Raw genomic sequence first — 72,089 nt, 5'->3', positions numbered from 1 at the left:
AATGATATCAGTACATCTTGTGGGTCATTCAGAGTTTACATGTTTACCTGGCTCAGCTAGGGATCAGGATGTGTCCAATAATTAAATTCTCTCCAGCAGCAGGAGCAAAGGCCACCCTCATCCAAAAGGAGCAATTATCACTGCTTCTCCTAGCTCCTGAGGAGGAAAGGGGTAGGGGGGAATGCTCTGTATCAATCACCCAGCTATCAAACTGCCCCAAGGAAAGGCACCCCCATCCCCACTGTACAAAGGGGAGAGCCCAGACAACTGGAGGTAAACAGCTGGGGGGCAGCTTGAAATTCTAGTGTGAAAGTCCCTAGCAGTAATGTCAGCCAGGGGTGGAGCTGAGACCCTAGGAGATGATATGACTAGTGACTCCTTGATGACACTATTTTAGATTGTCCCAATGTGCTGTGCAGAGAGTTGGGACAGGGGTGGAAAAGGGATGTGGCACCCCAGGAATTGCCTGTCTTCTAGAACCTTCATCTCCCCTCTATAAACTCTTACACCATGGGAAGACTCTCTCTTGCCTGCAGATTGTCCAATTACTACGCTACTGGATTGCTGGATCCTGAGACTGTCATGGAGAACCGGAAGGAGGAACCTCTTTGCCCCACTCAGGACCCAGCGCTCTGTCCAGTTGAATCCAGGATCACTGAGTCTCAAAAAGACTCACTGAGGCTGGCCCCCACTCCCGTTGAGGACCCGTTGTGGGAAGCCCTGAAATCTTCTGCATCTACAAACAAAGTCCCAAAGGAAAATTGGCGCAAGGAGACAGGCGGACCAGCATTTGTAAGACTGCACTGTGTTAGAGGTGAGGAGGCTTGTTGCAACTGCCCATGTATGGTGCTCACCGCCAGGAGTAAAATGAGCCCAGGATCATCCAATTTACCCAACTGGGCCCAATTATGGCCTTTTAAAGATTGCCAACCCCTTGAAGTGTTTGGGGCTCCGCAGCTGTGTTGATCCGATTCCCCCCTGCGTGGACCAGGCCCTGGGGACGGCACAAGGAAGCTGGCTCAACAAGTTGAGGGAGAGGGCATACGTGGGGCCCCCTCCCCAATTTCTGTTTCACCCGGAGACCCGATCCTCCAGGTGGATTCACGCTGCAGGGGCCAGGGCCCCATCCCTGACCCCAGAGTACTCACAATTATCGGGCAGTGATCCCCAGGATGGGGGAGAAGAAAGAGGCTGAGGACCCCACCCCTGGGTCCCATTGCATTAATTAAAGATGGGGAAGTGCCGCTGCACCGTCCGCGTGCCTATGTCTCTGGGGCGGTGTGAGGCAGCCACCACTATGCATGTCTGCCACCTACAGAAGGAATATCACCTCCTGTGGCAGCAAGCGGACATTCTGCCAGCAGGGGGAGCTGACAAGGGCAGTCTGGGATGAGCTCCCCCAGGTTGCCCTCCAACCATGGCAATCTCTGGGGTGCCCAGGTGGGAACTAGCACCCCCGCCATGAAAAGTTGAAAACGCAGTGCAAAGCCACCTTCTAAGTTTGAGAACAATGAGGAGAAGCTCATCGTTACTCTCCCCAGATCAACAGGACAGCCGCTGCTCCATTAGTCACTGCACCACAGAGACTCAGCCCATAATTTTCTTTTTGCGGGGCTCTTTATTTAAAAAGAATTCTTGCCCATATCTTTGCCTGTTGTGGTCCTAGGACGATGGGAACACCACCAAATTGGTGCGCTCTTGCTCCTTGGACCATGTTCGTGGTCCTCAACCTAAGCTGGAGGATCCAAAAATCATCACCTACCCTGCTCTTACACTCATTTCCAAACTCTCCCATGGCTGGATCTTTTGCTCTACAGCCGGGGTTGTTCGCTTTTTAGGGGCATGATGTCTGGTAACATTTCAGAAGACCTGGAAGACCTAAAAATGTGTAATGCATTGTTTCATGCGATGTGGTTGCATCCTCTAGGGGCAACTGTATGGTTACATCGTAATGTTTTTTATCATGCTCTCATGTGGTTACTTCTTATTATATGGTTACACTATAATATTCTTTCACCATGCCATTTTTATTGTGATGTCCTCTAGGGGCTTTTCTGACCATTATAATCTAATGCCCAGTTAATGAAGGAATACACAAACATGAAGTTTATTACTGATAATTTTACTGGGTTTTCATGGTAGTTGCATATGTTTGTTGATCCATCAGTATCAGAATTATGACAATGATTCATACCAAAGTAATATCATTATTGCACCGTGACTGTTGGATCTCACTTGACATGTTAGGGTATCCCCGCTACGGGGGGGGGGTGACCAGTGATTACACAATGTCCTTTATGGTCTGTTCCATTACTTTATATTAAGTAATGTATATTTGTAAATTACTGCGTAGTATCTAGTAGTCTGTACGTAATAAATGTATTTCCCCTTTTTTACAGAACAAGTACTGACTGGACAATTATTTATTGAGTGTTATTATTGTGTGTTAGTGATTGGGGATTAGTAGCCACCAGCAACTCCCTTGAATAGGCCTTAAAGTGATCCACCTCACTATCCTGTGAGAGTCAAGCACTACAATGGGGTGTTTGGTTCCCACTGGGGAAAAAAATTAACTATTTCTTATGATGGCCACAAAACTGATAGCCCAATTTCCAACAGTGTGTTTTCTGATATATGCTAACTAGGCCTTAGTTAGGCCTCAATGCCATCTTATTGAAAATGTATGTTATATTGTTTATTTCTGAATGACATTGTTCTCGATGAGCCTGCTATAGGAAACAATTTTGCAACAATATACAAGGTCTTTCCTGCCAGCACACTGCGTTCCCTTCATTGACAATGGTTTACTGTTGTTTATGTAACTACTTTGTTTTAACACCTAAGTCAGAAGGAGGAAATCATTGTTTATGTAGTGGTTTAGTGCTAAGGTGAAATGTGACATTAAAAATTTAAAACGTTGTTGGAGCAATGATCAAACTATGGTGACTTTCTAGTTCTTGTAATTTTGATGCAGAACTCTTTTTGAGTCTGTATATTCTTAATGGCTTTATTTTTGAGAGGTGTTTTGAGTCTTGTCTCCAGGGACACATTGCCTCATAGAATTTGAAGTTAACACATCCTCAATCCATCCAATGTTTGGGTGTGCCACTGTAATGCAGACTTTCTAGGGCACTGTACATTCACAGTTTTTGGTCTTAAAATGAAAATGAGGTCACAAATAAATCATTAAGAAAAAGTCTGTATAAGATGATGAACTTCCTAACTCAAGAGGGATGCTCTGGGGAGCATGCAGCTAATCAAATGGATTTATCTCTGTTAGACCTGATAGCCTTTGAGTAATTGTCCTCCCCAGCTTTTTACTAGCCTCTCTCTATTTTCTGACCTCAATGTTGTGGGCTTTAGGACACTGTGCACTTTACCACTGCTAACCAGTGCTAAAGCACTTATGCTCTGTTCTCTACATAATGGTAACATTGGCTTAATCCCAATTGGCATATTTCATTTAATTAAATGTCCCTAATAAATTGCATTACATGTCCTCAGGGCATGTAAATTAAATGCTACTTGTGGGCCTGCAACTCTGATTGTGCCACTCAATTAAGTAGCCCTCTAACCACATCTCAGGCCTGCCACTGCAGAGCCTCTGTGTGCAGTGTTACCCTTTCGTGTCGTCCTGGCAAAATAATCCGTTTGTCAGGCACAAACCTTTCCTTTTTATACAAATAAGTCATTGCTAGCATCAGCCCTGGACAATCCAAAGGGCAAGGTGCAATGTATTTAAAAGGCAGGACATGTACTTTTAAGTTTTACATGTCCTGGTAGTGAAAAACTCCCATAGTAATTTTTCAATGCAGCAAGACCGATCTCTCCCATAGGGTAACATTGGGTTTACCTTATTACATCTTGTAAGTGTAATTCGCAATCTGGAACAGATGATTTTATCAAGTGTGGTGCCTCTAGGCTCACAATTTAAAATCACAGCTTATGGTGAAGTTCAGTTCTGAACGTTGGCATTTTCTTACTTTGCCATTTGGTTACTACTGCCTGTCTCTAATATATATCTAGGGGGATGACAGCTCAGCTTGTGTATTCCATCTAGACAGCCTTAAATAAAGAGAGTGTAGGTGTGACTGATGGGCCACCCCCAGCCTGTTGGGCCATCCTTTGCAGGATGAGAGGGAGGCAACTGACACTTATACCTGACTGACCAGTGTCCTGCCCCATGCAAAGGGCTGCATACCCCCCTGTAGTGAGTCTAGAGCCAGGGCGGGAAATGACCTTCGGAGGATGTCTGTTCATTTGAGTGGACCTCTGACACCATCAACTCAGCACACTTCTGTACCTGTGGATACTCTGCCCAGAAGAAGGTCTTCTGTGCTGCTACAAAGACTGTAGCACAGTGCTGAGCAGCTCAAACAGGCATGCTCGCACCGGAACCATGCCGCTTGCAGAAGTATCTTCGCTCGTGACCACAGGGCAACAGCTTACCCATCCAGGATGCCCGGCTATTCGTGCCCGCAGACTACCGCCAGCGACGCTCTCTTTGCTCCTGGCAAGCTTCTTCCTCATGAACATGACTCTTGGCTCAATTCTTAAGAAGGTGAAACTTCAGCAGGACGTATCTGGAACTTTATTCAACCTGTGCTCCATCATGCTGAGCCTGAACTTTAGGATTTATCCTGCTCTAGCATGACCAGATATCCTGGGTTGGTGCATTATGCTTTTAAGCACTATCTTGACTTCTACTTATTGGATTTCAGTTTTTTGTTTTGTTTTTTTGTTCATTAAATTAAGCTCTATCTTTCTAACATGGTGTGAATTATTTGTGTGTGATGTTTAAAGTGTTGCACAAATACTTAACATATTGCCTTTTAAGTTAAGCCTGGTTGACCTGTGCCACCCAACTAGAGTGTGAGCACAAATTAACCTAGGGTATGTTTGTGACTTATCCTGACTTACCCTGACTAGGATTGCGGTTTCTGCTTCAACATTGGCATACCTCTGTGTACCAGGAAACCAATTTCTAACAATCCCCTATTACCACACCACCTGCTGTACTTTTTCAGCTCAAACTCAACCCCTTCCAATGAAAACAAATATTGATGAACCTGTCAATACTTGCTGGAACACAATGCAAAACATTGTTCACACACAGCTAAATCCCAAGCTGATAAAGCAATCCAAGACTTTAAGAACCCCTACCTAATACCTAAAGACCTAAAACTATTCAACAGAACTCAGATAGTGACTCAACATACTTCTCAAGGTTAATACTATTAGACCACTCATCTATCAGGACACAATTCCCTGGCAAGTTAATTTGATAACTCTGAATTATCAATGGAATTAACTTAATTAAGGGGTCTATCTCTCACTGAGCTACAATCAAGTCCACAGCTCCAAAATCAGGTGAAGGTCACCTCTATTTTTAATGACTTGAATAAAGCGAACACTCCACCAGTCTATCCAGTTCTCCAAGCCATGGGAGTAATTATCACTACTTTGTCTAATATAGTGGACACCATACGGAATCTACCCTCTTTACTATGCAAGCAAACATTCTTCATAACAATACTTTAAAAAAGATCTTTCTGGTCTTTGCAACAACTCCAAACATTACCTGAATTTCCAAAAGGTAATACAAAACTGAAATCTAAAATCACTAAGTTGTCTCAGCTGGATGATATAGTTGATTTGCTACAACTTCTTCCAGGAAAGATTAACTCAACACAAACTGGTACTCAAACAACTATAACACACCTGTTAGAAATTGGGTTACTGGTTGGCTAAGGTGTGAGCCATTGTCAAGCAGCAACCATAATGCTAGTCAGAGTAAGGCACACAAAATCCCAGGTTTACCTATGCTCAACCCACTGGTGGCTTAGGACCGAGCAGTTAAGCTTAACTAAGAGGCAATGTGTAAACTATTGGTGCAGCACTTCAAACATTAAAATGGTGAAAACACCACACAAAAAAATCCCACACTAAGTTTGAAAAACAGAGCAGAATGAAGGCAGTAAAACAGCACAAATCCAATCAGTAGAAACAGATTTGTGATTCTTTTTGAAGAACACATTGCATTGTAGCATCTAGAAACAGAAAGCGCTCACTGTGGCTATCTGGTCGTGCTGGACCAGGTCAAAGTCAGCAGCTCAGGCCAACTGCGATGGAACACAAGTCGAATACAGACCCTGATTAGTCCTGCTGAAGCTTTACCTTCTCACGTTTTATGGCAAGAGGCCTGTTAGCATTGGAGAGGGTCATGGGCAGCAAAAAGATCATTGCTGGCAGTGGTCAGCACTGTGCGAAGAGCAGGCTGGGCATCGCGCATGGGTGAGCTGGAGCTTCGAATTTGCAGGCTTCTGCAACAATCAATCTTTGCTGTGATAGGAGACAGGCTGCCTGTGGCTAGCACTGAATTTAAATGCAAACAGTGTGGTTCAGTTGCGAATGGGTCTATTTGCGGTCACAAAGAGCCCACAAGCTTGATTTCAAGAGATCAAGAGCCACACCAAGGGTCCAGGAACTGAGCGTCACCACTTGGGGTTCGGGAACATGCTAACTGAGTCCAGGTGTTTTTGGGGAGCCTTTTATGCCCCTGAGGCTCAGATCAGGAGGCCAGAAGACTAACCTTTTGAGTCACTCTGGGATCCTGGATTAAAGATGGAGTTGCAGGTCCAGTTATTTTGCCCCAGGTAAGAGGGCAGCAGGTCAGCACAGCAGGGCAGTTCCTTTAGCACAGCAGTCCAGCAGAGTGGCAGCCCTTGCAGCAGCACAGCAGCCCTTACTCTTAGCAGAGTATCCAGAGGTCCAGAAGTGTACTGAGGAGGTGGTGTTTGAGGTCCCACTTTTATATCTGTGTGCCCTGGTTCTGGAAACTGGGAGCAGCTTCTAGACAGTGCCTTTGAAGTGCAAAGAATTCCCTATCTCCTCTGCCTCGGCTCATGCTGTCTGAAGTAACACTGTGGGGTTGTTAGCCCCTTTTGGTGAAGGCAGGGCACAGGCTATTCTGTTGTAAGTGAGGCTTCCAGAGAGGTGGAACATAGGCTGCAAAACAGCATTTGTGCAAATATTGAAATGACTTAAAAGGGAGCAGAAGGAGCAACATATCAATTATTGGTTTACTGGACACACAACGCTAGATGGAGCATTTATGATAAATTCTGCTAGGCAAATAACACAGCAGGTCTCAGACATCACACAGAAATATACTTTTAGAAATTACCTAGGCATTTTTAGCTCTAATGCACTGGCAGAGTGGACTTTCCATAACAAGACATGACCCATGAACTGGTGAAGTAGAAAACAAAAGTTCAATGTCTGGGTGCATGCATTGTGTGCTGTTCTATTAAACAGCTCTTCTATGCACTGAAAGATTGTCTAAGTCACTTGAGGTCAGAGCTGTGGAGAAACTTTCCCTTGAGCCTCAAAGGCTACTGAAACACAGCAAAGATGCAATACATCAGCCAATAAAAATAGATGTTTAGCGCATTAGGGTTTTAGTTTGTGTTTTTATATCCACAGCACACTACACAGAAATACCAAAAGAAGAAAGTTTAGGTTTTTATCATTATTCCCTTATTTATGAAGAACTATGATGTAAGTTCTGGAAATATTTGACTGCCCCTGATTCCCACTAGTATACCAGGAAACACTACAAATATGCACAAACAATTGTAAAGGCTGTCCTAGTGCCATCAGGGAGCCTAAATCACAGCTACTAGCAGTAAGTCATGGAAGGCACATTGTTAGGTGGAAAATAAAAGGCTGCATATTTAATTTAAACATATGCAGGCACGAGTGGGTCCGTTATGCCTGCAACTATAATTTAACTGTGTGCAGACAATAGGTTGCCAATATTCCTGCAACCTAGTGACAAAACTAAGCTGCAAGTTTAGGTTTCAGTGTGGCCTATTGCCTAGAGGCTGTAGTGCATCCCAAGTACCCCCGCGTGTTTAGATCCTTGTTGCTGACCACCATGAAAGACTCCTACCTTATCAGAGATGTACATTTACAGTGTGATGGCCTCCTCAGTTCTCAGTCGTGCTTCAGGCTGTGCAGAGTTCTGGTGGGATTTTGAAATAGGCCCAATGCAAGCCAGGGAAATTGTAAATGCACAATAAAGGCATGAGATAACTGTGTTGAGACAGAGGACACAAGTTTACAACCAAAGGTGTCAGTGTCCCCGCAGGCACCTAGAGAAGAAATGGAGGAATAGTCAAAGCAGCGAAGACCTTGCCGCCTTCAGAGCGGCAACTGCCATCCACCACCGAGGCATCTAGAATGCACTCTGGGAACACATCTTTTCCTCCACACACAACACAAAGTCATCAACAAGTTCACACATCCTCCCTCCGAAGCCACCAGCTTCCCTCTGTTGCAAGACCTCTGCGACAAACTCACCACCTTCTTACACTGCAAGATCAAAGACATCTACTACAGCTTTCTCCCGGAACACCAATCCAGCATCAGAACCTATGACTGACCCACACCCCTACAACCCAACCAGACCATCCACAGCTGGTCCACGCTCACCACGGAGGAAACAGAAAGCACAGTGAACAGCCCCCACTCTGGAGCCCCCACGGACCCTTTCACGCACCACATCTACGCCAGAGCCAGCTCATCCATCGCCCCGAGCTCTGATACATGTTAAACCACTCCATCAACACTGGCACCTTCCTCGAGGACTGGAAACACACCGAAGTACGCCCGCCTTGGCTGACTCATCAGAACCAATGAACATCCGGCCCATCTCGCTGCTACCCTACCTGGCTAAAGTAGTAGAGAAAGCCATCAACACACAACTACGAAATTTCATCTAGGTCAACAACTCTCTGGACAGCTCCCAGTCCGTTTTCTGCAGCAACCACAGCAACCACTGCATGGAGACAGCTCTTCTCGCAGCCACAGGTGACATCTGATCACTTCTAGACCAAGGCCATACCACAGCAATCATACTCCTCGACCTGTTGGCGGCCTTCAACATGGTCTCCCACATCACACGGTGCACCAGACTCCACAACATATGAATCAGTGAAACAGCCCTAAAAAAGGGATCCACTCCTTCCTCTCCAGAAGGACTCAGAGGTTCAGGCTCCCTACCTACACATCTAAACCCACAAGAGCCAGCAGCAGAGTTCCCTAAGGATCCTCTCTGAGTCCAACTCTTTTCAACATATCCATGACCTCACTCGCAGCCATCATCAGAAGCCACGGAATGAACATTGTGTCATACGCAGATGACACACAACTCATCATTTCTTTCACCGCGACCCGGACACGGCCAAAAGGAACTTACAGTCGGGAATGGAAGCCGTCGCCACCTGGATGTGAGAAAGCTGCCTCAAGCTCAACTCTGATTAGACAGAGCTCATCATCTTCAGAAACGCCACCTCAGCATGGGACGACTCCTGGTGGCCCACATCTCTCAGCACCCCACCTTCAGTGACAGAGCACACCCTCAACCTAGGCATCATCCTCGATTCCTCCCTATCTACGATCCAACAGGTAAACTCAGTCATCTCCTCCTACTTTCCCAATTTTCAAATGGATCCCAGCAGACTGCTGCAGGACAGTCACCCACACCTTAGTCACAAGCAAGCTTGACTATGGCAGGGCTCTCAATGCCGGCACAATGACGAGTGACATCAAAAAGCTGCAACTTATCCAGAATGCCATAGCCAGACTTGTCCTTAGCCTCCCATGCCATGAATATATCTCCCAGCACATGAGGACCCTCCACTGGCTCCCGATAGAAAAACAAATCATCTTCAAGCTACTCACCCACATGTCCAATTCAATACACAATGTCGAACCAGCATACCTAAACCACTGCGACTCCTTCCACACCCCCGCCAGCCAGATCCCTCCACTCTGCTCAACTGGCTCTTACCACTATCCCTCGCATTTGAAAAACCACTGCTAGAGGATGATCCTTTACTTACATTGCAGCAAAGAGCTGGAACAACCTGCCCCTAGACCTCAGACAAAGCCCATCGCTCACCATCTTCAGGAAGAACCTCAAGACGTGGCCTTTTGGATGAGGCTCCACCGATCCCCCCACCCCATGCCAACCTCCCCCAGCACCTTGAGACCGTCATGGGTGAGTAGCTGCACTTTACAAAACTGATTGATTGAATGATTGAGTGTCAGATGCCGAGTTCTGATTTTAACCCTCACTAGCACAACTGCTACCAAACTGGTGTCACAGGTAGTTTAAAAACTTTTTCATTCAAAGTTATGCAAATGAATAAGTAGTTTTGGAAACCTGTGGATTCCATTAAAGAACACTTGCTGCAGAGACTGCAGCCTAATGAAGAAAAGGCCATGGCCCTCGAGATATCAAAATAAAAAGACCATCTTTAAAAGCTGTGTGCATGCAATAAAAAGAGACAACACCTCCTTCAGGCATCATAGTGCAAGTGCAAAAAGATTTTAAAATGTCAGTGCTGCATGGTCCTTTAACACATGGATTTCCTGTTGGGACAACTTTTATTCCCTGCTCTCACATTCAGTGGTCGCATTTGGTGAAAGTAGTCATATAAAAGTGAAAGTACAGTATCTGCTGTATATGTGCAGTATGGCAGCCTTAAACCTGGCATCTTTTGTAAAATTGTAAGGGTAGTTTGTCTTCTTTCTGGCTTCATATGCCTCTGTGGTTGGTCCTACAATTTGATCCCAGCTCTTGTGTGTATTTAAAATGTTGAAAAAACTGACTTTCTTCAAGACAGGATGTCAGCAGAAATGCAAATGCTCAGGCCAAGGATCAGAAATTGAGGCACCCAAAATATGAAAGCTGTATGTGTACGCAATATGCATTTAACTATTCACATGGTGACTCCTTCACAAGCTATTGAGGCCAGACATACTTTGGCAGTACAGAGGCTGAAGCCGCTTCCTAGTCATTCCAATTCAATTCAATTAAGCTTTATTTCAGCAACAAGTGCCATAAAAGCACAACATATACCCCCAATAAGACCAATAATTCATTTTAAGCAAATAAGAAACTATAATAAAGACCTTGCAATAATAAATACCACCATGACCAGGTCCCAAGACATAAAGTTTGCGCACAGAGTACAAGATCACTATATACTTATATCTAAAATAGTAATTAAAAATTATGAATTTGTGCAATAGAGTGATTTGTTTGAAAGTTGTCCCACCTATAGTTCTAAAAGAGAGCAGCGGGAACAGTACCAGAGAAGTTTGAGGATCAATAACAAAATGTCATTCTCCTGCTCTACGTAAAATTTGACGCTTAATAATTGTGAATATGTTCACCAATAATTAAAATAAGCAATACTAGATATTAATCAGAAAACACAATTTAAGTCATTTAATCAAGTAGTGTCCATTAGTGTTTAAGGATCTTGTTCTAGTGTGCAAAATTGCTGCTAACAACTTTGCCACAGTACATACCACGGGCCATGGGTATTTGTTCTGCAGATTCTAAGGGCCAAGTGGCAATCCCTGACACCCAATGAGTTGCAGAGTGGTCTTATCCAGTAAGCCCTCTGCTTCTTGCACGCAGGACATTGGAATAGAACGTGACCGATGTTTTCTTTGGTCTTGCATCCCATCAGACAAGAGTCTGTTAGGCTGACAGTTTGCTTCCATTTAGAGGTCAGATCACATAACAGTAAGGAGCCAAATCTAAATCTGATGTAAAGTGAACATGCTAAAGGATGTAAAATGATGTCTAAGTAATGTTCAAATTCATAGTGACACTTAACTGATAGAAAGCTGTCCATCATGCTGCCAGATGGAACTGATGCTAACTCTGCCATTTGCACACTCGCCCAGTATGCATCCTTCAGGCTATGTGGGGCATTCTTTAGGAGGTGTAAGGGATCTAACCAGTAGGAGCCCAACCCAAGTTTAAAAAAGCCACTTTTTACATATCTGCACCATGCAACTCTTTCAACTTGAGGGGCACCCAGAAGCTATGTCCTATAAGGATCTAGAGTATCTATGGACCGGATCCGGATCCAGTTCGGCAGTGGCCTCAAGGCAGCTATGTCTGCAACAGAATGCAGATTCAGGTCCATTCGAATAGGCAGCGTAGGTGAGCTCCAGGGAATCTTTAGCAGGGCCTTTAGAAATGATTTCTTTACTCTTTCAATATCATGTAGTTTGCCATGGCCCCATAGCTCAGCCTCATACAGGACCTCCCCTCTAGCTTGGCTTTTGTAAATTTCTAATGCTGGTGTAATGGGGAACTGGGTGATCTGGTGGCAAATATAAAGATGCCCCCTGTCTTTTGCTTTAGGGACATTGTGCACTTTAGCAGCTGGGCTGTCCATTTGTGGGAATTCTCTAGTCTAACACCCAAACAGTCAAAGTCTGTTACCCGTTCGAGAATCTGACCATCGAACAATATACTTTTCTACACTCTATGCTTTGGGTCACTAGAAACCATATATTTGGTTTTGGTGCTATTTATTTGAAGACCATGATCCCCACAAAAACCAAAAAAATCTCCAGGAGCCTGGATAGTCCAGAGGCAGTTTGAGATAATAATAGAGTGTCATCAGCAAACAGTAGACACAGGGGGTGATTCTGACCTCGGCGGTAAAATGCCCTTACCGCCGGTCAGAAGACCGCCATAACACCGCCGCGGCCGCGGTCAACCGCCACGGTCATTCTGACCCACAACGGCCAAACCTCCAAAAATCCGTCCTCCACTGCAGCCCGCCACATCGGCTGGCAGCGATAAACTGGAGATGACCAAACCTCCACCGTCACGCCAACAGAAATACGCCCATGCCATTACGACCCACGAATCCACACGCCGGTCATTCAAACGGGGTATTTCATTGGCGGTACACACCGCCGCGGTCAGAATACACACACATCACCAAAACACAGCCACATTGGACAATTTGAAATACACACACCTGATACACATACACACACCACTCCCACACAATCAACCAACTATAAAACACACACCAACATCACCCACAAACCCCTGCGACCCTAATTACTGAGAGAAGGAGAGAGAGACACAGCAGACAATCCATAGCAAGACACACTGAGGCACACTACACCATCACACACACCACATAGTAGCACAAAGCACCACTCACCAACACACTCCTCATCACATACACCACCCCACACCTCACCCACACCACCCCATGGCACCCCAAAGGCACCCACGCTTTTCGGACCAAGAACTCCGGGTCATGGTGGAGGAAATCCTAAGAGTGGAACCCCAGCTCTTCGGCTCGCAGGTGCAGCACACCAGTATAGCCAGGAAGGCGGAGCTATGGCAGCGGATCGTGGACAGGGTCAACGCGGTGGGACAGCATCCCAGGAATAGGGAGGACATCCGCAAAAGATGGAATGACCTACGGGGGAAGGTCCGATCGATGGTCTCCAGGCACAACATCGCGGTCCAGAAGACTGGCGGCGGACCCCCACCCACCCCTCCCGAATTTACATTGTGGGAGCAAGAGGTCTTGACCATCCTGCATCCTCAGGGCCTCGCAGGAGTAGCCGGAGGAATGGACTCTGGTAAGTCCAATCTCAACTACTATATCCCCCCCACCCCACCAGCATGCCAACCCACACCCCCACCCTCACCCCCAACCCCCCAGCACACATCCTCCCTGACAATGTCTCACCAGCACAACCCACCCATCCCAACACCAACTCCTGCATGCCAACACAAATCATGGGCACCCATCACCTAAGCATGACCACTGCACTAACCCCTCCCCCCCACTAAATACCCTCACAACACCTCCCTCCAGGGAATGCCTGCACTGGGGGACAAGGGCACCCACAACACGCATGCTATTGCACACACAGAAATAATAACCAAACTCTCTTACCCCATGCAGGACCCGAACGACAACACACCAGCCAGGAGGGTCCAGAAGTGTCCATCCCACCACCGGAACAGGCCCACACTGAGGATAGCAGCTCTGTCGACAGTGAACCTGATGACCAGCCCGGACCATCGGGGACCTCTGGGCAGTCGGTTCCCCTCAGGCAGCCACAGGCCACACCAGACCCGACCCCCTCTGCCGACACCAGCAAAGCTCCCACCCAGCGGGCCCATGCCTCTGTCTCTAGGACAGCTCAATCAGCGGTGTGTCTGCCACTACAGGGCACCCAGGCTAACCCAACACCCCAGCAACAACAGGGACCTGGGGGCAGTGGTGGCGGGCACACCGTCCAGGGGACAGAGGCCGGGGGAAACCGGGCAGCTCGGAGGGCTGCTGTGCGACAGGGGGGGGAGGAGAGGCCCAGGGAACCCACTCTCCAAGAGGCCCTCACCACCATCATGGGGGCATACCACCACTCCCAAGAAACGATGGCGACGGTACTGGCCAGGTTCACTGAGATCCAGGCACAGCAGGAGGAACGCTACATGGGTTTCAGGGAGGAGCTGAGAATCATCGGGACCGCAATGGGGACCATCGTCCTGGCCCTCCACAGGATAGAGGACGCGTTGCGGGACCATGGTGCACCACACAGGGCCCCTGTCACTAGCCCGGACCAGGAACAGCCTACCACCTCCGCCGGCGCTAGTGGACAGGAGGTCCCAACACCTCGACAGCCCCCCAGAACCCCACCTCCTGCTGAAGAACAACCACCCCGTAAGAGGAGCCTGAGACCAAAGAAAAAGACAGAGTAGGATGTCAAGACCCCCGCCTGCAGGACATACCCCCTCAAGTCTTCCCACTGTCCCACATTGCCACCCTGTCCAACCATGAACTGCCTATGCTCCATCCTTCCACAGGCAAAAGAACAATGCACCTGTGAGACTGAGAACTGGACTTTGCCATGGATATTCCTCCACCCCCACCCATCACCCTTAGAATCACATGTACCGGTATCTAGCACTGTAAATAAATCACATTTTGCACACAAACCTGTTTTGAGTCATGCTGTATTATTAACAAAGGGATAACATATTACTGTTCAATTTCTGTTCTGTCAATTAGTCATGACAACATACCAATGTCAATACGCTGTATTTCCTGGGTGAACCAAGCAGAAGTCAGGTACTGAGTCAGACAGCACTGAGAAGGGAAGGGAAAGGCATAAATTAATAAAAAACATCTGTGGGGAACTACAGAAAGTATAGATGCAGGAGGCTAGAAGCAATTGTGAAATGGCGTGGGTGATTCTTACCTGGGTGTTACTGGAAATACTGTTGTATCACTCTGTCCCTATTGTCTGTGTCGTCCTCAGAGTCTTCCTCCTCTTCAGTCTCCACAGGCTCCACGGCTTCTACAACACCACCATCTGGACCATCCTCCTGCAGGAAAGGCACCTGGCGTCGCAAAGCCAGGTTGTGAAGCATACAGCACGCCACGATGATATGGCACACCTTCTTTGGTGAGTACATTAGGGATCCACCAGTCATATGCAGGCACCTAAACCTGGCCTTCAGGAGGCCAAAGGTTCGCTCAATCACCCTCCTTGTACGCCCATGGGCCTCATTGTAGCGTTCCTCTGCCCTTGTCCGGGGATTCCTTACTGGGGTCAGTAGCCACGGCAGGTTGGGGTAACCAGAGTCACCTATTAGCCACACACGTTGTCTCTGTAGCTGCTCCATCACATAGGGGATGCTGCTATTTCGCATCACATACGCGTCATGCACTGACCCTGGGAACTTGGCATTTACATGGGAGATGTACTGGTCAGCCAAACAGACCACCTGGACATTCATTGAATGATAATTCTTTCTGTTTCGGTACACCTGCTCATCGTCTTTTGGGGGTACCAAAGCCACATGGGTCCCATCAATGGCACCAATGATGTTGGGGATATGTCCAAGGGCATAGAAATCACCCTTCACTGTGGGCAAGTCACCCTCCTCGGGGAAAATGATGTAGCTCCGCATGAGTTTCATCAGGGCAGACAACACTCTGCTCAAAATCTTAGAAAACATAGGCTGAGACATTCCAGATGACATGGCCACTGTGGTCTGGAATGACCCACTGGCCAAAAAATGGAGGACTGACAAAACCTGCACCAGAGGGGGAATCCCTGTGGGTTGGCGGATGGGGGACATCAGGGCTGGCTCCAGCTGGGCACACAGTTCATGGATAGTGGCACGGTCAAGTCGGTATCGAAGGATTATATGGCGTTCTTCCATTGTCGACAGGTCCACCAGCGGTCGGTACACGCGAGGATTCCTCCTTCTCATCCCAAGTCCCAGTGGACGGTGCCTAGGAAGGACAACATGGAGCACAGAGTCAGCCAAACCACAGGTACGTACAGACAGCTTGCACAGTTAAAGAATGGCAATGGGTTGAAAGGCGTGTATGTGTGGCAATGCAAGGCCTAGGCCTGTGTGTCGCAGTCAAAATTAAGCCATGTGGGCCCTTGAAATGGCGGCTGCCTGACCTGTGAAGTGGGACAATGGGATGTGAGGTCACTGCGCTGGCGGGGCACACCGTGGCGGTAGGCGGTCGAAGACCGCGGCGCAAAGCCGCATTGGTTAACATTGAAGCCTATGGGTTTCAGGAGCCAATAACGAAGTGCGCCGGCGGTCGCGGTACGCACCGCCGCGGACGTGACCGCCATTTTCTATCTGCTTAATCACTCGAGACCTGATCATCCACAGGAGAGGACCTATACTGCAAGTGCTGCTGTGACCTCGGTCTGGAAGATACAATGGCTGCTGTGACTGGGGAAAGGGCCCCTGCCTTCACGTCTGAAGAATTGGACAAGCTCGTGGATGGGGTCCTCCCCCAGTATGCGCTACTCTACGGTCCTCCAGACCAACAAGTGAGTACCCCGGGTGCTAATGGATTGGGCTATGCCTGTGTGGATTGGGGTGGATGTAAGTTGGTGGGGTGGGGGGCGAATGAGGAGTGCAACGCCCGACAGATGAGAGCATGTGCCATATGGCAAAGTGGGTGGGGGGGGGGCAATTACATCTAACATGCAGGCCATTGATGATTTCCTCCTTTCCACCCTGTACATGTCTAATAGGTCAGCGCCCATCAGAAGATCGAGATTTGGCGTGCCATCGCCAAGGAAGTCCGGACCTTGGGGGTCCACAACAGACGGGGCACCCACTGCCGCAAGAGGTGGGAGGACATCCGCCGCGGAACAAGGAAGACCGCAGAAACACTGCTGGGGATGGCCTCCCAACCTAGGAGGGGTGCCAGTCGCACCATGACCCCCCTGATGTCCCGGATCCTGGCGGTGGCCTACCCTGAATTGGATGGGCGCTTTAAGACATCACAGCAGACACAAGGGGGTGAGTATCAGCACATTCTCCTATCTTTCTGCGCAGTGGAGGCGTCTGGGTGGGGGAGGAGGGCTGTGGGTGACATTAGGCCAGGGCGCTTTCTGTAGTGTAGTCCTATCCCTTAGGCATGGCCCTGTGCCCCCGGCCCCCACCTCTGTAGGGTGACAAGTACAGCCATTGAAGGTCCAGCATCTCCCATGTGCGCGTTTGACGTCTCTTGGCCTGTTGTCTTAGTCAGTAGTACTGAGTAGTGTACCCCGAATGCGCGGCTTAGTGCATTAGGCACCTGTGTCTGTCCTCTCCGCCAACGGTGTTGACATTGCATGCACTCAACCTGGTCTTCTTTTTTCTCCCCCCACCCTTTCTCTTCATCTTCTTGTGCATGTGTGCATTAGCATCATCAGGCGGAGGAGATATGGCATCGGAGCACGAGGGAGCTGCAGGACACAAGGCCCCGGTGGGCCCAGGAACAGACACCGAGGGCACCAGTGATCCGGAGGGCGAGGGGAGCACCACGACGGGGAGCGCTGGTGAGAGCAGCGAAAGCGACACGTCCTCGGATGGGAGCTCCCTAGGGGTGGCGGCAACATCCGTGCCCCCCGCCTCTACAGGTACAGCCGCCACCCAGCGCACCAGCCCCGCCCTCCCAGCAGCCCCTCAGTCTTTGCTCCGTGCCGGTTCGCCCAGGAAGGCGCGCGTCTCCTTCGCCCCAGGCACCTCAGCCCCTGCCCCTGTTGCCCCTGCTGCCCTCAGTGCGGAGCTCATTGACCTGGTAAGGACGCTCATTGTTGGGCAGACGACCCTTTTGAATGCCATCCAGGGTGTGCAAAGGGAGGTGCAACAGAGCAATGCGTACCTGGAGGGCATTCATTCGGGTCAGGCTGCCCATCAACGAGCGTTCACTGCTCTGGCCTCAGCACTGACGGCAGCCATTGTCCCTGTTTCCAGCCTCCCTCTTCTGACTGCCTCCAGCCTGTCTCTGTCTCCTGTTCCTCAGCCTATCCCATCCACACCATCAGACCAGCCTGCACACACCTCAACACCCAAGAGCAGCTCATCCAAACACAAGCACCACAGATCCCGCAAACACTCACCCGAGCAACACCCAGATGCAGACATGCCAACAGCCACTGCCACCCCTGTGTCCCCCTCCTCCTCGTCTCCCTCCTCCCTCCCTGTGACGTCTACACTCACACCTGCATGCACCCCAACATCAGCCAGTGCTTCCATCACCACCTCACCCTCCAGTACAGTCCACACTCGTGCAGTCACCACCCCCACTGCCATGTACACGTCCCCTGTGTCCTCTCCCACTGTGTCTGTCACCCACTCTTCCAAGACACACAAATGCAGGCAGCCACCCACCCAACAGCCATCCACCTCACGACAGCCTACAGCACCAGCACCTTCACCCAATGACAGCACACCTGACTCTCCTACAACCACCTCCTCTACCTCCACTTCCATCTCCACTTCTCCTACCCTTTACCTTGGCCCTAAAAATTTTTTCCTGGCTAACCTTAACCTCTTTCCCCCCGATGACCTCCCCCATCCATCTTCAAAGAGTCACAAGAGCACCGCAGCCACCACCAGCCCAGCTTCGGGTGTCACTGTTGTGCCTGGGTTCTGGAGCCCACCCTTTGCCAGCAGTGACACATCGATCAGCAGCAAGGACACGTCCAGCACCCCCCCGGCAAGACGACCCGCAAAACCAAGGACCGCCGTGCGAGGACCGACAGGGCTGCCCCCAAGGAGCAATGTGCGGCCACTTCACCACCCACACCATCTGGGGGAGGCAAGGGCCCGAGAGCCCCATCAAAGGAGCGGAAGGGCAGCAGGAGCGCAGAGAAGGTGGACCCCACATGCCACATCCCAGCTGGGAAGGAGGACACTAAGGAGGCCAGGAGTCCGTCCCCGAAGGGTCCAGAAACGTCACGGTCCGAGGGCGACTGAACAGGGAGTCCAGGCCAGGTCTGGCTCCCTTGACCTGCTGGATGAGCACCGCTGAACAGGGCCCGCGGTGCAGAAGAGTACCGCTGAACAGGGCCCCGCCGTGGAGATAGGCACCGCTGAACAGGGCCCGCGGTGCAGAAGAGTACCGCTGAACAGGGCCCCGCCGTGGAGATAGGCACCGCTGAACAGGGCCCGCGGTGCAGAAGAGTACCGCTGAACAGGGCCCCGCCGTGGAGATAGGCACCACTGAACAGGGCCCGCGGTGCAGAAGAGCACCGCTGAACAGGGCCCCGCCGTGGAGATAGGCACCGCTGAACAGGGCCCGCGGTGCAGAAGAGTACCGCTGAACAGGGCCCCGCCGTGGAGATAGGCACCGCTGAACAGGGCCCCGCCGTCTCAAGCACCGCTCCGCTGGGCCCTTCCTGTCAAGCACCGCTCCGCTGGGCCCTTCCTCTCAAGCACCGCTCCGCTGGGCCCTTCCTCTCACGCACCGCTCCGCTGGGCCCTTCATTTCAAGCACCGCTCCGCTGGGCCCTTCCTCTCAAGCACCGCTCCGCTGGGCCCCGCCGTCTCAAGCACCGCTCCGCTGGGCCCTTCCTGTCAAGCACCGCTCCGCTGGGCCCCGCCGTCTCAAGCACCGCTCCGCTGGGCCCTTCCTCTCAAGCACCGCTCCGCTGGGCCCCGCCGTCTCAAGCACCGCTCCGCTGGGCCCTTCTTCTCAAGCACCGCTCCGCTGGGCCCTTCCTCTCAAGCACCGCTCCGCTGGGCCCCGCCGTCTCAAGCACCGCTCCGCTGGGCCCTTCCTCTCACGCACCGCTCCGCTGGGCCCTTCTTCTCAAGCACCGCTCCGCTGGGCCCTTCCTCTCACGCACCGCTCCGCTGGGCCCTTCTTCTCAAGCACCGCTCCGCTGGGCCCTTCTTCTCAAGCACCACTCCGCTGGGCCCTTCCTCTCAAGCACCGCTCCGCTGGGCCCCGCTGTCTCAAGCACCGCTCCGCTGGGCCCTTCCTCTCACGCACCGCTCCGCTGGGCCCTTCTTCTCAAGCACCGCTCCGCTGGGCCCTTCTTCTCAAGCACCGCTCCGCTGGGCCCTTCCTCTCAAGCACCGCTCCGCCGGGCCCCGCCGTCTCAAGCACCGCTCCGCTGGGCCCTTCTTCTCAAGCACCGCTCCGCTGGGCCCTTCTTCTCAAGCACCGCTCCGCTGGGCCCTTCCTCTCAAGCACCGTTCCGCTGGGCCCCGCCGTCTCAAGCACCGCTCCGCTGGGCCCTTCCACCCACTGCAGAGACTTGAGAGACTGTGGCTTTGCACTCCCCAGGATGGCCCAGTGGGCAGCCCACCCACTGTAGAGACATTGAGAGACTGTGGCTTTGCACTCCCCAGGATGGTCCAGTGGGCAATCCACCCACTGCAGAGACTTGAGAGACTGTGGCTTTGCACTCCCCAGGATGGCCCAGTGGGCAGCCCACCCACTGTAGAGACATTGAGAGACTGTGGCTTTGCACTCCCCGAGGATGGTCCAGTGGGCAATCCACCCACTGCAGAGACTTGAGAGACTGTGGCTTTGCACTCCCCAGGATGGCCCAGTGGGCAGCCCACCCACTGTAGAGACATTGAGAGACTGTGGCTTTGCACTCCCCAGGATGGTCCAGTGGGCAATCCACCCACTGCAGAGACTTGAGAGACTGTGGCTTTGCACTCCCCAGGATGGCCCAGTGGGCAGCCCACCCACTGTAGAGACATTGAGAGACTGTGGCTTTGCACTCCCCAGGATGGTCCAGTGGGCAGCCCACCCACTGTAGAGACATTGAGAGACTGTGGCTTTGCACTCCCCAGGATGGTCCAGTGGGCAGCCAACCCACTGTAGAGACATTGAGAGACTGTGGCTTTGCACTCCCCAGGATGGTCCCGTGGGCATGGTGGCTCCTCGTGGATCTGGCGTCGTGGACTCATGTGGCTGTGGTGCCCCCCCCTTCCGTTCCCCCTGAGTTGCCTGTAGTTTTTACATCTGATGCCCCTGCAGTGTTCTCTCCAAAGGACTCAGGTCTCCTGTGTGGGCTTTGCCCTTGTTTCTCAAGACTTTGGCCCACGGACATGCTGAATTCGTAGGATGTGCAGGACTTGGTACTTCAGTTATACACTGATGTGTATGTCATTTGTTTTGTTGTGGATATCTTTCATGGTTTTACGCTAATTTTCTGGAGCTTTTTGGTACATAAATATTTATTCCAAATATGATTATGTCCTAGCATTTTTCAGGGGTGTTTGGGTGGTGTCACTGTGACTTGGTGCTCTGCATTGGTGAGTACATGATTGGGGGGGGGGGGTCGCATATGTGTGTGCCCGTAACCTTTCGTCCTCCCCCTCCCGTGTGTCGTAGGTGCAGTACTCACCGTTGTCGTCTGCGCCGGACTTCGTACTCGTGGTAGATGAGAAGGTAGACGAGAGCAGGTAGGATGTTTAATTCGGGTTCCATGCTGTCCTCCGTACTCGTGGAGTGTGTTTTGGTGAGCGTTTTTCCATTCGTAGTCTGTTTCCGCCGTGTTTTTATCGGCGGTGCTCCCGCCCCGGAAAAGGTGGCGGATTGGTGAGTTATGATAGTGTGGGCGGTACATTGTCTGCCGCCTGCCTGTTGGCGGTGACCGCCGCGCTGTTTGTCTGTACCGCCGCGGCGGTCGGAGTGTTAAGTTGGCGGGCTGTGTTGGCGGTTCCCGCCAGGGTCAGAATTCCATTTTTTGGACCGCCAGCCTGTTGGCGGGTTGGCCGCCGCTTTAACACCGACCGCCAGGGTTAGAATCACCCCCACAGTGTCTTTGTCCCAACCAGTTTGGGGGCATTGTTTTCACAATCATATAAGTAGGGGATACAGGCATTTATAAAAAGTTGAAAAAGTGTGGGGGCCAACACACAACCCTATCTAACACCTTTCTGTATGGGGAACTCTTCCAATAGTTCCCAGTCCATTCCCTACCTCATTCTAGCAAAACTCTCGGAATACTCAGATTTAACAAAGGCCCAGGCACACCAGTTTTTACCAAGATCTCTGATAGCTTGAGCCGGTGAACCAAGTCAAAAGCAGACTTGAACTCCACAAAGGCAACAAACAACCTCTCAGCATCCAGATCCACCGTCTTCCACATAATTGTAAGAAAGCGGAAGATCTGGCCCACTGTGACCGCCTTCTGCTTGAAGCCCACCTTTAAGTGGCTTAGGACGTCGTTCTCATCTATCTATTCCCTAAGTCTACCCAAGACTTGGTGGGAGAATATTTCCTGCAGGTTATTTGGAGACTAATCGGTCTCTAATTGCCCGGGACTGATTTGTCCCCTTTTTTGTGAATAGGAACAATTAATGCACCTTTCCAAAAGCAAGGGAGATTGCTACCCTTCAAGATGACATTAGACATGCCATTTATATAGGGTCCCCAGAGTTTCAGGTCAGACTTGTACAGGTTAGATGGAACCCCGTCTAGCCCAGGCGCCTTCCAGGTTTTTGAGCCATGATGGCTGCCTCAGTTTCTCTCATGGTAAACGGAGTGATCACATCGGCCCGTTCAATCTGACTCGTGTCTAGTCTCTCCATACCCATTTTGGAAATGGACTCCTGACTATAGAGTTCAGTGAAGTGGAGAATCCAGTTTTCTGCAGAGATATGGCAGTCAGGTCTGGAACTTTCATCGTGCCCGTTTTGGGAAACCAGAGACCAAAACCATTTGAGCTATTACCCTTAGCTGCTATCAACAGTTCCTGCCATGTGGCCTCCTCCCACTGTGCCTTACTAGACATTATTGTAACAGCATACTCGCGCCTTGCCAAGATTATCGTTGGTCTATCCTGTCTCCCTATTGCTTCCACTTGGCTTTTTTGTAAGTATTATCAAATCATCTGCTGTGATTGCCCGTTCTGAGTTTTTTGCTTCCTTTGATCTCTCTAGTAAAAAGAGCTTTCAGGGAGGCAAACAGTTCTGCATGTTATGTTTTGCCATGATCTGAGTTGACGAGTATGCACTAGATGTATGAGCTGGTAGTTGATTGGAAACTAAGGGGTTCATTACGAATTCAGCTGGAAATCCTGCAGAGTTTGGTGCTGGCGGTCGAAACAACCACAGCCAGCACGTTGAAGACCCCACCGGCCCAATAAACAACATTCCGCTGGGCCAGAGGGCGGAAACAATGTTTCCGCCAGCCGTCCCCTAGCAGAATGCTGGGCCTGTACATCACCGACTGCTCCACATTGAGCCGTCGTCAATGTAGCAGTGTGGCGGGTGCAGCAGCACCTGTCACGCATATCACTGCCCGTAAATCGGGCAGTGACATGCGCAAAGGGGCAGTGCACAGGTGCCCCGGGGCACCCATTCCACCAGCCTTTCCCTGGCGGCCTAAACTGCCAGGGAAAGGCTGAGGAACACAGGTGCATTATCCATTGGGCAGCGCTGCTTGGAGTGCTGCCCTATCGGATAGGGAACTCCGGTATCGCCAGGCCACCAGGCCTCCTTACAAAATGAAGTATACCCCTGTCTATGCGTATTTGTGGTAGCCCATGTTTCCTGGAATAATCAAATACTATAGCTGTCAATAAACAGGCCCCATTTAGCATCATCAATCTTGTTCTGTATGCCCACTACGTTCCATGTAATTAGTACCGGGTGGAGGGACCTAGATCCTGCAAGCATATTACAGGAGGCCATAGAGCTAGGTGTTGTGTTCCATCTTCTATTGTCATCTGCTACGTTGGAACTCCATCCTGTTTGTGCCCCCCCCCCAGGATATTCAGTTCAGGATACCCTTTTAATCCCATTTGAGAGTTACCGCCCTCGGGCAATGGGCTAATGTTCAGGGGGGCAGCTGACCCATAGTCAATCAATATCTAAGAGATCATTGCCTTGCATTTTCCTCAGCGATCTCTGCTTTTTGTCCAGGTTTGCACACTTCCAACTGGTAGTGTCCGTAGGATAGGCCCTTAGAGATGGAACTAGCTCCACAGGACCCATAATAGATATTCCCTTTTCAGGGGTAGTAAGTAGGCCCTTGGCTGAAGAGCTTCGTTCAGGCCAGGTGTTTTTAAGAACAGTATTTGAGTCATTGTGTAATGGATTGTGGTCCTCCAGGGATATCAGGCCTTTAACCAGAACAGGGGTGGCTAACATTAACTCAAGTCAAGTCTAGTCATTCAATTTGAGAAGAAGAGGATAGCAATTACTAAAGTGGCTAAGATGCAGGCTGTGTGGTGTAGACATTGAGTATAAAGACAATGGAGGGATTACACTTTATGCTACTTTTCAGGCACATTTAACACTCTGCTTTGGATGAACAGACAAGTGCATATTCAGAGTATCCAAACATCAAGGCCTTTATGTCTAGCTAGGAGAAGGGACAAATGGTGAGTAAATAGCAGGGAGTGTATTGACTGAGGAGGGCATTTTTTATTAGCTGAGGAAAATTATAGCAATGACAGGTTTGACAGAGATGAGGTATAGCCATCAGCACCCATGAAGCCCATAGACACCCAGAAAAATCAGGACTCCATGAAGGAATGCTTTCCAGGGACCACAGGATCAGTTTGTGACAACATTAAGAAAGACTGTGACTTGAATTGCAGAACACCCAGGCCAGTGCTTTTTCGGGTGAAGGTATCAGACACACCAAAAAGGAATACCATGTTTCCAATTAAGGCAGGAGGTAAAGATATTGATTTCTTAATCCCTTCTGTGCCGCGGACGTAATGGTGACGTCCCGCAGCACAGTGCTCATGTGCCGAGGACAGACCCATTACGTCCTGGGCACTGAGCTTAGAGGGAGCGCTAGCGCTAGCGCTCCCTCCCACCCTCCCAAGGCAGGGATGGAAGGGGAAGCCCTTGCCCTTCCCCCCCCCGTAATGACGTCAGTGTGCGATCACGCGCTGAGATCATTACACGTGCCGGTTGCACTGGAAGCCATTTGCTTCCAGTGCGACCAAGGGAGAAACAGGTGAGTTTCTCCTCCGGCGGGTGGGGGGTTTGGAACAAAGAAGCACCGGGGAAAAGGAAAGGCTTTTCCTTTCCCCTGGTGTCTCTTTGAGCATTCCTGCTGCCCGATCGTACTATGATCGGGCAGCAGGAATGCCCACTAGACGCCAGGGATTTTTTCTTTTGTTTGCTTATGCTGATTTTGTGTCGGGGAGCAGCCCCTTGGGCAAGTGTCACTCCCATTTGGGGGGCATGTTTGTTGTGGCCATTTCTGTCCCCCTTGGGGGCAGATCAGCCTATTATTTTTAGGCTAATCTGCCCCCATGGGGGGCAGAAACCTCTAGACGCCAGGGATTTGTATTTTGTTTGTTTATGCTTATGTTTTTGTGTTGGGGAGTGGCCCCTTGGGCAAGGGTCGCTCCTGTTTGGGGGGCATGTTTGTTGTGGCCATTTCTGCCCTTATTATTGTTAGGCTGATCTGCCCCCAAGGGGGGCAGAAACCACTAGAATGCCAGGGATTTCTTTTATATGTTTATTTATGTGGCGAGGGTGTCCCCTTGGGCAAGGGGTGCCCCCCCTCACGGGGGCATTAAACTGTTGCCCATTTCTGTCCCCCTTGGGGGCAGATGGGCCTATTTTTTTTAGGCCCATCTTGGGGCAGAAGCCACTTAGACACCAGGGATAGTGTGTGTGTGTGTGTGTGTGTGTGTGTTAGTGGATGGTGGGGCGGACCCTTGCGGACACTAGATCGCCACATATTTTTTTTTATATGTTTATTTATGTGGGGGGGTGTCCCCTTGGGCAAGAGGGGCATTTAACTGTTGGCCATTTTTGCCCCTCTTGGGGGCAGATGGGCCTATTTTGTTAGGCTAGTGAGCGGTATCGTTTTTGAGTTTATAACTCTTACTGATAAAGCTACACTTTATTACTTATCTTATACAGTGCTGGTTGTTGGTGGTGCATTTGTCCAGTTAATTGTCATAGGAAAGATCATGGCTAGCCGCAGGATGACCGCTCAGCAGGTGGTTGGTATGCTTTTTGAGTCACTGTCTGATCATGATACTCTGCATCTGAGGCAGAGGAGGAAGTGAGAGATTCTGGCAGTGAAGTTTCTGTCGGAGAGGAATCTTCTGATGAGGAAGCCACACTCAGTGCAGATGAAGGGCCAGTTTTAGAGGAGGACACTGATGTACCGTTAGTGCAACAACCTGGGGCTGAAAGGTTTCCCGTTAGAAGACCTGAACTCTGGGTTGCCCCAAACATGGAGAAGCCAGAGTTGCCTGCCTTTACTGGTCTCCCGGGGTGTAGATTCAATACAGAGAACTTTTTGCCTGTCAATTTATTTGAGTTATTTGTGGATGATGTGTTTTTGGAAGAGATTGATGAGCAGACTAATTTGTATGCTGAGCAGTATTTGAGGGAAAGCACAGCTAGACTTACACCACACTCTAGAGCTACCCAGTGGATTCCCACAAATTTGGAGGAGATTTAAAGGTTTTGGAGCTTGACTCTTTTGATGGGGTTGATAAGGAAGCCGTCACTGGCTTCTTATTGGTCTACTAGTCCCTTGATGGCAACAGCTATATTTCCTGCAAACATGATTCGTAATCGGTATTTGCTTCTTCTTAGGATGCTGCATTTTGTTGACAATGCATTAGCCTCGCCACAAGATCACAATGATTCTGACCGTCTTTTTAAGATTAGGCCTGTCCTTGATCATTTTGTAGATCAGTTTTCAGAGGTCTATGTTCAGGCAAAGAAATAGCTGTGGCCGACTCTTTGGTCCTCTTCAAGGGTCATTTGGTTTTTAGGCAGTACATTCCTAGCAAGAGGGCATGATATGGAATTAGATTGTATATGCTGTCTGAAAGTAGTACAGCATATGAGTATAGATTCCGTGCCTACACTGGTAGGGATTCCAGTATTGGCCCCCCTGGTTGTCCTCCCACTTTTGGGGTTACTGATAAAATTGTGTGGGAACTTGGTAGACGACTGTTCAACAAAGGTCACCATTTGTATATAGATAACTTCTACACTGGAGTGCAGTTGTTCAAGGAATTGTTTAGAGTGGACAGTGTTGCTTGTGGCACAATTCATTGTAACCGGAAAGGCTATCCGAGGGAGCTGTGCTGTAAAAAAACTTGAGAGGGGACAGTGCAGTGGCTTGCGGAATGATGAGCTGCCAGCTTCAAAATTTTCAGACAGGAGGGATGTCTACGTGCTAAGTACCATCCATGATGAGAGTACTTCCCCGTGACTGCTTGGGGCCAGGTTGCTGAAGTGCCAAAACCTGTGTGCATTTTAGATTATAAAAAGCACATGGGAAGTGTAGATAGAGTTGATCAAAGGTTGGAACCTTATACTGCTATTCATAAGTCTTATGTTTGGTATAAGAAGTTAGCAATTCACCTCTTCCACTTAACAACTTTTAATGCTTTTATTGTGTTTAAGGATAGGTCTCCAGAGTCAAAGATGACATTTGTGAAATTTCAGGAGTCAGTGATAGAGAGGTTTATTGTGGTGGAACAGGCCAGAGTTCCTAGAGAAGCAGTGGGGGAGGATGTGGCTGGATTGAAAGATCGCCACTTTGCTGAGCACATTCCTCCAACACCCCAAAAAGACTTTCCAGCTAAGAAATGTAGAGTGTGTTTTTGAAGAGGTATCCAGAGGGAGACTCGAATGTACTGCCCAGATTGTCCTTCAAAGCCTGGGCTGTGTGTGGCTGGTTGTTTCAAGAATTACCACACCCAGAAGAATTACTGGGAACAACCATGAGTGTAAACTGCCTGTTTTGTATTTTCATGTGTTCAGTTTCATGGTTGGCGTTTCTGTCATGTATTTAGTTAGAACATTTGTGTTTGTAGTTTTGTAATTATTTCTAATTAGTTAGTGGTTTCTTTGTTTAAAAAAAAAGTGATGTCATTGTGTGTGGAGTGGCGCTTGGCTGACGGTGTACATATTGACCTGCTGTTGGCTACAGTAACACACTGCCAGCCAAACGCCAGTCCACACACTCCCATCAGCTGGTATGATTGCGGCATCAGGCATGTGGTTGTATGTAAGTGATGGGCCTTTGAGTGGCGCTGTCTGTCGATGCAAGTGTTGTAATGAGCTGGGCCCGTGGTTGGCGGCGTGAATGGTCTTGGTGCATGTCATGTATGAAAGGTGTGTGAATGGACTGTAAAGCGGTTGGTGCCTTGCCGTGACTTTACAGCTCACGAGCTGTGAGTCATTGGTTCAGTTTTTTGGCCTTTCAGTTATTAACAATGCATTTCATTTTTGTGAAAGCTCTTATTAGTAAAATTTGATCCACTAAACCATCACTCACCCTCATGCCAAAAATGACAAAACCTGCTCTGCTTAATCAGTCTTCGCAGCACACCTGTGGGACCCCGATGATGAAGCATGCCACCAACTTAGTTGCGGGGTGAGGAGTCTTTTTAATATAACCTAAGTGTGTTTCTTTTCACAATTTTAGTGTTTGGAACATCACAAATATGTGGACACACCAAAATGATCTATTGCAAAACTACCTGTGATTTGGGGGGGGGGGTACCTATGTTTTTGGTCTCGGGTGCGGCCTTCATCTAGGGAAGCCTACTAAACCCAGACATGTTTTAAAAATAGACACCCCAAGAAGTCCAAGGAGGGGTGCCTTGCCTGGATCTCCCAACATTTTCTTACCCAGACTCCTCAAAATTTGCATAAAAAATCAAATTTTCCTAACTTTTCTTTGTAGGATCACTCCTGCGGCACACATTTCCTACCACCCAGCGTTCCCTTCAGTCCCCCAAGTAAAATGATACCTCACTTGCCTGGGTCCCCAAAGCAGAGTCAGCCTAAAAGATGTATAAAAGAATAATATGTGCTTATAAACTCGCTGTGAAATCCCCTCAATCTCTGAAAGTTTTTAGCCTTTTTCTGTTGCAGGCACCTGGCTCACCCACACAAGTGAGGTACCATTTTTATCGGGAGACTTGGGGGAACGCTGGGTGGAAGGAAATTTGTGGCCCCTCTCAGATTCCAGAACTTTCTATCACCGAAATGAGAGGAAAAGGTGTTTTTCTGGCCACATTTTGAGGTTTGCAAAGGTTTCTGGGTAACAGAACCTGGTCAGAGCCCCACACGTCACCCCATCTTGGATTCCCCTAGGTGTCTAGTTTTCAAAACTGCACAGGTTTGCTAGGTTTCTCTAGGTGCCGGCTGAGCTAGAGGCCAAAATCCACAGCTAGGCACTTTGCAAGAAACAGCTCTGTTTTCTTTGTGAAAATGTGATGTTGTCCACGTTGTGTTTTGGGGCATTTCCTGATGTGAGCAATAGGCCTACCCACACAAGTGAGGAACCATTTTGTATCAGGAGACGTGAGGGAACGCTGGGTGGAAGGAAATTTGTGGCCCCTCTCAGATTCCAGAACTTTCTGTCACCAAAATGTGAGGAAAAGGTGTTTTGTTGGCCAAATTTTGAGGTTTGCAAAGGATTCTGGGTAACAGAACCTGGTGAGAGCCCCACAAGTCAGCCCATCCTGGATACCCCTACATGTCTAGTTTTAAAACATGCACAGGTTTGGTAGGTTTCCCTATGTGCCGGCTGAGCTAGAGGCCAAAATCTACAGCTATGGACTTTGCAAAAAAACACATTAGATTTCAATGTAAAAATGTGATGTGTCCATGTTGCGTTTCCTGTCAACGACCATTAGGCCTACCCATGCAAGTGAGGTGCCCTTTTTATCAGGAGACTTGGGGGAACCCACAATAGCAAAACAAGCCGTATTGCCCATCGTCTTTCTCTAAATTTGTTCCTTCCAAATGTAAGACAGTGTGTAAAAAAGATGTCTATTTGAGAAATGCCCTGTAATTCACATGCTAGTATGGGCACCCCAGAATTCAGGGATGTGCAAATAACCGCTGCTTCTCAACACCTTTTCTTGTGCCCATTTCAGAAATACATTGGTGTTCTTGATACCTATTTTTCACTATTCATATTCCAGCAAATGAATTGCTGTATACCTGGTATACAATGAAAACCCATTGCAAGGTGCAGCTGATTTCTTGGGTCTGTGTACCTAAAGTTCTTGATGAATGTTCGAAATGGGGTCTTTGGTTGGCAGTTAGGTTACCCCCTGTCCAAGCATGGACCCTCACTCTAGTCAACGTAAAAGAGAATCACCCTCAGCTAACCCCTGCATACCCCCTAGTAGCTTGGCACGAGCAGTAGGCTTAACTTCAGAGTGCTTTGTGTAAAGTATTTGTACCAACACCCAGTAACTTAATGAAAACACTACAAAGTGACACAACACAAGTTTAGAAAAATAGAGAATATTTATCTAAGTAAAACAAGACCAAAACGACAAAAATCCACAATACACAAGTGAAGTTATCAATAAAAATGGAAAAAGAGTCTTCATGTAATTTTAAACACAACGCTAACACTGTTAGCGTTAAAATGTACCTTGGGCGCATCCAAAATAACCCTGCACAGGTGAGTATGCATCAAAAAGGGCTTGTGATTCGTTGATATCACTCACGAGCAAGACCTTGTGTTGTTTCTCCTTCAGTTGGGTCGTTGATACGTCGATCCAGTCAGAACTCTCAAGTCCGGGTAGGCCTTGCGTCTTTTTTACACGTCCAGTGGTGTTTGCATCAGAAATCCAGCCGCACGATGATCCGAAAAACACGCAGCGCAGCTTACAATCTCACCAGCCTCCGTCAGCGATGCTGTCCGTCGGTTCTCCAGCCGCAGGCATCGATCTTTCGGTCACGTTGCAGGTGAGAGTCGATTTTCAGCCGCAAAGGCGGCGGCGCATCGATTTTGCAGCCTCACATCGGAGTCGCATCGATCTTTTCCCTGCACGGCGGTCTGTGCGTGGATTTCTCACTCTTTGGCAGCCAGCTTCTCCTTTCAGGGTCCCAGGAACTGGATGGGCACCACTTGGGAGAGTCGGAGTCTCAGCAGAGGCTCCAGGTGCTGGCAGAGAAAAGTCTTTGCTGTCCCTGAGACTTCAAACAACAGGAGGAAAGCTCTAAATCAAGCCCTTGGAGAGTTTTTCACAAGAAAGAAGGCAACACAAAGTCCAGACTTTGTCCTGTAGCACAGGCAGAAGCAGCAACTGCAGGATAGCTCCACAAAGCACAGTCACAGGTAGGTCTTCTTCCTCAGCTCGTCAGCTCTTCTCCAGGCAGAGGTTCCTCTTCGTTTCCAGAAAGTGTTCTAAAGTCTGTGCTTTTGGGTGCCCTTCTTATACCCATTTTGCCCTTTGAAGTAGGCCTACTTCAAAGCAAAGTCTCTCTTGTTTGTGAAATCCTGCTTTGCCCAGGCCAGGTCCCAGACACTCACCAGGGGGTTGGAGACTACATTGTGTGAGGGCAGGTACATCCCTTTCAGGTGTGAGTGACCACTTCTCTCCTCCCTCCTAGTTCAGATGGCTCATCAGGAAATGCAGATTACACCCCAGCTCCCTTTGTGTCACTGGCTAGTGAGAAGTGCAACCAGCCCAACTGTCAAACTGACCCAGCCAGGGAATACACAAATAGGCAGAGTCACAGAAATGGTTTAAGCAAGAAAATGCTCACTTTTTAAAAGTGACATTTTCAAACACACAATCTCAATATCAACTTTATTAAAATATGTATTTTTAAATTGTGAGCTCAGGGACCCCAAACTCCACATGTCTGTCCGCTCCCAAAGGGAATCTACACTTTATTCAGATTTAAAGGTAGCCCCAATGTTAACCTATGAGAGGGACAGGACTAGCAACAGTGAAAAACACATTTAGCTGTATTTCACTGTCAGGACATGTAAAACACATTACCATATGTCCTACCTTAACCATATACTGCACCCTGCTCCAAAAAGGTGCCTTAAATGTAAGAAAAGGGAAGGTTTAGGCCTGGCAAGTGGGTACACTTGCCAAGTCAAATTTACAGTTAAAAACTGCACACACAGACACTGCAGTGGCAGGTCTGAGACATGATTACAGAGCTACTTAATCAAATATGCCAATCATGGATAAACCAATGACATACAGAATTTGTATAGGAGCACTTGCACTTTAGTGCTGGTTAGCAGTGGTAACGTGCCCAGAGTAACAAAAACAGCAAGAACAGAGTCCAACACACATCAACAACCTGGGAAACAGAGGCAAAAAGTTGAGGGAGACCACGGCAAGGATGAAAAGTCTAACATTGAACCTACAAGCCTTATATATCGCTGCAACCAGAAGAGTCCAGCAGATGTAACGGTATATTGCTTTAAAAAATCTGACATAGCAGGAAAACGTTATAGAGTAAAACGTGGAGAAAAATGGCTGTTTTTTCACCTCAATTTCATTTTTTTTTTTATTTCAGCTGTTATTTTCTGTAGGAAAACCTTGAGGGATCTGCACAAATTACCCCTTGCTAAACTCAGAACTTTGTCTACATTTCAGAAATGTTTAGCGTTCTGGGATCCAGCATTGGTTTCACACCCATTTGTGTCACTAACTGAAAGGAGGCTGAAGGCACATAAAATAGTAAAAATGGGGTTTGTCCCAGTAAAATGCCAAAATTGTGTGGAAAATTGTGTTTTCTGATTCAAGTCTGCCTGTTTCAGAAAGCTGAGAAGATGGTGATTTTAGCACCGCAACCCCTCTGTTGATGCCATTTTCTTCTGCAGACCCTTTTTTGGAAAAAAAAAAAAATCTCTGTCTTTTGGCTAATTTCTTGGTCTCCTTCAGGGGAACCCACAAAGTCTGGGTACCTCTAGAATCCCTAGGATGTTTGAAAAAAAATGGTGCAAAGTTGGCGTGGGTAGCTTATATGGACAAAAGGTTATGAGGGCCTAACTGCGAACTGCCCAAACAGCCAAAAAAAGGCCTGGCACCTAAGGGGGAAAAAGCCTGGCAGCGAAGGGGTTAATTTTATGCCTAAAATGCATTTCTGTATATTTGCCACTGTGTCTATGTTGCATTTCTATGCTTGCCCATGTTAGGCACTGTGACCTTTTGGGTGTGCTTATGTTGAATTTCTGTCCTGCATATACGGTCCAAAAACCAGTCACTCAGGGAAGAAGAAGCCTGCTTGTATTGTGCACATGGTTTTCATGTTTGCTCTTCTTCCTTGCTGGCCAGCAAGCATTGGTACCTACAAATACAATTCTAATTTCTGAGCAACCGCTATGTCTGATGGTTATTTTTCATTGTCCCGGGTGGGTGGGGGGTTGTTTTCAAGAGATTTTCCCTATCACAGCTCCACCCCCATTCTGCCAACATATGGCCCATTCAGGCATACTTAAATCCCTCTATTGTGCAACTGTTTGGAAGGAATTCACAAAGTATAACTATCGGTTACACCCAGTCATGTGACACAGGCCAGAATACAGACACAAAAGGGCCGAGGGTAGGAAAATGCCCACTTTCTAAAAGTGGCATTTTCAAAATTGTATTGAAAATTCAACTTTACCATTCAATGGGCTCTTCAACACAATTCATAAGACACCACACATGATGTAGCTACCATCCCCCAATTGGAAATTACAGGTTATAAAATGGAATAAGGAATTCCCAATGTTGTCCTATGGAAGAGGTAGGCATCATAGTAGTCAAAAAATAATTTAGGAGTTTTTCACTACCAGGACATGTAAACATTAAAAGTAGCTGCCCACCCTTGCCCTGTGGGCTACCTACAGCCTACCTTAGGGGTGACATATATGTAATAAAAGGGGAATTTAAGGATTGGCAATGGGGTTTTAATGCCAAGCCAGCATAGCTGTTTAAAACTGCATTCAGGCTGGAGCGTCGTACCTGGGACATGCTTTGAAGTACTACTTACCTCGGTGGTGCAAAAAGTACTGCAGGCTCACTGGCAGCATTTAATTTACAGGCCCTGGGTATATGTTATATGCTCTACAAGAGACTTACAAGCCAATAAATTATGTCAATTGGGTATAAGTCAATTAACCCATGTTGAAGGGAGAGAGTGCAAGCACTTTCTCACTGTTAAGTAGTGGTAAAGTTCAGAGTCCTAAAGCCAACAAAAATGAACTCAGGAAAAAGTCGAGGGTAAAAGGAAAAATGTTTAAGTGACTCTGCAGAGAGGGCCAGGTCCAACATTGCCAGACAAAACATAAGAACATGTGACATGTTAAAAATGTCAGGATGATGGTCAGACCACTGCAACTGTGGTGGTCCAACTGCCACATTACAACCCTGGCAGGTGCACCTGCCTGGGAACCGCCGTCCCCGCCGGGAACATGATTCCCAGTGGGGTGATTATGATTGGAGTTGTACTCAGCCAGGGCGGTGCTGAATTCAGCATCGCCTGGCTGATTACAACTCAGCTTTCTGACAGTCTTTCCATGGCAGGGACCTTGCCATGAAATAGCTGGCAGAAAGTCAGTGCGCAGGCCCCATGCCCAGCACCATCTGATAGTACTCATTCAGAAGGTGCCAGACTGCTACGAATATGGTATCAGCTTGAGGCCAATATCATAGCCCTCTTTTCACCTGTTAGCCCAGCAAGAATATTGTAATACACATAGGGGATGCCACCAATATGATGGTGGTGTCCTCCCCGCAAGTCTACTGGTCGGCTCGTCTGACCGCCAAACTCATAATCAGGCTAAAAATCTTCATAAACAACAAAAGAGTAGATCATTTAGAAATAACCAAATGCATATTATAAAATAAATACTAACCTACAAAACTTGAAAAAAATATAGCAGAATCTTATCCAACATGACAAATCATTTTTTACATAAATAATAAACATAATGTTTTATTACATCACTCAAAATATTAAACAAAAGTACAGTAATAAATAAAACTGATATATTAAAATAAGGTATACATCATTCATAATGAAAATCCAAACCTCACCAACCAAAAATCTAAAAAAAAAACCTCAAACCTTTACATAATATAATTACAACACATAAAATGCACATTTCCAAAAACCAATCACATAATACTTATACAAATAATAAAATGTAACATTTCCCACCCAAAGCAAACACATTAAATGTGACTTACTGTTCTGTAGCTGCAGATCATCCTATCTATCCATCTAGTCAAAAAATATAATTCAAAATAAACAGTAAAAATATTTTCCAAAAACAAGTGCGAATATGAAACCAATCCAATAGAGAACCCTTAAAGCAATCCACAGTATTGAGGAACTATAAATGACCCAAAAAGTGTTTCAATAAGGAAACACTTATGAAAATCGAAAATAAAGAAAACCAAAGTAAAAAATGTTGTTTTTTTAGAAACCAAAATGAATTCCCTAAAAAAAGTAGGTAAATTCAAATGCCCATAGGAAGTTTTAAAAGAAAACTTGCAAAGTAAAACAGAAAACCCACCCACAAAAAACATTGCATTCCCAAAAGTACACATACATTACACTTAATCATCATAAAGCAAGTAACATTACACAATATAACATAACATATTGCTATATTACTAAAACTATGAACGAAAACCCAAAATACTTATATTAATATTTGCACATGTATAAGAAAATGAAAAAAACAACACTATAACTAACCTTTAGACCTCCACCCACATTCTCCATACTCTCAAAATGATAAAAAAAATGTTTGAAAAGGACTTACCTATCTGACAAACAGCAGCAACTTAACGCAACATGGTCCCAGAAAAGTAAACTACAAATGACACAAATAGGCTACAAAATAAAAGATAATGTTAAACATTTTTACTGATAAATAAAACTTAAAAATGAATGGAAAAATATTTCACATGAAAAAAAAGAATATTAATAAATCTTGAAAAGATTGTAGAGTATAAATGAAATAAAAGTACAAAAATATAATTACTTAGTGCAGGCTCAAAAAAACGTTAGTTAAAATGATGTCAAAAATATGTACATGAAACAATTTAAGAAATGCTACCAAAATGTTAAACAATAGTAATAAAACTGAAAAAATAAAAAAATACAGCATACAATTCTATTCAAATGATTTACATTTTTGAATTTATAATATAAATGTATTAAAATTGTGTTAACGACATATGCATGTTTTGTATAGAACTTTGTGTTGAAAAATGTAAACATATAGATTATACAAACTTCCAAAAAATAAATGTTGAATGTCTTTATTTTATGAAAATATGTAAATAATGATGGTATTTATTACCAATATAGAACAAACTACTTTTTAATTTATCTTTCTAAACACCAACAATAATAATTAAATGACATAAACTACTCCTAATACATAGAAATATAGGGCCTCATTACGACACTGGCGGACATCGGTAAGCTGGCGGTAACACCGCCAACAGGCTGCCGGTGTTATGCAAGCTATTATGACCATGGCGCATTAGCCACGGCCATACCGCCGGCCCCTCCAATATACTGCCGGGCTTCTCCTTGGCGGTCATAATCCCCAGGGCAGTGGTGAGTCCCCAACCGCCACCTTGTCCACGGTGGTAAACACCGCCATGGAAAGGCTGGAGGTAAGTGAGACTCGGGCTGCCCCTGAGGGCCCCTGCACTGCCCATGCAGTTAGCATGGGCAGTGCAGGGGCTCCCCTGCACAGCCCCATCGTGCACTTCACTGCTGGAATTTCAGGCAGTGAAATGCGCGACGGGTGCTGCTGCACATGCTGCACATGCTGCACATGCTGCACATCAACATTGCCGCCGGCTCTATTACAAGCCGGCTGCAATGTTGATGTGACTTTTCTTTTGGGCCAGCGGACGAAAACACTGTTACCGTCTGCTGGCCCAGGGGTAAAGTCATAATAGGGAGCCAGATATACCGCCAGCACTGGCGGTATACTGGCGCGCGCAGCTTCAGCGGTCTTTTTTAAAAGACTGCCAAAGTTGTAATGAGGGCCATAATGTTTTAAAAAGTGCTTTGAAGAAAGTGTTGGGCACTAAAGGAGCGACATTTACTGTTTCCACTCCAATTTAACTTCTTCGCTGCTAAGCCTTCCCTCATCTAATGCTAAGCCTTTTTTGGCTATGTGGTGCAGTTTGCGCTCAGGCCCCCATAACTGTTTGTCCACATAAGCTATCCACACCAAATTTGCATCCTTTTTTCCAACTTCCTATGGATTTTAAAGGAACCCAGGGTTTGTGGAGTCCCTTGCAGAGGACCAAGGCATTGACAACATCCAGCAAAAATTATTTTTTTGGGGGACAAATTGGAAAAAAGTGCTGCAGAAGAAAGCATCTGTTTTTTCCCTGCAAATGGCATTAACAAATGGATTGCCGTGCTAAAGTCACCATCATCCCAGCTTTCAGGAATAGACAGTTGTGAATCAGAAAAACACATTTTTCAGCACAATTTTGACATTTGATTGGAACATACCCCATTTTTCTACTTTTTGTGCTTTTAGCCTCCTTTCAGTTAGTGACAGAAATGAGTGAGAAACCAATGGTAGATCACGGATAGCTATACATTTCTGAAAAGTTGGCACAATTCTGAATTGAGAAAGCGATCAATTGCGTAGATCATTCAAGGTTTTCTTATAGAATGTATCTTTTTCTATGTATGGCAGATTTTCAAAAGCAATATACCATTATGTCTGCTGGACCCTCTGAATGCATGGATATATAGGGCTTGCAGGTTCTCCAAGAACATAAGCTACCCAGAGCCAATAGTTGACCTGCACCTTGCAATGGTTTTTCATTGTGTTCCAGGTATACAACAATTAATTTGGTGAAATAAAAAGAGTGATACTAGATATGGAGTTCAGAAGCAGTGGTTATTTGCACATCCCTGAAGCTGGGATCAGCCATAGTAGCATGTGAATGAGAGGGCATTTCTCAAAATGACCTTTTTCTTACACACTGCCTTACTGCCTTACATTTGGAAGGTGCAAATGCAGAGAAAGAGAATTGGTGATAACACTTGTTCTGCTATTCTGTCTTTCCCCAAGTCTCCTGGTAAAAATGGTACCTCATTTGCATGGGTAGGCCTAGTGTCCGTTACAGAAAATGGTCCAAAATGCAACGTGGACTCATCACGTTTTTCAACTGAAAACAGATTTGTTTTCAACACAGCCAGCACTTAAGAAAATCTGCAAACCTATACATTTAAAAAAAAACTAAACACCTAGGGGAGTACAGGATTGGGTGACTTGCATGGCTCTTACCATGTTTTGTTTCTCAGAATACCTTACAAACTTAAACATTTTAAAAAAAACACATTTTCCTCACATTTCTGTGATGAAATATTCTGGAATCTGAAGGGAGCCAACAACTTCCTTCCACCCAGCATTCCCCTAAATCTCCCGACAAAAAATTGTACCTCACTTGTATAAGTGGGCCTAATACACATAACAGGAAACACCCCCAAAATGCAACATGAACACATCACATTTTTCAACTGAAAACTGACTCATTTTTTACAATGTGTCCAGCTGTGAAGTTTGGGCTATTGCTCAGCCAGCACCTAGGGAAACCTAGCAAACCTGTACATTTTTGAAAACTAGATACCTAAGGAAATCTAAGATGGGGTGACTTTTGGGGCTCTGACCAGGTTCTGTTACCCAGAATCCTTTGCAAACCTCAAAATTTGGCTAAAAAACACATGTTCCTCACATTTCTGTGGCAGAAAGTTCTGGAATCTGAGAGGAGCCACAAATTTCCTTCCACCCAGCGTTCCCCCAAGTCTCGCAATAAAAATTATACCTCACTTGTGTGGGTAGGCCTAGCGCCCGCGTCAGGAAATGCCCCAAAGCGCAACGTGGACACATCCAATTTTTTGAACCCAGAATCCCTTGCAAACTGCAAACCTCAAAATCTGCGTAAAAACACATCTTCCTCACATTTATTGATGCAGAGTTCTGGAATCTGAGAGGAGCCACAAATGTCCGTCCACCTAGCATTCCCCCAAGTCTCCCGATAAAAAATGAGTTGAATTCCCAACTGAGAGGAGACATACAATAAATACGTATTGTGGCTAACCACCATAATTTTTACAAATACATCCCGGTTGGATTAGAAATGAGGGTCAGTGATGGATCATTATATAAAATTTTATTAGCAAGAGATTTCACACAAATGAAATGCAATGTTGTAGGAAAGTACGATCTTGTCTGGCATGTTACCCCTATTTTTTACTTGAATGTATGTTTGTTTTTGCCTGTGTCACTGGGATCCTGCTAGCCAGGACCCCAGTGCTCATAAAGTGTACCCTGTATATGTTCCCTGTGTGGTGCCTAACTGTATCACTGAGGCTCTGTTAACCAGAACCTCCGTGTTTATGCTCTCTCTGCTTTTACAATTGTCACTGCAGGCTAGTGACTAATTTTACCAATTCTCATTGGCACTCTGGAACACCCTTATAATTCCCTAGTATATGGTACCTAAGTACCCAGGGTATTGGAGTTCCAGGAGATCCCTATGGGCTGCAGCATTTCTTTTGCCACCCATAGGGAGATCAGACAATTCTTACACAGGACTGCCACTGCAGCCTGAGTGAAATAACGTCCACATTATTTCACAGCCATTTTACACTGCAATAAAGTAACTTATAAGGCCCCTATATGTCTAACCCTCATTTAGTGAAGGTTAGGTGCAAAGTTACTTAGTGTGAAGGCACCCTGGCACTGGCCAAGGTGCCCCCACATTGTTCAGGGCAACTTCCCCGGACTTTGTGAGTGCGGGGACACCATTACATGCGTGAACTACATATAGGTCAATACCTATGTGTAGCTTCACAATGGTAACGATGAACATGGCATGTAACATGTCTAGGATCATGTCATTGTCACCCTAATACCATTCTGGTATTGGGGTGAAAATTCCATGCATCCCCGGGGCTCCAGCATAGAGCCCGGGTACTGCCAAACTAGCTCTCTGGAGTTTTTTCTGCAGCTACCGCTGCTGCCAACCCTCAGACAGGTTTCTGCCCCCCTAGGACCTAGGCAACCCAGTCCCAGGAAGGCAGAACAAAGGATTTCCTCTGAGAGAGGGTGTTACAACCCTCTCCCTTTGGAAATAGGTGTTAAGGGCATGAGAGGAGTAGCCTCTCCTGGCCTCTGGAAATGCTTTGAAGGGCACATATGGTGCCCTCCTTGCATAAGCCAGTCTACACTGGTTCAGGGATCCCCCCAGCCCTGCTCTGGTGTGAAACTGGTCAAGGAAAGGGGAGTGACCACTCCCCTGACCAGCACCTCCCCATGGGAGGTGCCCAGAGCTCCTCCAGTGTGTCCCAGACCTCTGCCATCTTGAAGGCAGAGGTTCGAGGGCACAATGGAGACCTCTGTGTGGCCAGTGCCAGCAGATGACGTCAGAGACCCCTCCTAATAGGCTCTTACCTGGTTAGGTAGTCAATCCTCCCCTGAGGGCTATTTAGGGTCTCTCCTGTGTGTTTCTCTTGAGATAACGAATGCAAGAGCTCACCAGAGTTCCTCTGCACTTCCCTCTTTGACTTCTGCCAAGGATCGACCGCTGACTGCTCCAGGACACCTGAAAAACTGCAACAAAGTAGCAAGAAGACTACCAGCAACATTGTAGTGCCTAATCCTGCATGCTTTCTCCACTGTTTCCTGGTGGCGCATGCTCTGAGGGCTGTCTGCCTTCACCCTGCACTGGAAGCCAAAAAGATATCTCCTGTGGGTCGGCAGAATCTTCCCTCTGCCAATGCAGGCACCAAACTTATGCATCACTGGTCCTCTGGGTCCCCTCTCATCTTGACGAGGGTGGTCCCTGGAACACAGGAGCTGGATCCAAGTGTCCCCGACAGTCCAGTGGCCCTTCTGTCCAAATTTGGTGGAGGTAAGTCCTTGCCTCCCCACGCCAGACAGTAATCCTGTATACTGTGTGAACTGCAGCTGCTAGGGCTTCTGTGCACTTTTGCAAGACTTCCTTCATGCACAGCACACACCAGTTCCCCAGCACTAATGTCCTGCATTGCCCAACTCGCTGAGTTGGACTCCGACTTCGTGGGACCCTCTTTTGTTGTGCTGAGACAACCGCCATGCTCAGATCTTCTGAATACCTGTTCAGGTGCTTCTGTGGGTACTGCCTGCTTCTGCATGGGCTCTATCTATTGCTGAGTGCCCCCTCTGTCTCCTCCTCCAAGGGGAGACCTCCTGGTCCTTCCTGGACCCTGGCAGCACCCAAAACCTTCAACTACAACTCTTGCAACTAGCAAGGCTTGTTTGCAGTCTTTCTGTGTAGAAACAACTCTGCATCCTCCAGAACGCCATGGGACATCGTCTGACCAAAGGAGAAGTTTCTGGGACCTTCCGTTGTAGCAGAATCTTTGGCTTCTTCCACGCAGAGGCAGCCCTTTTGCACCTTCATCCGGGGTTTAGTGGGCTCCTGCCCCCCTTGGACACTTGCGTGACTCTCGGACTTGGTTCCCTTTCTTTGCAGGTCCTCAGATCCAGGAATTTGTCTTCATTACTTTGCAGTCAGTTGTTGCCTTTGCAGAATCCTCTATTTCGACTTTACTCTCTTTCAGGGGTAGAAGGGTAACTTTACTCCTACTTTTCAGGGTCTTGGGATGGGGTATCTTGGACACCCTTAGTGTTTTCTTACACTCCCAGCAGCCCTCTACACACTACACTAGGCCTGGGGTCCATTCGTGGTTCGCATTCCACTTTTGGAGTATATGGTTTGTGTTGCCCCTAGGCCTATTGTCTCCTATTCAATTCTATTGGGTTCTATAGTGTTTGCACTACTTTTCTAACTGTTTACTTACCTGATTTTGGTTTGTGTGTATATTTTGTGTATATTACTTACCTCCTAAGGGAGTATATCCTCTGAGATACTTTTGGCATATTGGCACTAAAATAAAGTACCTTTATTTTTAGTAACTCTGAGTATTGTGTTTTCTTGTGATATAGTGCTACATGATATGAGTGGTATAGTCGGAGCTTTCTATGTCTCCTAGTTCAGCCTAAGCTGCTCTGCTATAGCTACCTCTATCAGCCTAAACTGCCAGAACACTTCTAATCTACTAATAAGGGATAACTGGACCTGGCACGAGGTGTAAGTACCACAAGGTACCCACTAGAAGCCAGGCCAGCCTCCTACAAATGTTAATAATTGAAAGGTCAAAAAACTGAACCAATGACTTGCACCTCTTGAGCTGTAAAGACGCAATAAGGCACCAACTGTTTTACTGACCATTCACACTCTTTTCTTATTGTGACACACACAAGACCAGTCACACCACCAGCTGTGGGCCCAGGACATTATAGCATTTAGAGCAAGAGACAATCTAGAGACAATGTACACCCTGGCAGAAAAGACAGAAAAGCCAATTATTACTGTACAACCATATATTTGTCAAGTACACACACATACTTGTTGGATTTGGCATGAGGGTGAGTGATGGTTCAATATATAACTTGCTTTTAGCAAGTGAATTCACAAAAATGAAATTCACTGTTAATAATTGAAAGGTCAAAAAACTGAACCAATGACTCCCAGCTTGATGGCTGTAAATCTGTGTCAAGGATCCAACCACTGTACAGTTCATTCACACATCCTTTCAATGTGACACACACAACACCATTCACACTGCTAGCCGCAGGCCTAGTAGATTACAAAACTCATATTAACAGACAGCATCATTCAAGGGCCCCCTTACTTTCATACGCCCACATGCCTGACACAACAATCACACCAGTTGATGGAGTGTGTGGACTGAGGTTTGGCTGGAAGTTTGTGTAGTGACCAGCAGCAAGTCACCCAAACGTGAATCCCTTGCTCACTGTGCCATTGAATTCAAGCTAGCCTAGCTGATGAGGGGCAATACCCCGAAACCAGTCCCAGGATGTTTATTTCCAGTCCAGGGAAGGCCTGGCCTGGCAGTTCAGGCTGGAATGTTCCATGGGGAGCAGGATCAAGAATGATTTGCATATGGATGGATCCAAACTGGTGTGGTGTGGTGGGCAAAACATTTATGGATTAAACATGATCCCTGTGACTGGGGTGAATGTTTGCATTGTTTAGCATTCTGTCCATCATCTGTTCTGTTTGTGTTTGTAACCCTAAGTGGGAAGGGTATGCCCAGACGTGGGTCCCAGGCTCACTGCGCCACTGGATTCAAGCTAGCTTGGCTGATGAGGGGTGATACTCTGAAACTGTTTCTGCTCCAGTGAGGATCAGGCCTGGCAGTCCAAGCTGGATTGCCTCCATTGGGATCAGGGTCAAGACTGATTTGTACATGTCTGGGTCCAAACTGGGGTGGAATGGTAGGCACAAATTGATGGATTAAACCCAGATCTTTGTGAATGTTTTCATTGTTCAGCATTCCTCCCATCATCTGTTTTTTTTGCTTTTGTCACCCTAAGTGGGAAGGATAGGCCCAGAAGTGAGTCCCATGCACACTCTGTCCCAGAATGTTTGTTTCCTGTGCAGGGAGGACCTGGCCTGGCAGATCAAGCTGGACTGTTCCCATGGGGAGCAGGGTAAAGACTGATTTGCATATGGCTAGTTCCAAATTGGGAATGTGGTGGGAGGCGTGGTGAGCAAGAAAAGTATGGATTATACCCAGATCTCTGTGACTGTGGTGAATATTTGCATTGTTTAGCATTCCGTCCATCATCTGTTCTTTTTGTGTTTGTCACTCTGTGCAGGAAGGATATGGTCAGACATAGGCCCTGTGCTTACTGCACTACTGGATTCAAGCTAGTCTGGTTGATGGGGGTGATACCCCAAAACCGCTCCCATGATTCTTGTTTCCAGTCCAGGGAGGACCTGGGCTGGCAATTTGGGCTGGACTGTTCCCATGGGGAGCAGTGTAAAGACTGATTTACATCTACCTGGGTCCAAACTATGGTGCCATGGTGGGCAAAATAAAGATGGATTACACCAGATCTCTGTGACTGGGGGTGAATGTTTGCATTATTTAGAATTCTGTCCATCATCTGTTCTTTTTGTCAGCCACAGGCCCAGCACATTACAGCACTGACATCAACATTCAGCACCATTCAAGGGCTCATCACTTTCATACACCCACATGCCTGACACAGCAATCACACCAACTTACCGAGTGTGTGGACTGGTGCTTAGCTAGCAGTATGTGTAGTGACCAGCAGCAAGTCACTACTCACACCGCCAGTCATGCATCAGCTCACACACACACCACCAGCCAAGCACAAGTCCACGCTCACCACTAGCTAGGCGCCAGTCCATGCACACAACTAGCCAAGCACCAATTCATGCACAACACCAGAACACACACACACACAGCCAACCAAGCACCAATCCATGCACACCACCATCACATTTTTCAGCAAAAAAGATACCACAAACCAACTGCAAGTAAGGACAGAACTACAACCAAAAGTAAATCACACTAATGTCAACCGTGAAACTGAACAGAATTTATAAAATGATACACTACTCACTGGTGTTCCCAAAAATTGTTTTGCATGTGATTCATTCTAATCAGGGCAGTGCATACAACTCTCCTTCACATACCTCCTCTCGTACAGACTCTACAGGGCATATTTAAGAAAAGAAGACTAGCATCAGAATTTTTTACGCTAGTCCTGCACTTTGTATGATTAGCATAAAAAATTCTGATGCTAATCCTACAAAGCACCCAGAGGCTCATTGTAACAAATGGAAGCCTCCTTTTGACACCTGCTCTGAGCAGGTGTTAAAAGTGCTGAAAATAATGGTGCAAGGAAATTTTCTAGATTTCCTTGCACCATTTCTTTTGGCCTATCTAACGGGGGTATGCCCCCTTTGCATACCTTATGCCTGGCACAAGCAAATGTAGCGCAAAATGATTCAAAGTGGTGCAATTAATGCATTGCGCTACTTTGTACATATGGTGCAGCATTTTTAGCCTTCTAATGCCATATTAGCATCACGAAAATGACACCTATGTGGCAGTGGAATGGCACTAGGGGCTCTTAAATATGCCCCTACATCTCTTACAGGGATTGTTTTTTCTGGCCATGGGAGGAATGTGATCAGCTAAGTAGCGATCTTTCAATTTAGCTACATCCTCCGCCACTCCAACTCTATGAACACTTGCCTATTCCACTGCAAGAAGGCTGCCTATCACAAACTCCTGAAACTGAACAAAAATAATCTTTGACTCTGGAGAACAGTCCTTGAATACAACAAAAGCATTAAAGGTTGCTAAATGGAAGAGATGAATAGCCAACTTTTTATATAATGTACGCCTTACAAATAGCAGTGTAAGGTTCCAATCTCTGATCTACTCTATCTACATCACTGTGTGCTTATTGTAGTTTAAAATGCACATAGGTTAAGCAACCTGACCTCAAACAGTCACAGGTGAACTACTTTCATCATGGATGGTAATCAGCATGCAGACAAACCCTCCTGCAAATTTCACAGCTAGCAGTTCATCACCACGCAAGGCACTGCACTGTTCCCTCTCAAGTTCTTTTTTTACAAACAAGGTCCTTTGGATAACCTTTATGGTTAGAGTGGACTGTGCCATAAGAAACAGTGTCCACTTTGAACAATTCCCTGACAATTGCACACCAATGCTGAAGTTTTCTATGTACAAGTGGTGGCCTTTGTTAAAAAGTCCTCTACCAAGTTCCCACACAATTTTCGAACTAACTCCGAAAGTTGACAGAAAACTAGAGGGATCAATAGTGGAATCCCAACCATTGTAGACTCGAAATTATAGACATATCCAATCCTACTCTCAGACAGCATATAAATCTTAATTCATTAACATGCCCTCTTGAAAGGAATGTACTGTCTGAAAACCAAACGGCCCTTGAATTGGACCAAAGTCTTGTCCACGGCTATTTCTTTCCCTGGAACATAGATCTCTGAAAATCGATCTAGAAAGTGATTAGGTGCAGGCTAAATCTTAAAAAGACAGTCACAATTAGGGTGATCTTGTGACAAAGCTGAAGCATTATCAACAAAATGCAGCATCCAAAGCAGAAGCAGATACCGATCATGACTCATGATTACAGGACATATGGCTGTTGCCATCAAGGGACTGGTAGACCAATATGAAGAGAGTGATGGTTTTGCTATCAAGCCCATCAAATAAGTTAAACCCAAGAATTGCTTAATTTCTACCAGATTTGTTAGAGTCCACCTGGTAGTTCTAGAGTGAAGCTTAAGACTGGCACTGTTGATCCTCAAATACTGTTCAGCATACAAATTGGTCTACTCAACAATCTCACCCAAAAATACATCTTCCAAAAACAGCTGAAAAAAATGTATAGGCAAAACGTTTTCAGTATTCACTCTACACCCTGCAACACTAGCTGAGCCAGGCAACACTGGCTGCACCATGTTTGGGGCAACCCAGAGTTCTGCTCTTCCAATGAGAAGACTTTCTGCCCCAGGCTGCTGCACTATAGCAACATCATTCTCCTCCTCTAAAACAGGCAATTCATCCATACTGAGAGTGGCTCCATTATCAGATGATTTCTCCAAGATAGAAAATTCACTGCTAAAATACACTTCATTCTCTGCCTCAAATGCCATGTCAGTCTCATAATCATGGTCAAAAGAAGATTAAAAAAGCATACCAACAACATGTTGAGCAGTGATCTTGCTGCTAGCCATAATCCTTACTAATAAATGTAACTTGACAAACAAGCCAACAACAATCAACAATCTGTAAAATAAGTAATAATCAATGTAAGGCTTTATCAGAAAAACCAATAGACTAAAAAACGATTCCACTCACTTGCCAGAGACAGCTAGATTCACCAGCAACTACTCTGCACGGACACAGCAAGCAGCAACGATATCCCACTAAATAGGAAAAACAAAATAATGTTAAACATAAGACAACACAATACACATAGGGCTTCATTAGGAGTTTGGTGGATGGGAAGCCCGTCTGCCGAATGTCCAACATGGACATTGCCGCCATAATCGCTATCTCCCCACCAGACCCATTAAGACTTTCCTGCTATGCTGACTGGCAGAAACCTCGGTTTCCACCAATCAGCCAAGCAAAAAAGTGGGAGCAGCATTGTCTCCAGCTCGTAATTGAGCTGTTGGCAATGCTGTCGCCAGCAAGGTGCACCAGCTCCCTCACAATGTTCATTGTCTGCACATCAGACAGTGAACATTGAGAGGGTGCTGGGCGGGGGGAACCCTGCACAGCCCATGACAAGTGCTTGGGCATGCAGGGCTCCCCACTGTGGCCCCCTGTACCTGTTTGCCACCAGCATTTTCATAGCGGTGATACACCATGAAAAGGCGCGTGGAGACTTAGGTCTTAATCAGCAGGGCAGCACTGCATGCAGCACTGCCCTGGCTGATTCTGACCTGCACCACTATAAACCCCTGGGGATCACCGATACCGGCAGGGACGGCAGAACCCTGGTGATCTGATTTCCAGGGTCTTAATATGGGGTTCGGGCTTCTAGCCTCATAATGAGGCCCTTAGTGTACAAATCGAAGGAATATTTCACACAAAATTAAACATAAGCTAAATATGCTTTCATTATTACACCATTTCCAAAAAAAGCATTAATGCATGGCAATGTTACTCATTTGGAGTTAATAGTCCAAAATAGCTTTTCTTACCAAACACATGCCATACTGCTATGCTACTCTTGATGTACAAGTGCCAAGGCCAAACCCACAAGTAGGAATCAAAGCAAAGGAATCAAAAGCATTGCACTAGAATAAAAAGGAGAAATAAAACATTGCGATCACAAATGCAAATAATGCATCATTGCACACACACAGCCAGCCAAACGCCAATGCAAGGAGCCAAACTCCAGTTCACACAGACAGAAACCTTCTGTGGGGGGCAGAAGGGCCTAAACACATGGCCACCCTGCTCCCAAGGGTGACAGAAATGGCCACAACAATCACCCTGAAAAGGAGAGTGCCCTTGCCCAAGGGACCACTCCCCACAACAGATACAATATTACAAAAAACTCAAATCCCTGCTGTTAGTGGCTTAAGGGCAGATGGATCAAAGGGAGGTAGAAATTACCAAAATACTAATCCCCTAAAGGAGCAACCCTTGCCCAAGGGGGCCCTCCCCAAACAAATATTGTAAACAATATGAAATCCTTGGTTTCTAATGGCTTCTGCCCCACTTCGGGGCAGATGGGCCTTAATCATGCAGCTGATCTGCCTCTAATGGGGGCAGAAATGGCCACATTTTAACCTCATAAAGGGCAGTGACCCTTGCCCGATGGACTGCTTCCAAAACACAAATATTGCCAACAATAGGAAATCCTTGATGTCTAGTGGCTTCTGCCCCCTCTTGAGGGAAGATGGGTCTAAATCATGTGGCAGATTTGCCCCCAGAAAGGGGTAGAAATGGCCAAAATATGATTCCCCTAAAGTGGAGTGGTCTTTGCTCAAGCGGCAGCTCCACAAACACATATTTGTTCCAACAGTAAGAAATCCCTGGTGTCTAGTGACTTCTGCCTCTCTTGGTGGAAGATGGGCATAAATAATATGGCTGAGCTGTCCCTAAGGGAGGGCAGAAATGGCAAAAAAGTATGCCCCCATACAAGGGAGCAACCTGTGCCACTCCCCAATGTTAAAAATATTGCCCCCAAATACAAAAGCCTTAATTATGAGCCAAATTAAGAGTGTGGAGGACGGGAAATCCCGTCCACCAAACTCTTTATTATACCCATAATTTTTCATCTATAAAATAAAAAATAATTTTAAAACACAATAATGCAAACTAAAAACATATCTATTTAGAATGAAATATGAACATATAACATAATATGTTCATCGTTATTAATAATTAACATACTTTTATTAATATTTGCTATTATTCCTACCCTTTGAAACATAAGATGAAACAAGTCATACTCTAAAAATCAAAATCTAAAAAGTTTTAAAACAAATTATGAAATTAATTTTCAAATTAAATATTTAGAATATATATTCCCAAGAACACAACATATTCCAATAAAGAACATTTTTAAAATTGTCATTATTAAAATATTGTTTAATGTAATTCCTATAAATATACTTTTAACATACATACAACAAGATATTAATGTATACATCATTACCAATAAATATGTATTCTATATCAATTTAACTAGATAACATTTCAAGCATTTTTACTATGCATGTAAATATAAAAAATATATTTTGTCAACAATTTACTTGCAATCACATTGTAATGGTTAACACTTAAAAAAGCCTTAAAATACTTTAAAATGTAAATAATGAGTTTATAAATGCTAAACATTGTTCTTAAAAATAAATGAACAAATATTTTACATCATTAAATGTAATTTTGATACATTTTGCATTTACTAAATTTTCTATAATTTAAATAACTATTTTTATATTTGAAATAAAAAAGTTATATTTAATTTGTTTATACACATTAAACACAATTATATACTATAATTTGCAAAAAGTATTAATGTAGCAAAACACATTAACAAAATTTACAACATTAATGTGCATGCCATTAAAATAATTACCATTTTATTTAAATAAAGATATTGGGGGTCATTCTGACCCTGGCGGTAAAAACCGCCAGGGCCGCGAACGACGGAAAGCACCGCCAACAGGCTGGCGGTGCTTCCTGGGCCATTCCGACCGCAGCTGTAAAGCCGCGGTCGGAAAACCGGGTCTGGCGGTTTCCCGCTGGATTAACCCCGGCTGGCCGAATCCTCCATGGCGGCGCTGCAAGCAGCGCCGCCATGGGGATTCTGACCCCCTTTCCGCCAGCCTGTTCCTGGCGGTTTTTGCCGCCAGGAACGGGCTGGCGGGAACGGGTGTCCTGGGGCCCCCTAACAGGGCCCCAGTATGCTTTTCACTGTCTGCCTAGCAGACAGTGAAAAGTGCGACGGGTGCAACTGCACCCGTCGCACACCTGCAACACCGCCGGCTCCATTCGGAGCCGGCTTCAGTGTTGCAGGCCGCTTTCCCGCTGGGCCGGCGGGCGCTATATTGGCTAGTGCCCGCTGGCCCAGCGGGAAAGTCAGAATGGCCCCAGTGGTCTTTCGACCGCAGAGCGGCCATCTGGCGGTTCCAGCCAGGCGGGCGGCGACCGCCGCCCGCCTCGGTTGGAATGAGGCCCTTTAACTTTTTAAAAGTCATCCCACCCTTATCACTAATCCCTTAAAAACCCAGTACCCCACTACTAACAAAATCTAAATATACATTAATTTTATACATCAATACAGCTAAAAATAAAAAAATAAAAACTACCATAATGAATACATTATCCTACTAAACAAATTAAACACATAAAAACAAGCACACTACAATAAAATACATATCAAATATCACTTACAAACAATATTTCATACAGCATTTTTTTCTAAGTTGATATTTTAACAATGATATTAAAAAGAACACTTAAAATGATATCCTTACCTTCGATATGCCTGACAACAAGATTTTTGGCATTCTGATATTCTTGACCTGATACTTTATGTATCAAAATATTTATTTCTTTGATACTTTGTCCAAACTGTCATAACAGGATATTAGAAGGAAATAATTCTAACCCTAACGCATTTCAGAGGTCACCTGGCACATTAGTAGAGAATGCAATAACTTTTCCAACTATTTCTGATCATAAAGATGGCAATAAATAATCTTGAGGCAACTTGAGATTGGAATGTACTACTGTAGGTTTCATTCTAAAACATAATTTGGAGGGATTTCATGGCATCAGAATCTGTCAAAGTATTCTGAAACCATTAAATAACTTCACGGAAATAAAAGACAAATTTCAGTGACCTTACAAGCAGTCGATTTATTTATGGCACAATCACTAAAGTGGAGACAACAAGAACCATCTGGTCAATGGATATTATCTCATAAAAAATTTAGAATCAAAACGGCAAGCTTGGCAACCTGGGGAATTCTTGAACCAAAATCAACCAGGTCAAAATACGTTTACATATTAAGAGAGTCATAACTTCAGCATGATCATCCTCTTTGGACAATTCTCAAAGTAACCTATTTGAAGGGCCCAACCAACACAAAATACTCAGGAAATCTTTACATTAGTGTCAATAAAAAAAACTGCTCAGAATCAGGTCACTATTACATCTACATTAGATCATCATTATCAGTTGAATTTGACTGCAGTGCTTCATACCTAACAGTAGAATAAGACATTTGACATATTGTTTCTAGCTCATTTTCACACACACACATTTCTGGACAGCAAAAGTTTGATGGGCTGTCCAAGAGTTGGTTTACTCCCTTTTGTAGGAAAGTACCCTCTTTTTGGCATGTTACCCCAATTTCTACTGATGTCAGTTTGTTTGACTGTGTCACTGGAGGCCTGCTAACCAGGACCACAGTTCTTATGCTCTCTCCTCTCAAATTTGTCACTACATACTAGTAACCCGGTATTTCATCCCACATTGGCAAACTGTTGACCCCTTATAAGTCCCTAGTATATGTTACTTAGGTACCCAGAGCATTGGTGTTCCAGGGGATCCCTATGGGCTGCAGCATTACTTTTGTCACCCATAGGGAGCCCATGCAAAGGCTTCTACAGGACTGCCATTGCAGCCTGTGTGAAACCGTACATGCACAATTTCACAGCCATTTACACTGCACCAGGTCACTTATAAGTCACCTATATGTCATGTCTTCCAAACCTGAAGGCTGAGTACAACGTATCTGTGTGAGGGCACCCCTGCATTAGCAGAGCTGCCCCCACATCATCCAGGACCATTTTACTGGACTTCGTGAGTGTGAGGACGCAATTTTACGTGTGCACTGGACATAGGTCAATACCTATGTCCAGCTTCAGAAAGGTAACTCCAAATATGGCCATATAAGGTGTTTAACAACTGGGAATTGCACCCCAATACTGATTCTAGTATTGGTTGTACAATCCCATGCACTCTGGGGGGCTCCATAGTGGACCTCCAGTACTGCCATACCAGCCTTCTGAGGTTTTCCAGGCAGCCCCAGCTGTTGCCACCTCACAGACAGGTTTCTGCCCTCCTGTTGCTTGAGCAGCTCAAGCCCAGGAAGGCAGAACAAAGGATTTCCTTTAGCGGAGGGGTCTTACACCCTCTCCCTTTGGGAATAGGTGTTACAGGCATGGGAGGGGGTAGCCTCCCAGAGCCTCTGGAAATGCTTTTAAGGGCACAGATGGTGCCCTCCTTGCATAATTCAGTCTATACCATTTCAGGGACCCCAGTCACTGCTCTGGCATGAAACTGGACAAAGGAAAGAGGAGTGACCACTCCCCTGTACATCACCATCCCAGAGGTGGTGCACAGAGCTCCTCCAGAGTGTCCCTGGGTTTTGCTATCTTGGATTCCAAAGTGGTGGGGCACTCTGGGAGCATCTGAGTGGCCAGTGCCAGCAGGTAACACCAGAGCCCTTCCCTGATAGGTGCTTACCTGTGTAGCTAGCCAATTCCCCTTTCATGACTATTGAGGGTCTCTCTCCTGGGTATTTACTCAGATTCGGATTGGAAGACTCCAGCAGGAATCCTCTGCATCCTCTACTTTATCTTCTACCGATGGAACCACAGCTGAACCCTCCAGGAACTCTACAAACTGCAACAAAGAAGCAGAGATGACTTTTGCAACATTGTATCTTCAGCTCCTTGCCAGCAACTGCAACTGTTTCCAGGTTGTGCATCCTCCAAGGACTGCCTATCTTCAGCCTACACCAGAAGAACCGAAGGAATCTCCAGTGGACTGATGGAGTCACTTACCTGCTTCAGCAGGCACCTCTCTGCAGCAACGACCAGAGGCATGGGTCCCCTCTCCTGACGATGAGCGTGGATCCAGCAACACGGGACAGCTGTCCAACTTTGGTTAGAGGTAAGGGCTTGCCTCCCCATGCAATACAGTACCCCCGTGCACCACATGACTTGCAGTTGCCAAGGCTTGTGTGTGACCTTCCAAAAAGTTCTTTGTGTACAGCACAGTTAGGTCCCCAGCACTCCATCCTGTGACACACAGCTTCCTGAGTGCTTCCCTGTGCTGTGGGACTCCTGTGCTTGCTGCCTGGTCTTCTGAGGGCTCTCTGCATTGTTGAGAGCCCCCTCTGTCTCTCCTTCCTGGGTAGAGGCCATCAGGTCCCTCCTGGTCCCGGGCAGCGCCATTTCCGGCTAACTGCAAGCTTTGCATGTGCCAAGGATTGTTGGCGGAATCAAGTGATGCAAACCAGACTGCAATCATCCATCCGACGTGGGACATTGTCTGCACCAACCAGGAACCCACATTTGTCTTCTTGGGTGCATAACTGACTTTGTCTTGTCACTGATGGTTCTTCTTTTGCACCTTCATCCGAGTTAGCAGGGGCTCCTCATCTCCCTGGACTCTTCAGTGCTTCTTGGACTTGGTCCCCTTCTTCCACAGGTCTTCAGGTCCAGGAATCCATCATCGGGGTCTTGCAGTCTCTTCTGGTTCTTGCTTAATCTTTTATCACAACTTATTGTGTGTTTCACTAAATTTACTGTGATTTACTCCTGTTTTCTTGGGCTTTAGGTTGGGTTCTTTTACTTACCTTTGGTGTTTTCTTACACTCCCTGCCCCCTTCTACACACTACACCTGCCTAGGTGGGAAACCGACATTTGCATTCTACTATTTTAATACATGGTTTGTGTTCCCCCTAGGCTCATTGCAACCTATTGTGATTTTCACTATTTGCACTGTTTTCTAACAGCTATTTCTGCATTCTAGTGCATATACTGTGTGTATTACTTACCTCCTAAGGGAGTATAGTCGCTAAGGTATTTTTGGCATTTTGTCACTAAAAATAAAGTAACTCTATTTTTGTAACACTGAGTATTTTCTTTCATGTGAGTGAGTACTCTGTGACTACAGTGGTATTGCAAGAGCTTTGTATATCTCCTAGATCAGCCTTGGCTGCTAGACACTGAGGGGGTCATTATGACCCTGGCGGTTGGTGATGAAGCGGAGTTAGTACTGCCAACAGGCTGGCCATGAAAAAAATGGGATTATGACCACGGCGCTAACTGCCAACACAGACAGCAACTTTAACACACCGACCACCAGGGTGGTAACGGCCGCTGGGCTGGAGACTTCGGTCTCCAGCCAGGCGGCCGTTACAATCCCACGCTCGGGATTATGACCCCGCCTACCGCCATGGTTTCCGTGGCAAGCGTACCTTCACGAAAACCATAGTGGTGGGTCCTATCACTGGTAGGTGTCTCCCCCGTCCCCTCCCCAGAGTCCTCCACCATCCTCCCCCTTTCCCCCCTGCCCCCGCACATTTACACACCAGCACACGCATGCATATACACATATACATGCACGCATACCCACTTCACGCCACACATGCACACATACCTTCCCACACACCGCAACACACACCAACATACTATGGTGCACACATGCATTCACTACACACAACATACACATACACTTACATTCAGTCATTCTCTCACTCATTCAACGCAACTCTGCCAGCAAAACACCGCCAGGCCATATTATTGCTCATGATACAGTCGGCGGTGTTTTTCTGGTGTGGCGGTGCTGCTGACAGCCGGGCCACCTTACCGCCGTCTGCCGCCATGACCATCAGCGGTATTCCACCAGCCTTCTGGCAGAATTCCATTGACAGTCATAATTTGCGTGGCCGGCTGGTAGCCACGGAGATGGTATGTTGGCGGCTGTCGCCGTGGTGGTAGGCGGCAGTTACCGCCAATACTGTAATGAGGTACTGAGTACATTTTACTAATAAGGGATAACTGGACCGAGTATAAGGTTTAAGTACCTTTGGTACCCACTACAAACCAGGCCAGCCTCCTACATTGGTGGTGCAGCAGTGGGATAGGTACTTGTAATTGCCTTATCACTCTGTCACCGGTGCTTTCCACAGGAAAGTGTACTCTATACCCGGAGCTATACAAAAGTATACCTAGTACAGGATCTAGTCTGATCACTTCCTTTCTAAAAAGACTAGAAGTTAGGTAAAGTAGGTATTTTTCTTTCCTTTCACTATACTTTAACTCACTATTCTATGGCCCTTATTACGACCCTGGCGGTCGGTGATAAAGTCGCAGTAACACCGCCAACAGGCTGGCAGTAACCACCGTCAAATTATGACTATGGCAGTGATATCAACGAAAGACAGCCAATATACCACACCGACCGCCAGGACGGAAACAATAGCACCACAGCGGTAGCCGCCTGCAGCCAGGCGCAAGATAAAATTCTGCCCACCATATTATGACATGCCAAACCGCCACCTTTTCCGGGTCGCCACCAACGCCATCAAAAGCCTGGTGGAAACATATCACAGAAGTGAAAGGACTCACCATTGGAGACACAGGGAAGAACCACGCTGCCTTGGAACCAGAAATGCAAGTCTTTCTGATGATCTTCTACATTATGCTCCACTATGAACACCAACGCCGGCGAAGACGACGATGGTGAGTACAGCCACCTAGCACACAAGGAAGGGGGGAGGAAAACGAGAGTGACACACACACGCACACAACACACCCCATACACACACAGTATACACACAACCAGCTGCAAAAGAAAACAATTTATCCCTGTAAATCGGCTGAATAATTCAAGGACCACAGGAATTGACTAAAGTGATTGTAATAAGATCAACATCAAAAATAATAAGTCGATGTGGCACTGCAACAGATATGTACAAATGTACAAAAAAGGGACACTGCCGAGCCCACAGTTCACAGGGGCCACATGGCCACAGGGCAAAGTCCAAGGCCCCACTCGATCCCTGCACCAATAAGGAGTGAACACTGCAGGGGCATCAGTTGGCAAATAGGCAGGCACCTCAAGGGCTGGGGGCACCTCAGCCGGATGCAGAAACAAGACCACTGTTTCTGGAGGGGGCAACATCCCCTGTGCTTGGTTCTGGGAAATGCAAGGCCACAGTCTCTCAGGTGGGTGACTTGCCCACTGGTTCTGGAGGGGGCAACATGCCCTGTGCTTAGTCCTGGGGAGTGCAAGGCCACAGTCTGTCTAGTGGGTGAATACCCCACTGGTTCTAGTGGGAGCAGGACGCACAGCAGCTCATGGAGGCTGAATCATATGGCGTCTGCCGGCGGTGACGGCTGCAACGTGATGGTGGTAGTGGGAGGCTCCTGCTCAGCCCCTGCACCCTCTGATGGCTACACTGTGGTGGTGGTAGTGGAAGGCTCCTGCTCAGCCCCTGCACCCTCTGATGGCTGCACTGTGGTGGTGGTAGTGGAAAGCTCCTGCTCAGCCCCTGCACCCTCCGATGGCTGCGCTGTGGTAGTGGTAGTGGGAGGCTTCTGCTCAGCCCCTGCACTCACTGATGGCTTCACAACTACGGCTGGTGGGGGGGCTCAGTGACAGCTGCTGGTGCAGGCTCCTTCCCCTTCTTCCTGTCTGGTGCAGGCTCCTTTCCCTTTTTGCTGGCTGGTGCAGGCTCCCTCCCCTTCTTGCTGGCGGGTGCAGTCTCCTTCCGCAGCTCCTTCCCCTTTTTGCTGGCTGGTGCAGGCTCCTTCCCCTTTTTGCTGGCTAGTGCAGGCTCCTTCCCCTCTTTGCTGGCTGGTGCAGGCTCCTTCCCCTTCTTGCTGGCTGTTGCAGGCTCCTTCCCCTTCAGTATTTGTGGCCTGGAACCCTTTCCACCATGAGTAGGTGCTGATGAAACTGGGCCTGTGGACTGTTTGGCTGAAGTGCTTGGCTGAGTTCTTGATACCCTGGCCATACGTGCAGGATGGGGGGTAGGGAAGAGGTCAATCTGGGAAAGGAAAAGCTTTTTAGGGACATTGGGGTGGGAAGAGGGAGACGTAATGGGAGAGGAGGATGAGGGAGTGGTTGTTGGAGGTGTTTGTCTGCTGGAATTGGGTGCAGGTGCATGGGTTGTATGCTGTTGTGAGGTGGATGGCTGTTAAGTGTCTGAGTGCTTGCATTTGTGAACTTTAGGAGTGGAGGAAAGACACGGTGGGAGAGGTCACAGGGGACGTGTGCATGGATATTCTGGAGGTTTCTGCCAGTGAGGTTTGTGTTACGTTTGGTGTGGTGATGATGCAGGTAGTGGATGATGATGTAGTGCATGCAGGTGTGAGTGTGGACGTTACTGGGTGGGAGGTGGAGGAGGAGGAGGGGGAGATTGTGGAAATAGTGAATGTTGTTATGTCTGCAAATGAATGGTGTTTGTGTGAGTGCCTGTAGGATGAAGTGTTGTGCTTGTGTTTTCCTGTGACACTCTTTGGTGTTTTCCTGTGTGCATGCTCTTCTGGCTGTGTGCTTGAGATGGGTAAGGGTTGAGGAGGATGGGACTGGGAAGCGGTAGTTGGAGGGGGACGTTTGAAACAGGGACAATGGCTGCCATCAGGGAGGGGGCCTGGATCAATCTCTGTTGGGCTGCCAAGCCACTGTGAATGCCCTCCAGGAATGCATTAGATTGCTGCATCTGGGCTGCCAGCCACTGGATGGCATTCACAATGGTTGATTGCCCCACAGTGATGGATCTCAGGAGGTCAATAGCCTCCTCACTCAGGGCAGCAGGGCTCACTGGGGCAGGGCTTGAGGTGCCTGGGGCGAAGGAGCTGCCCACCCTCCTGGGTGAGCAGGCACGGGCAACTCGCTGAGGGGCTGCTGGGAGGGCGGTGCTGGTATGGGGGTGGCGGCTGTACCTGTGGCTGGGGTGGTCACAGAGGTGTCCGTCACCACCAGCGAGCTCCCATCAGAGGAGGTATCAGAGTCTGTATTGTCCCCTACAGTCTCCGCCGTGGTGCTCCTCTTGTCCTCCGTTCCACTGGTGCCCTCAGCGTCAGTGCACCTGCTCCTCTGCCCGATGATGCTAATGCAAATAAGGGCAGGATGACAAAAAAAGAAAGGGGGAAGAGAGACAAAGGATACACTGGGTCAATGACTGCACCAACACCACGGTTGGCGTACACAGCACCCTCACACACAGGGAACAGTCCTACGCACTATTCATTGCACTACCAGTGATATTGCTAGCCACCAAGGCATGAGGAGGAGCACACACCACCAACTGCAGCACACCTGGGACCCACGCAGCCCTGGCCAATAGTGGATGCTAACAAGCTAGGTAGGCAGTATTTCCCCATTCAGACCCTTAGCCACCAGAGGACCTATGCTGCTATGTCTGGCCTGGCCTAGGGGCAAGCTGTCAAACAGGATGCAGGGGATGTCACTGACTCTCATAAGGTGTACTGGGAGAACAATCTCCCTGACAGAGGTAAGGGACCCAAAACCTGGTACTACCTGGAGACTAATCATTCCCTTGCAGTACAGGGAATTTCTCCTAACACTGGCACATGACATTCCCCTTGCTGTAAATTTGGGGAAAGCAAGACCTCGGACAGATTGGTCCCTCACTTTCACTGACCTTATACGTCAGAGGACACAAAAGAGTTTTGTCGCTATTGTGTAACTTGCCAAGCCAGTGGTAAGACTGGTGGCACCCCAAACGCCCCTTGATACCACTGCCTGTGGTTGGGGTGCCCTTTGAAAGGGCAGGGGTTGATATAGTTGGCCCCCTTGACTCTCCTACTGCTTCTGGTAATACATTTATTATCTTGGTGGTAGTGGACCATGCTACTAGATATCCAGAAGCCATCCCTCTAAGGACCACTACAGCTCCTGCAGTGGCAAAGGTCCTTCAGGGAATATTTTCCAGGGTGGGCTTCCCTAAAGGGGTTGTATCAGACAGGGTTAGTAACTTCATGTCTGCATACTTGAAGGCAATGTGGAAGGAATGTGATGTAACATACAAATTCACTACACCTTACCACCCTCAGACAAATGGATTGGTTGAAAGGTTTCAGAAAACTCTCAAAGGTATGATCATGGGACTATCTGAAAAGCTCAGAAGGAAATGGGATGTCATGCCTCCTTTTTGCCTACAGGGAGGTACCCCAGAAGGGAGTGGGCTACAGCCCATCTGAACTCCTTTTTGGTCACCCTGTTAGGGATCCAGTTGCACTTGAGAAGGAGGGGTAGGAGCACCCTTGAAGCCCCCCAAACAAGATATTGCGGACTACGTACTTGGCCTAAGATCTAGAATGGATGAGTATATGAAAAAGGCCACCAAAAACCTTGAGGCCAGCCAAGAGTTGCAAAAACAATGGCATGACCAGACGACTGTCCTGACTGAGTACCACCCGGGACAGAAGGTGTGGGTACTGGAGCCTGTGGCACCAAGATCACTCCAAGCTGGATTGGCCCACATCTGATAGTGAAAAAAAAGGGTGAGGTCACTTATTTAGTGGACCAAACACTCCCAGAAGTCCTCTAAGAGAACTTCATGTGAACCGCCTGAAACCCTACTATGATAGGGCAGACTTAATCCTACTCATGGCTACTGATGAGGGGCAGGAGGAAGAGTGAGACTCTCTCCCTGACCTATTCTCCAACACTGCAGCTGATGGCTCAGTGGAAGGAGTTGTCCTAGCAGACTGCCTTACATAAGAGCAAAAGGAGGGCTGCAGGAACCTCCTAGGCCAGATTTTGGAGCTGTTTTCTCTGACACCTGGTCAGATCACTTTGTGTGAACACACCATAGTAACTAGAGACAGTTTACCTGTCAAAAGTAAGATTTACAGACAGCCTGACCATGTTGGGGACTGCATTAAATCAAAAGTTCAGAAAATGTTGGAATTAGGAGTGATTGAGCACTCAGATAGCCCCTGGGCCAGCCCAGTGGTGCTAGTACCCAAACCTCATTCTCCGAATGGTAAAAGGGAGATGAGGTTTTGTGTAGATTACAGAGGGTTCAATACAGTCACCAAGACTGATGTTCACTGTTAGATATGGGGTCTTTGGTTGGCATTCAGGTTACCCCCTGTCCAGACAAAGACCCTCACTCTAGTCAGGGTAAGCCACACACAATCCAAATTATCCTGTGCCCACCCTCTGGGAGCTTGGCACTGAGCAGTCTGACTTAACTTAGAAGGCAATGTGTAAAGTATTTGTGGAATAAATTGTGCAATAACACAGTATAACACCACAAGAATACACCACACAGTGTTTAGATAAATATATAATATTTATCTGGTTAAATACAGGTCAAAATGATCAAGATGTGATAAGTACACATTGAAATATCATTTTAGAGAATGATAAAAATAGTTTTTATTCTTTAAAAAGCAACAAGTGTCTCTTGAAAGCACAAATTACCTAGTTTGAGTCTAAATTATAAGCAAGGGGCCACAGAGGAGCAGATGCGTGGAAAACAGGGAGGTGTGTGTCAGTTTCTCCTGGCGCGCACAGGCTATGCATCAATATTTTTCCAAGCAGTCAGGGCCTTGCATCGATTTCCGGCGTGAAGACTTGGATCCTCTTTGGGTTGAAGGGTATTTGGACGCCCCAGGAACAATGAGGAGAAATCCTGGGCATGCAGGACAAAGTCACAGAAGCTGCATCGATCCGGTGGGTGATGCGGGGAAATTTCAGTCGCACAGCAGGTGCTGCATTGATTCTTCTCTCAGGAAGTCTGGCTGCGTTGTTCCGGCTCACTATGTGTCGATCCAGGGGCCGGGCATCAAATTTCCGGTAGCAACGCTGGCGCTGCGTTGATCTCCTCTCGGGGAGCCAGGCTGCATTGTTCCAGTTTGGCGTGCGGTGATTTTCTCACTGCAATGCAGACTGTGCATCGTTTCTGGCAGACTGTACGTCAAATTTTCGCCATACAAGGAGTTTTGCAGGATGAAGTCTTTTTTGGCCCTGAGACTTCAAGGAACAGGAGGCAAGTTCTATCCAAGCCCTTGGAGAGCTCTTCTCAGCAGAGCCAGAGGGCAGCAAGGCAGCAGGGCAACAGCAGGGCAGCAGTCATTTGCAGAAAAGCAGTCAGGTGAGTCTTTTGGGCAGCCAAGCAGTTCCTCTTGGCCAGTTGCAGGTTCTGGTTCAGAGTTTCTTCAACAGTGGTATCTTGTCAAGAAGTGTCTAACTTCAGATGTGTCTGAGTTGGTAGGGTTAGAGGCCCTGCTTAAATACCCAAATGTGCCTTTGAAGTGGGGAGACTTCAAAGAGTGGCTTGGAAGTGCACCAGGTCCCCCTTCAGTTCCATCCTGTCTGCCAGGGTCCCAGTAGGGGGTTTGGCAGTCCATTGGGTGACAGCAGTCCACTGTCCTTTCAAATGTAAGTGTCAGGCCCTCCACCCTCCCAGCCCAGGCAGACCCATTCAGTATGCAGATGTGTGCAGGTGTGACTGAGCATCCTGTGTTTGGGCTTGTCTGAGTGAAATGCACAAGGGAGCTGTCAACTAACTTAGCCAGACGTGGATTGTAAGGCACAGAAAAAAGTGACATTTCTGGTCATACTAAATATGACCTTGTTACTCCTTACAGATCAGGATCTATCACTCAAACAGTATATGAGGGTAGCCCTAATGTTAGCCTATAAAAGGAGCAGGCCTCACAGCAGTGTAAAAACAAATTTAGGAGTTTTACACTACCAGGACATGTATAACACACATGTTCACGTCCTGCCTTTTATCTACACAGCACCTTGCCTATGGGCTACCTAGGGCCTACCTTAGGGGTGGCTTATATGTACAGAAAGGGGAGTTTAAGGCTTCGCAATTAGTTTTAAATGCCAAGCTGAAGTGGCAGTGAAACTGCACACACAGGCCCTGCATTGGCAGGCCTGAGACATGGTAAGGGGGCTACTTCTGTGGGTGGCACAACCAGTGCTGCAGCCCACTAGTAGCATTTAATTTACAGGCCCTGGGCACATGTAGTGCACTTGACTAGGGACTTACAAGTAAATTAAATAAGCCAATTGGGTATGAGCCAATGTCACCATGTTTTAAGGGAGAGAGCATATGCACTTTAGCACTGATTAGCAGTGGTAAAGTGCGCAGAGTCCTAAAGCCAGCAAAAATGAGGTCAGAAAAAGAGAAGGTGGATGGCAAAAATGTTTGGGGGGTGACCCTGCTGAAAGGCCATTTCCGACACTCACCCTATACCCAGGGCAGATGAGCTGATAGATACACTGGCATCTGCCAAGTATCTAAGCACATTTGACTTGAGTGCAAGGTATTGCCAGATCACACTATCAGAAGATGCAAAACCTAAAACTGCATTCTCTACCATTGGAGGGCATTATCAATTTACAGTTATGCCCTTTGATTTGAAGAATGCACCTGACACTTTCCAGAGGCTGGTGACTACAGTCCTCCAAGGTCTGGAAGCTTTCAGTACAACATATCTAGATGATATTGCTTTTATGCTTTTATTCATCTCTACCTGGGATGACCACCTGGTCCACCTTTGGAATGTTTTGGAGGCCCTGCAAAAGGCATTCCTCACTATCAAGGCTTCAAAATGACAGATAGGGCAGGGGAAGGTGGTTTATCTGGGACACCTAGTTGGTGGGGAACAGATTGAACCACTGCAGTGGAAGATCAAACTATTTAAACTGGTCTCCCCCTACTACTCAGACCCAGGTCAGAGCCTTTCTTGGTCTCACTGGGTACTACAGGAGGTTCATTAAGAATTATGGCCCCATTGTTGCCCCTCTTAATGACCTCACTTCCAAGAAAATTCCAAAGAAGGTATTATAGACAGTCAGCTGTCAAAAGGCTTTTGAGGAGCTTAAGCAGGCTATGTGTACTGCACATTTCCTAAAGAGCCCAAATTATTCTACGAAGTTTACTGTCCAGACAGAACCTTCCGAGGTAGGGGTTGGGGCAGTGCTATCTGAATTCAGAGGGCCAGTATCAACCTGTTGCTTTTATTAGTAGAAGGTTGATCCCTAGAAAAAAGCTTTGGTCAGCCATAGAGAAAGAGGCCTTTGCTGTGGTCTGGGCCCGAAGAAGCTAAGACTGTACTTATTTGGGACTCACTTCATAGTTCAGACAGACCACAAATCTCTCTTATGGTTAAAACAAATGAAAGGTGAAAACCATAAATTGTTGAGGTGGTTCATTTCCCTACATTGGATGGACTTTACAGTGGAACATAGACCTGGGAATAACCACTCCAATGCAGATGGACTCTACAGATATTTCCACTTAAACAATGAAGACTCATCTGGGCAAGGCCGTATTGTCCATCGTTTGGGGGGGGTTGTGTAGGAAAGTACCCTCTTTTTGCCATTTTACCCCCAAATTCTGCCTGATGTCAGTGTGTTTGACTGTGTCACTGGAGTTAGCCCAGTATTTCATCCGAAATTGGCATTCTGGTGCCCCCTTATTAGTCCCTTGTATATTGTACTTAGGTACCCAGGGCTTGGGGTTCCAGGGGATCCCTATGGGCTGCAGCATTTCTTTTGCCACTCATAGGGAGCCTCTGCAAAGGCTTCTACAGGAATGTCATTGCAGCCTGTGTGAAATGGTGCATGCACCATTCCACAGCCATTCACACTGCACCAGGTCACTCATAAGTCACCTATATGACAGGCCTTCCAACCCTGAAGGCTGGGTGCAATGTACCTGTGTATGAGGGCACCCCTGCACTAGCAGAGGTACCCCCAAGCCATCCAGGACCATTTTCCCTGAATTTGTGAGTGCGGGGACACCATTTTACACGTGCACTGAAAATAGGTCAATAAATATGTCCATCTTCACAATGGTAACTCCGATTATGGCCATGTAAGGTGTCTAACAACTGGGACTTGTACCCCAATACTGATTCGAGTATTGGTTGTACAATCCCATGCACTCTTGGGGCTCCACAGTGGACCCCCAGTACTGCCATATCAGCCTTCTGCGGTTTTTCAGGCAGCCACAGCTGCTGCCACCTCACAGACAGATTTCTGCCCTCCTGTTGCTGGAGCAGCTCAAGCCCAGAAAGACAAAACAAAGGATTGCTTATGGGAGAGGGGTGTTACACCCTCTCCCTTTGGAAATAGGTCTTACAACTATGGGAGGGGTAGCCTCCCAGAGCCTCTTGAAATGCTTTGAAGGGCACAGATGGTGCCCTCCTTGCATAATCCAGCCTACACCAGTTCAGGGACCCACAGTCCCTGCTCTGGTGTGAAACTTAACAAAGGAGAGGGAGTAACCACTTCCCTGTCCATCACCACCTCAGGGGTGGTGCCCAGAGCTCCTCAAGAGTGTCCCCAGGTTTTGCTATCTTGGATTCCAAGGTGGTGGGGCACTCTGGAAGCATCTGAGTGGCCAGTGCCAGCAGGTGGCATCAGAGCCCTCCCCTGATAGGTGCTTACCTGTGTAGCGTGCCAATCCCTCTTTCTGGGCTATTTGGGGACTCTTTCCTGGGTGTTTCCTCAGATTCGGATTGCAAGACTCCAGCAGGAATCCTCTGCATCCTTTACTTCATCTTCTACCGACAGAACTGCAGCTGAACCCTCTGGGAACTCTACAAACTACAACAAAGAAGCAAAGACGACTTCTGCAACATTGTATCTTCAGATCCTGCCAGCAACTGCAATTCTTTCCAGGTCATGCATTCTCAGAAGACTGCCTGGCTTCAGCCTGCACCAGAAGAACCAAAGGAATCTCCTGTGGAGTGATGCAGTCACTTCCCTGCTTCAGCAGGCACCTCTCTGCAGTGATGACCGGTGGCATGGGTCCCCTTTCCTGATGATGGGCATGGATCCATCAAAACATGTGGTAGATTAAAGTGACCCTTAGAGTCCCATGGTACAGCTGTCCAGCTGCTCAGCTACAGCTACCCCTAGACAGCCTGGCTGCTAGACACTGACTCCATTTCACTAAAAAGGGATAACTGGACCTGTTATAAGGTGTACGTACCTTTGGTACCCATTACAAACCAGGCCAGCCTCCTACTGCTTTAATGCAAAATAACTTATGATTAAACTATATTATAATTTGTTTAAAACTGAATCACATATTAATTGTCCTTCAAGGCTACAAAAATGAAATCAAGCTATTGTTAGTGAATATCTATTTTCCACCAATAAATACAAAGCAATTTTAAGTTGTATCTGTTGATGAGGAGTTAGAGTCCATCCTGAAACAATATATCTTGGGTGACTTAAATAATTGTCTACTATTTCCACACTAGAAATGATTCCCACCACAGAACTCACCAGACTCACCCTTTAAAATTGCCCCAACTTAAACATTAGATTCATGAAATAAGAAGTCACCAAAAAGTAATTATATGCAAGCTATACTTCAATATGCGATTCTAGACACTGAATAGAAGATTCTCAAATGACTAGCCGCAAAACCAACATTCACTACAACAAATTCAAAAGTTATAAATTATTTTATTCTAGTCCATTATATAAAATTCTATCTTTGTAAGAATTTCCAGGTTACCTCCAGGAAGGAAAGTGATTATGACCCTCAGCAAATAACACTGTACTTTGACTATGATTCTCAGCAGCTAAATACATTTTCCATTATAGGCTGACTAACTTTGATGAACTGTAAACAATTAAATTGAATGTGGATCACTTCAAGCTATCTTTGCTAATTAAACAAGAGTTCCCTAATTCATGACTCAGCATATTGAATTACAATGATCAGCCACCACCTGAGTGGTTCGATGGTTGGGAAACACTGTTTACACAATTTTGCAGCTTCATCTCCACCAAAATCATCAATAGGCATACTCAGCTTGATGGTCTCAACTGATTAATCATGTTAGTAAAAAGATGAGGATCTATCTAAAGTATCCATGAACTTCATATTGAGATTCTCAGAGCAAACACGAAAAGGCAAGGTGTAAAAGAACAGCAAAAAATAGAATGAAGAGATGTCAAGAGGCAGTCTGGACTCAACTGATTGCTATCATATCAAACAATGGCAAATTACTCTGGACCCTAATTGACTGTGGAACCAGAGCACATAGAACAGTGAATGATTATTTCATTCCACATGAAAGTTGGAATACGTACATTAACAACCACTACACCAATACAGCATCCATTTAATTCTTTCTGCTGGTTCATTATTAAACATTTCACAAAAAGAAGTCACAGTATTGATAAAAAATACAGATCTTCACAGGAGGTAGGTCCAAGTAGCATACATATTGATTTTTTAAACTCTGACCCCATCCAATGGAGGTTATTGCTTTATCAGTTATTTTGGTGAGTACTTAAGGAAGAGGGCAATAATCTACTCCACAAGAAATTATTAAAAACCAACCCAAAAATCTATTGCTTCATAGCTCTTCTTGATTGTGAAGGAAGGTTTTGGGGAAATTACTTTATGGAAAACTTAAGCTTGGACAACTGATAATACCCTGTTTCAATTTGACCAATCTGAATTTCGCACAGGTAGTTCCATTAACAACACCTTCATTCCCCTCAAATTGTTAGTGGACATAACAATAAAGAAATTCCTTCCATTGTATGTGGTGTTTCACAGACTACAGCTCAGCTTTTGACAAAGGTAACTGGAGCAGACTTTGCAATAAACTATTAAAATGGGGAACTGACCATACTTTATTATTATTATTTTTATTTAATTTTTTTTCTTTTTTTGTTTTTAGTCATCATTACCTGACACCAATAAGCTCTTATTGGAATGCCACCAGCCAACTGAGCTAATGGAAACATCCCGTTAGGTCATAGGTCATAGGGTGTGACTAACACCTAGCCTAGCGGGGCCAGGGCATATAATCATGGGACAGAAACACCTCAAAACTTTAGGAAGTCCCAAATCCCATTTCCAATCCTCCCTGCTTCTCTTTTATCTACTTCACTGAAAAAAAAGAACAGATTGCCTCCGTTCTTGCCAATTAGGAGGGGAGGTTTGAATCCAACTACTACAAATTTCCCTTCTTGCAAGTAGCACTAGATAAAACACCAACCCTCTCTATCTACATTAAGAGAGAGAGAGAGACAGTATCTGAAGGCAATATCCCAAATGTGAATAAACAGGGACTCACCTCCACTGAGAAACCCAGAGAGTCAGAGAGAGTCTTAACCACCACCGACCAGAATCCCTCAAGTTTCGAACAAGTGGCAAACATATGGACATCATCTGCTTCTGGACAGCCGCACTGTTTACACACAGGTATTGAGGTGCTTCATATCTTTGAAAATTTGGAGGGAGTCCAGTATATTCTATGAAGGGTAAAAAGAAGGTTCCTTCTTAAGGCAGTTGATTTAGCCACTGAATATAAAGTAGCAAAATATACATAACCATAACTGCACCAACTCCTCCTCCAGCAAGTATCCACTCCAATTCCTATGTAGAGGTTGCATCACATTCTATGCTCTTGTTAAGAGAGGCTGATTCCATCTAGAAATGTCTTTCTTTGTATCCCCTATTGTTTGTAGGTCCAATTCCATTTGCACTGATTCCGAGTCCAGACCCCCTGACTCTTAAGCCACCCATTTCCCTGTAAGGTCTTAAATCTGGATATAGTCCCTCCTTTCCTATTGTTCCATAACTCCCATGACAGCCTTTGACCCACATCAACCAGCTGACCCCATCTAATAACAACACTTTGTTTTAATGGCAGGGCTAGGCTGTCCAATAAGCACTGCGGAGTCCCAGGCGAGTCCATAACAGGAGCTAACTTACTATAGTAGCCAATACCTAGGAAGGATCAAATCTCATTCCAACTAGTAGCTACTGCTTGTAGGTACTTCAACCTAACTTTTTTTAAAATTTTGGGGCCCCAAATGTTTAAGAAAATCCATCCAAGGGGTAGCCTATCAGCATTGCCCTAAACATGATACCCATTAGTGAATTATCTGGAGTCAATAGCAGCATCCTGTTATTTTCTAGTTGATGTGACCAACAATAAATCTGCAGATCAGGAAGGACCAATCCTCCAGCTCCCAACCTCCTCCTCAATTTTTTCCACGTTAAGCGAATACCTTTACTGTCCCAAATAAAAGAAGTGATCTTCACCTGCAGGTCTAAAATAGCTTTTTTATCAAAATGTAACAGAATATTATCAAATAGGAAAGTGATTTTTGGTAAAATATACATCTTAACCAAATTAACTCGCTCATATATAGTAAGTGGCAGGTTTTCAAAATTGTCACAATCTCGCGTCACCTTTTCTAAATTCCTATTAGCTAACTTACCCAGGTTGTGCGTTATCCTCACACCAAGATATCTCAACTCTGCAATCTTTCTAGGATCTTCACAGTTTTGATTCCATGCCATGATCTCAGTTTTTTCATAATTCACCTCATAACTGGCTAATTTTGAAAAAGAAATCACTTCTTTTATAAGGTTCAAGATAGCAGACAAGACATCAGAGGTATATGCCATTAAATCGTCGGCATATGGAGCAATTTTCCTCTAGAAGTCCCCAACCACAAATGGTCTTATATAATTGCTTAACCTCAAACTCTCTGCAAGAGGCTCGATATACAAATCAAATAGGATCGTGGAGAGGGGGCAGCCGTGTCTAGTTCCTCTTTCTATCCCAACTTTCAGGGATAATATTCCATTAACAGGAACTCTCACTATAAATCTTTGCCAACACATCAATTAAGGGTTTACCCAATCTGTAATGAGTCAAAACTGTCATGAGGTATTTCCAGTTCACACGATATAATGCTTTAGCGGCATCTACCATTATGACCGTCAGAGGTATATCTAATGTTGTGGCCAGGTCAATAGAACCTATTAGGGCATGATTGAGTCCTCTCATATTCCTGCATGGCAGGAATCCTTGCTGATCTTGATGTGTCAACTGGCCAACAACTTTATTCAGTCTATCTGCTACAATACTAGTAAACACATTATAGTCACAATTAAGTAACAATATTGGACGATAAGATTGACAGTGTAAGGGGTTCTTACTGGGCTTCAAAATTAAAGAGACTACTGCTTCATTCCAAGAGTTCGGAATAGGACAGCCCTTCAGCAATATAGCATTAAACAGATACACCTGAACTGGGATAATAGCCTCCTCCAGTACCGCATAAAGCTCACTCAGGATCCCATTGGGGCCTGCAGCTTTCCCTTCTTTGCTTTCTTAATAGCACCTAAAATCTCACTGCCAGATATTTCTTGACATTGAAACTGATCTTGCTCACTCGATAGTCTTGGCAAATACTTCTGTCCAAGCCACACTTCAATTGCCCCCTGATCTGGGTTTTAGATCTTCTTTATATAATTCCTGAAAAAAGGATTTAGACCCCACTATTATCCTGGAGTTGTCTTCAACCACCAGACATGTGCTTCCGTTCATAATCTTCTTGATATTATTCTGGTGCGCTTCCCATCTAGTTTTTCAGGCCAGCAGCTTACCACAGTTTTCCCCATGTAGAATATTAAGCATCTTACTGGCTTCCCACTGCTATGCTACCTTTCCCTCCATCATGACCCGGTATCTCAACTGCAACTCTTGTAGATGTTCCAATGCTGCCCCCCTTCCTGCCTCACTTAATGTATCTGCTTTTAACTTCTTTTCCACTCTCGCAATCTCCCCCTCCAAGTCAACATGTTCCAATTTCTCATGCCTCACCCAGTGAAACGTTAAGCTGGTTATCTCCCCCTTTAACCAAGCCTTATGAGTCCCATATCATGTGTATTGGCGCAGATGCGTGATTACGGGAAAAAACTTCTTTGGACAGTTGTAATATCCTGTCAACAAACTATGGCTGCCCCAACATCATTCTGTCAATTGTCCACCTCCTTTCTTCCATACCTGCTACTGCTGATTTTTTTTAATTAAACCTGCATGATCTGGTAAATGGATGGCCATGTACTCTAGTTCAGTAACTCTCTCCATCTGTTTACTCTCAATAAGGAAGTAATCTAACCTGTAATAGTGAATATTCTTCTTGCTGTAAAAAGAGTACTCCCTACTGTTCCTTCTCAATTTTTGCAAAACATCACATAAATTGAAATTATCCATCATATCCAGGAGGTAAGCTCTCATTTTTGGGGAGTTAAGTTGTACTCTTTCAGAGGATCTATCCAAGGCATTATCTAGCAAAACATTAAAGTCCCTTCCTAAAATAATTGGGCTTTAAAAACAAGCATATTGTCAAACAGCTGAGATAATGCAGAAATATCATCCACATTTGGCCCATAATAGCTTACCAGCGTATATACTGCATCAAAAACTTTTATTTCTGCGATTATCCAGCGCCCTTCCGTATCAGCCTTATATTGTACTAGGCTTACCCCTGAGTTTGATTTTAGAACCAGAGCCACTCCTTTAGAACAATATTGTTGATCCGTTGCTAGTATAGTTCCCACTCACCTTTGCTGGGAAAAGAGATCTTTACATTCTTGTCTCAGTAAGTGAGTATACTGTAGCATTAATATCTGAGCTTTACTATCCTCTAAATATTGCAAAACCACACGTCGCCTGTTGGCACCCCGAAGAGCATTTACATTCCAACAAAGAATCGACCAAGTCTTCATTGTATTTCCCTCACCCTCACCCAGGCCCATCTACTCTGGACTGATTTCTACTGCGCCATATCCCAACTGAGCTAGTTAGTGTTTCCTTCCATCTCCTAATCACCCTACTGGTTGTTCTAACAGACCACTTGATTATGATTGAGGACCTTACATTTTTTATTTTTTTCCCACTGCTCCCCACCACAAGTGCCTCTTCCCTGGGAACCCTCCCATCTATTACTTGACATATCCTGATGCCCATTCCACCTGCTCCTGTGAGAAAGCCAACACCTCTTCATTATGCTAACTATTGCCAGGATGCCCCTCCTTAGCTACCCGAGAGATAAAGACATCCAAATCCGCTGGTTCCATGAAGTTACGCATCTTGTTTCGCCACATGACCTTCATAATGGCAGGAAACCTCAGTTGAGCCGTAGCACCCAGCTTCCTTAGCTCCTCCAACCTCTTCCCCAATTCCCACTGCCTGTCAGCGGTCTCCTTAGAGACATCAGATCTAATCCTAAATGAGGCCCCTAATGCTTGTAGTGACCTAGTTTTCAAGGCTAACCTCAGCAGCTTCTCCTTCACACAGTATGAAAGAAAATTTACCAAGATTGGCTTGGACTCTTCCGCCCAGAATGTTGTTGGAACGGGTCTCTATGTACTCACTGAATTTCTCCTTCTAAATTGTCCATCCAACTATCCTGCGGAAAATAATTTCTCAGTGAATTGACCACAAATGTTTTAATATCCGACCCTTCCAAGCCCTCTTTCACCCCTCGGATCCTAATGTTATTCCGTCTAGGGTTGTTTTCAAGTCTTGCAAGTTTGGACTTAAGATGTGATACTTCTTGGGCATTTTCGTGCACCACAACTTGAAGCGTCTGAAATCCCTCCTCTAAATCCTCTGTATGTTGGGCTAAGTTCTCAACTGTACCTTCTAGGCTAGAACAGGTGACCTGAATCCCAGTCTGATTAGCCTCCGAAATTGTAAAGTGTTCTTTAATCTCTTGGGACAGTTATGCCAGAGTCAACTGCACCACCTCCCAGCCCCTGGGTTCACAATCCTGCGTACACAAATTCTCTAATTCTCTGGCCTCTTGGGGTTTTGGTTTCTCCACTCTCCCCCCTCCATATGTCTCCCTATCAATGAGATCAGGAGCAACCGCCCTCGAATCTGCGGAACTATTATAAGTAGTTGACACCACTAAGGTGGAAGGGGTGTCAATAGTAGATAATTCAGTGGAAACCATGCCTTCACTATCCATCCCTCTTGTTTCATTATTTTGTTCAATTTAAGCTAAATGTTTCCTCTTATCCACTATGGGACAGTCACTTGCATCACTCCGATTTTTAAAATAGGACTTTAGAGAAGGTGTAATTCTCTTGGGGTTCCTGTCTAACAAATTTGTATCCTCAGATAGAATTTTTTCTGCTACTGCTCTCGTTGAGGAAATTTTAGAAACTTTAAGGTAGGGGGACTTAATTAAGGGGTTCTTGAATCAGGATTTATCTGTTCTTGCCAAGGCTCTTGCTTTCATCTGTTCAAAATCAGTGTTAGAATTATTGCTGCCCTCCTGCACATTATGAGGTCTAATGGACCTCAAAGAGAATCTTGCAGTACAGCCCTGCTTCATACGTTTAGTGTGTTGAATCCCACAGTCTCTCCCTGCCCATTGAACCAACTCACCACCTAAACTTTGTACTACATTCTCCATTGATCAGTGGAACAACCTTCCCCCTTCATCTGCCTCGTCCCATTGCTTTCGGTGCTTTCCTTCGTTGCCAAGTTTAACTCCACTGTGAATCAGCACTTCCTTCTTGTGCTGACTCTGCCCCTGTTGCTCTCGACAAGGTCTCCACCCTGCAATGCTCTTCCCTCAAAACGCTCTTGCCGCCGAATTCCAGGTGAAAATCTCTGGTGCAACTGTAGGAAAGTACCATC

Source organism: Pleurodeles waltl, chromosome 10, assembly GCF_031143425.1.
Source record: "Pleurodeles waltl isolate 20211129_DDA chromosome 10, aPleWal1.hap1.20221129, whole genome shotgun sequence".
Taxonomy (NCBI): Eukaryota; Metazoa; Chordata; class Amphibia; order Caudata; family Salamandridae; genus Pleurodeles; species Pleurodeles waltl.
The sequence above is the reverse complement of the archived record's forward strand: the minus strand, read 5'-3'. Positions refer to the sequence as shown.